The sequence below is a fragment of the Abrus precatorius genome, unplaced genomic scaffold, assembly GCF_003935025.1.
Source record: "Abrus precatorius isolate BTA unplaced genomic scaffold, Abrus_2018 Scaffold8, whole genome shotgun sequence".
Lineage (NCBI taxonomy): Eukaryota > Viridiplantae > Streptophyta > Magnoliopsida > Fabales > Fabaceae > Abrus > Abrus precatorius.
In genome coordinates this window covers 11,402,167-11,474,255 of record NW_020874428.1, presented here as the reverse complement: position 1 = coordinate 11,474,255, position 72,089 = coordinate 11,402,167, and the positions used below count along the sequence as shown (strand labels likewise).

General features: G+C 29.3%; 2 protein-coding genes across 2 annotated transcripts; both read left to right on the top strand.

Moving 5' to 3' along the window:
• Window positions 1-44,949: 44,949 nt before the first annotated feature.
• On the top strand, window positions 44,950-51,620 carry LOC113846221 (BTB/POZ domain-containing protein At2g30600). The gene is made up of 12 exons (XM_027474238.1): window positions 44,950-46,002; window positions 46,353-46,661; window positions 47,331-47,558; window positions 47,898-48,059; window positions 48,490-48,702; window positions 48,793-48,840; window positions 48,942-49,000; window positions 50,337-50,469; window positions 50,580-50,660; window positions 50,747-50,827; window positions 51,048-51,116; window positions 51,260-51,620. Exons 1-12 carry the CDS (start codon window positions 45,214-45,216, stop codon window positions 51,476-51,478), a joined length of 2,391 nt encoding a protein of 796 aa, XP_027330039.1. The 5' UTR covers window positions 44,950-45,213; the 3' UTR covers window positions 51,479-51,620.
• An 11,485-nt stretch (window positions 51,621-63,105) lies between these two features.
• LOC113874220 lies at window positions 63,106-65,459 on the top strand. Its single transcript, XM_027512449.1, has 4 exons — window positions 63,106-63,706; window positions 63,796-63,965; window positions 64,052-64,275; window positions 64,739-65,459. The coding sequence occupies exons 1-4, from the start codon at window positions 63,106-63,108 to the stop codon at window positions 65,457-65,459; spliced, it is 1,716 nt and encodes a 571-aa protein (XP_027368250.1).
• The last annotated feature ends 6,630 nt before the right edge of the window (window positions 65,460-72,089 follow it).

Genomic DNA, 72,089 nt, shown 5'->3' with positions numbered 1-72,089 from the left:
AGAATGTCTTAACACCCTACGATGTCCGCTAATTAAAATGGTTACCCTCTAATTAATTGTGCAAGAATTATTTTAACTTTAAAAAATATTTATTTCACTCTAAAAGAAAACCATTGATGTTTCTTTTTATTATTTTCAGATTTGTCATTATTTTTTAGTCTTGTTTCTCATTCTTACAATTTTTTTTAGGTTTTAATTATATATATATATATATATATATATATATATATTATAAAGAAATACATTTAAAATTTTGAATTAAAGGAATGAATTATATATAAAAATGTTTTTTTTATTTTCTTGAAGTAAAAATTCATTTTTTATATTTTCTATTTTTAAATAAAGAACTAAAATATTTTATTTGAATTCCGAAAATGGATTATTTATAAAACATTTTTTTTTATTTTTATATTAAATAAATTTGAATAAAATTCAACTTGATTTTTTTATTTTTAAGTAAAAATTCACTTTTTATATTTTTTTAATAAAGAAACATAGTTAAAGAAAAGATAAATAACTTGAATTGAAAGAGAGAATAAGTTACAGAATGTTATTGCCCTCTCTTTTTTATATTAAAGAAAAACAATCTTAAAATATTTTATCTTGATATTTTATTTATTTATTCTTTTTTTGAAATCAACACAATAATTTTTTTTTTTAGAATTATTTTGAATTACTCTTAGTTTAAAATTTTCTTAAAATATTTTAGACCTAAAAAAAATTAAAAAAATTTCACACTTGACGGGTCAAGTTTCCGCTCCTACGTATCTTTTGTGTGCAAGGAAAGAATCAAAGCTGTCATGTAATTCTTTTTTTTATTATGTTCAGGACCAATTGTGAAAGTCACAAGGATTCTTTTAAAAAAAACCCTTTTTTATTATTTTTTTAATGATCTTTTTGAAATTGGATTTTAGGTAAGTTTTAAAGATTTTTTTAAAAATTTAATTTTTATTTTGTTATTATATTTTTTAGTAAATCCACTCTTGCACAGTGTTAAAGTTAGCATAGGCTACTCAATAAACTCTTACGATCCAAACAATGTTGAAGGTGAATCTACCTCTCTATCAAAATCATTTGGCTATCGCATGATTTAAAAGATTTTTTCCTTTTTCTTTTTTACAAAAAATAAAAAATTACTATTTATGTATTTACATTAAATTTTTGCATGTCAGGAAACAAGAGAAAAACATAAAACAAATGAAAAATAAAATGAAACAAAGGCAAACAAAATAAAAATCAAACAATAGGTTTTTTTTATAGATATTTTCAGGGTTTAAGATATGCAAAAATTATTAGGGTTAAAAAATTATATTTTAGGGTGGGCAAAAAGGCAAAGTAAACAATAGGTTTTTTTTTCTATTTTTTTATTTTTTTAGGGTTTGGGAAAACTAGGGTTTGCAAAATTATGTTAGGGTTTAAAAAATCATTTTTTAGGGTTAGAGTAAGATTAGGACATTTAGTTTTTTCCTTTTTAGATTTTTAATTAATTAAGTTTTTTAGGGTTTGAAAAAAAAATTAAGACTCCTAAGGTTTAAAAAAAAGGATAATTTTTAGGGTTTTTTTTTAAAATAACCTTTTGGGGTTAGAGAAAAAAAAATTAGGATTTTCTAGGGTTTACAAAAAAGGAAAGAGTTTTTAAGATAGAAAAAGATTAGAGTTTGCAAAGAGGGAAGGTTTTTTAAGGTGAAAATATTTGTACTTACAAAAGCATAATTTTAGGGTTAGAAAAAATTAGGTTTGTAAAAAGAGAGGATTTTTTGTTTAGAGAAAAAAATTGACTTTTAATATTAGCAAAAAATGAACAAGAAGAAACGAGAGCAAAATACACATAATAGATGAAGAACAAAACAACAAAATAGTAGAATAAGGAATTTTACTTGATCTGGCAAATAAAAGTTTTCATTGGCTTTATCCTTCAATTCTTTTAGTTTGTTCTCTCTGATTGACCTCAAATATGCTTTGGTTTGCTCTTAGTTGATTCTTTTTAGCTTTCTCCTCTTTCTCTTTGTTTCCCGAGCTCTCTCTTGAATTCTCTCTCTTTTTCTTCTTGTGCTCTCAAAGTGTCCCCGTAAAAATTAAAAGGGTGTAAATTCCCCCTCTCTAAGAACCTAAGCTTCCTATTTATAGACATTTTTTAAAACCCTAGATTAAAACCCTAGATCACATTTAATATGTCATTATTTATATTTTTCCTATTTTAATAAAGGCTCCAACATTCATGACCCCTTATTTTTTTATGAACAGTAATCAATTTTTTTATTTTCTCATTCACTCTCCTAAAAATCTACAAACTACTTTGACTATTTCTAAATTTGATTTTAAATTTAAAAAATTGAATTTTTGAATTTGAATTTTAAATTAGCTTTTTATCTATTTTCTTAACCTCCTACAAAATTGAATCATTATAATTTATTTTTAATTTTAAAATTTATTTTTAAACAGGACCCGGATAAATTTGGGTATTCACAAATATCAATAGAATTACCATCTCAAGTCGATGATTCAATTGGATTCAATGTTGTTTCACAATTCATAATACATGGACCATGTGGAACTACCAACAAAGATGCACCTTGCATGGTTGACGGCTTTTGCAACCGAAATTATCTTAAAAAGTTTAGTAATGAAACGACCATAGATATGGATGGCTTTCCTACTTATATAAGATGAGATGATAGAAGACATGTGAAAAAAAGAGATATCAACTTAGATAACAAGTTTGTCATTCTATATAATTTAAATTCATTACTCATATTTCAGGCACATCTAAATATTGAATGGTGCAATAAGTTCAAGGTTATAAAATATCTCTTCAACTATCTCCACAAAGGTTTAGATAAAGCAACAATGGTAATTGAAGAAAATATTTTTGTTCAAAATACAAACAAATTAATGAAGATAACACAAGTTGATGAGATCAAAACTCATTTAGACTATAGGTATATAATTTGCTATATAAATTTATTTAATTAATCATTTATTTAAAATAATTATATAGTCATTTTTTATGTAATTTTCTCTAATATCATGCACGTAACATGTGGTTAAAATTGCATGGGTTGTTATAAATAAATAGTTATGACTTTTAAAATTTTATAAACACAAAAAGTGACATATAATTATAATAAATAATGTTATTAAATTATATATTTATTAGATGTATGAATTTTTATATTATTTTAAAAAAAATAAGTAATACTAAATAAATAATAGTAGTTGTCATACCTATAAACTTTTAGCTAATTTTATTAATTAAATTTCATAATAACTTTGATAAGTGTTATATTATATTTATTTTTATTTTTTAAACAACATTAGACACAGTTTTCTTTATGTGTCAACATGTGAAACAAGTTGGAGAATTTTTAACTTTGACATGCATTATAGAAGTCCAACTATTATGATGTTGATCTTTCATTTATTGGGAGAAAACTCAATTACTCTATGAGATCTAGAACATTTGCCAATAGTTATTAGAAGAGAAAGAATAAAATAAACCATATTTATAGAATGAATGAAAATGAATTCTATAAATTTTGAAGCATGCATGTTAACATATTCTAACTTTCCTACAAAATTTGTTTAGGATGATAGAAACAAAAAATGGAAACAAAGGCAGACTGAAATAATAATTGGAAAAATTTATTATGGAAGAATTTATTATGCTCATCCAACATCTGGCGAAATATATTACTTAAGAATTTTGTTAAATATTGTTCAAGAACCAAAAAATTATGAAGAAATTAAGATAATTGGTGAAGTGACACATAAAACTTTCAAAATAGCATGCTATACTCTTGGCCTTCTAAATGATGATAAAGAGTAAAATGATGCACTGAATGAAGCAAGCCATTGGGAGAGAATTATTTGTTACAATTCTTCTTTTAGTGAGGTTACAAATGACAAGAAATTATAGGATAGCAATTAGTAGGCATTGTCTGAAGATATTCTTTATAAGAAAAAAAAGTTATTTCATCACTTTGGTTGCAACTCACACAACAAATCCATACTTATTGCTTGATTGAAAGTAACAAGATATTGATTAAAAATAGAAAGGTACTCTCTAACTTTAATGGAATGCCTTTACCTGATAAATTAGCAATAGAAGTGATGGACAATAAACTTATTAAAGAGGAGCTTAATCATAATATTGAAGAGTTGAAATAAGAGCAAGAGAGATGCTACCGATTACTAAATGACCAACAAAGACAAATATACAATGAATTTATTAATACTATCTCTACTAATATAGGTAGATTTTATTTTTTGTACGGCCACGGAGGTACTAGGAAAACTTTTTTTTATAGGACTATCATTTCTAAATTAAGGGGTGAGAAAAGAATAGTACTTGTTGAATTTTCAGGTACTTAAACACTTGCTTAAACGTGAATTTTTATTTTTATTAATTATATATTTCTCATATTTAATACTTTCTTACTTAATGTATAATAACTGTTAACAAAATTGTATGTGCATATATTATTATTAACTTTTGTACTTACACATGTGGTATTTAATTTTTTAAAATTTTAAAATTTACAAATCTAATAATTTCAAATCAAATTATTTGTCTTATTATATTAGTATAAATTAATTTTATCATTAATACTTAAATAAAAAAATACATTATCTATAGAACTTATAAATTTTTCATTTAATAAATAAAGACAGTAAAAACTATTATTTTATTAATATTACTGATGAGTAATATTTTTATCCTATACTTTTAGCTTTTTTGTGATTCAATAGGTTTTTAAATGTACTTAATTGATTAATTTTAGATATTTTAGTTCAAACTTTATTAATTGAGGTCTATTAGAAAAATCTCCTTAATTTTATTATTTTGACCTTTATTCATTGTTTCTGCAATATTTGTTCTTAAGTTTAAAATTTTTAAAAGATTCTTATTTCTATAGAAAGTTTATTCATAGAGCTTTAATTTGATATATCATTTATAAATTTTAGATTTTAAACTTAGGAGTTGTGGGCATTTAAAGTTGTTGCTGATTTGCTAACTGAAAGTAAGCACTTTGGGTGTAGAAAGTGAATGTTTCAGAGGCTAAGAAGCCAATTGAGGCTGAGTGTAGTCACTTTCAATAACAAAAGTGTGTGTTCTAACAAAGAAAACTCCCTTAAGGCCTGCACATTGATGAATCGATATTTTATTGAATTTTTACTTGCCTTTTTAGTGTTCTTTAATAGAAAAAGTAGACTTGGAGAGTGTAAATAAGATGAAAATCCCATTTAGGTCAAATATCATAGGTTTCTTAATTTTTGGTTAATTTACATTGATTTACATAGATAAAATTTGTAATTTTGATCATTTGAATAATTGTGCAGAAATTTCTAGACTTATTCCATGGATTTTTAGCCTTTGAGAAAATTTGAGTTGAAAGTGATCACTTTCAGAAGTGATTGTGGACACTAAAGCAAGCTAGATCCAGAGGGCAGACCAAAGTGATCACTTTCAAAAGTGATAGTGGACACTTAAGAGAGACCAGATTGCAGTAGACCTGCGCGTAGCCACTTTTAAATCTATAGTAGCTACGCACGCTGCGCGTAGCCACTTTCAGATCCTATAGTGACAAATCCAGAGAAGAATGACAAGATTGGGAGGCTACGTGTAGTTACTATTGTTTTTAATAGTAGCTACTATAGACGACGACCACTTCACTATAAATGGATTTTTAAAAATTAGAGTTAGGGATCTTTTTTACACTTGAGATTTTTGCCATTTTGAGAATACTTGGAGAGCCTAGGGCTGGCTTGGGTGACAGCCAAGGGTCCAACCTAGGGTTTGATTTTCATTTTCTTCTTACTTCTCTTTGATTTTTACATTGATGTTGTTAATTTCTCTTAACTTTTACTTTTTAATTTTGAGACCCATCCGTATGGAGGCTAAACATATTGTAATCCCTAGTGAGTTCACTTAGATTCTTGAATTCCTTGGTTTTGAATGTTAATTTAATTCATTTTCTTTCATGAATTTCTTCTTCCCAAACTCTTGAATTGAATTAATGGTTGAACGAGGGAGACATTGCTTAATTAATCCTAATTTGTTTTAATGAGATTCTAAACTTGTATTGCTTAATTCTAGGTTTAGTTCTAAGGTTGCGTAATCTTGGGATGAGAGATTGGAGTCCATTGAATTGCTTAATTCGTATGGAAACATAAGGTTGATTTTCACTTATTAAATTAACTTAATTCTGGAAGGAGAGGAAGAGTATTAAATCTTGAGAGGAATAGGGATAGAGTCTACATGAATGAACTAGGGGTTACTACATTTTATTGATTGAACTTTATAATTTTGTTTTTTGCTCTTTATATTGAACTTGAAATCACAAAACTTCCTTTTTTTTACTTACTTTCTGAATACAGCACACCATATGTTTGATATTTGGTTACTCATCCAATGATTCAAAGGAGACGACCTAGGTTTGCACCCTAGTATTACATTAATTTGTGTTTATATTTTGATGAGGATTCACGACAAAAGACCATGCGCATAATCACTCTGGCCACTGAAAGTGAGTGTTTCAGAGAGCATTGTATGAAAAGGGGCAATGCGTAATCACTCTTGGTGTTGAAAGTAGAAGTTCTAGAGCTTGGGAAGAGTGAAGAGGAAACATTAGAATTCTTACTCTCATATGTTATGCGCAATTCAAGAAGAGCATCCACCACCCTCATTTCTCCAAAATTTCTCAATCGTCTCTATCTTCCACACCCCAATGTACCTCTGAACTATCCATACTTGTCCTTACCATGTTCCTTCCTCATTTCATTTCTCTTTCCATATTTTTCATCTCATTTCTATATTTCTCATTATGGATTTACTCTTCTCTTTAGTAATTATGGCCCAAACTTATTATTTATTATATCTGGAACTCATTATTTGTATACTATCATATTATCATTTGTAAACTTTAGATTACAGACTTGGGAGTTATGAACATTTAAAGCTGTAATGAGAAGTGGATAAGGATGACCCAATAGCATTCTCGCTATAAACAAAATTCTTTTGATGTAGTGAGGAGCTCTTGCTATAGCTAGAATGATAGATAGCTGATAAGTCTATAATTAGGCCCTCTTTTACAGCCCATATATTCATATTTGACCTTTATTTTATTTGAGTTTTACACTAATTTATATATTAATTGTGCAGTTTGGTATAAAGAGGCTGCAAGTGGATTTTGGGTTCATTTTGGGCCCAAATTGATGGAAGATTAGAGCTTTGCAGCAGTCAGTACGCCCAAACCCATTCAATAAGCATGGGGTGCTTCTCTAGCCCATGCACAGTCATGCTTAAGGCCTTGCACAATCGTGTTCATCTGCGGGAAGCCCAATTATGAAGAGTTTTTAGGGTTTTCAAATCCTATAAAAGGGAATATCTCAGGCATCATAAAGAAACCATTTTTATCTTGGCTTTGGCTCTCGAATACATCTGATTTCGTCTCTCTTGCACAGGATCCTTGACACATGCTTGGGGAGACTTGGAGCATCAAGTGATCGTACATGAAAACCGGGAACACATCTCATACTCTAGTTTGCTATTTCTTTTGATTATGAATTTGTTTATGATTGTTTTAGTTTCTTTTATTTAACATGAGTAACTAAGTCCATAGCTAGGGTTATGGAAACTATTGTTCATGAATTTATAGAATTTTGATATTTGAATCTAAATTTTATTTCTGTTTTGTGATTAGATTTTATCCTATTGCGCTTCTTTCTTAATCTTAATTAATTATATCGTCAGGCGACCGTACCTCGGTTAATTAATAGATCTATAGGATAAAACGAGACAAAGGATTAGGTGGACCAAACCAATCTTTATCTTCTAATCGTTATTAGATTAACAAGTTCATAGGTTCCTTAAGCTCTCTTAAATTAATGTCTTGCATGACCATTAGGGATGTTAATTTAGAGAAAAAAAATATTAATATTGTATAACCATTGGGTATTAATAGTATTTGTATGAATGATTGATAATCACAAGGAAATCGAATTTAGAGTTAAACAGAAAAATAACATAAAGGATTGAATGAAAAAATCCATATGCCATAGGTTCCTCTCCGATAAGTTTAACCAAGACATGCATTGTATTTTTTGCTCTTAGTTTTACAATTAATTTTATAAATTCTTGTTTTTAATTAATCTCGTACCTTTGAAGCTTAAACAATTAAATTAGGAAATTCTTAGTAATTGAAAAATAATCCTTGTGGGACGATATTTCGAGAACTTAATTTAAGAACCATTTATTATTTCTCGATGGGTACACTTGCCCTCCGAACAAGTTTTTGGCACTGTTGCTGGGGATTACTTTTTCAATATTAAGAAAATCTCAAATTTAATTGATTTGAGCAATTTGTGTTTTATTTTATTTTAATTCTGTTTTGTTTATTGTTAGATTTTTCTTTTATATTTTATAATTTTTGTTTTTATTTTATTTTTAATTTTTTTTATTTCATAATATTTTTTAATGTATGCTCACTCGTTCTAAGTGCTCTACAACTTGTTTATTTGATCCAGAGATTGAAAGAACAGTTCGTAGACCAAGAAAAGAAGTGAGAGAGTAAAGAATGGCAGAGGAAAGGAGATCAATTCAAGATTACATGACACTCAGTGCTAGAGGCACTCCTGGAAGCATTGCGGCACCTAATGTGAAGGCAAACAATTTCGAATGTATATAAGGAAGTATTTTATAATCTTCCTCAATGTAAGTATATTTAATATAATTTTTTTATTATATTTATATATATATTATATTTAAATTATATACTTTTTATTTTCAAAAAAATTAATTTAATAAAATAAAATAAACTCGTGTAACGCATAGACATATTTACTAGTTAGTAGTAAAACACATTGCTTTTAATTATTGTTTATGACTTTTACATTAAATAATTTTACAAAAAAGACATTAAATATTACAATTCATTATATTATACATTTCCTAATATTAAAATTTCAGTATATTAATAAAATTATTAAATCATTTTTTATTTCTTATAACATTAAAAACTTTAAACTACAATATTAACTTTGCCCTATTTAAAAATTTATTATTTTTATAGTATAAATTTCCTAATATTAAATTATTAATAACTAAAATTTATTATCAATAAAATTAAATTAAAAATAAAATAATTAGTTAAAATAAATTTTATTAATTAAAAAAATAAATTTTTAATAAAACAATATAAATATTTACTTATATTTTAATTACATGCACATTTCAAAATATGCTTTTGCGAATCCAAAGCTGCATCACAAATTATATTAATAGGATTTTTAAAGGAAATTTTTTTTATAAATTAAATATAAATATCTAACTATTTTTTGTAATTATTTTTTTCTTCACTCTCTTTTAGATCTCCTTCTTCTAAATCCTTTTTCTATTTTTCTCTTCTAACTTTTCTACTATCTACACATGAAAGTTTTATTTGAGGCTTGATTTATAGTCTTAAAAATCATCACCAATAGTTTTTCATGGAGGGCTTAATAGTTATCTGATCACCAACAAGTTTTTAGAGAGTAAGTTGATGTGACATGGCTTACTAAGCACCAGAGATGCTTGGGAGTGAAAAATGACTCACAAAGTTCATCACTAGTAATATTTTAGAAGCCTCTATAACTTTTGCGAATAGTGTTCATGATAGTCTTTCATCTTTATCCAGACAAAAATTGTCAATATTTATTTAAATTTATAAAATTAAATATCACATATTTCAACGCTTTTCTCTCACTTTCCTCCATTTTGGAAACCTAGAAAAATCATTTGCCCTCTTTCTCCAACCAAACTAAGAAAGCAATTTCCTTTTTCATGCATTCTTCTCCCTATCATAATTTTAGGTCATCCCAATAAAGTGTTAAGAATAATTTGTTCATATATTTTTAATTTTTTAATTTTAATTATTTATATAAAGTCATTTTATTTTTTAAATCCTTAGATTAAGTCATTTACTCTAAAATTAGAACTTTTATTAATTTAAAATATATTTATTCAAACTTAATTTGACCATTTAAAAAAATTAAAAGAATTAAATATGACTGATTATAATTAGGGAAACAAAATTACACATGTATTAAAGTATATGGACAAAAATATAATAAAGCCTTTTAAACATTATTTTAGTTTAATAATATCCATATAATACACAAGAAAGTTAATAATTTTTTATTGATTACTTTTTATTAAAGTATTCATTATCTAATTTAAACTTATTTTTAAGTAAAAAATTATTCAATTCAATTTGAATAAAATAATTTTTAATCTGATTTTATTATATTAAACTCAGTTTAAATTGAATTAATTTTAAGTATTTTTTTAATCTACTATTAAGAAAATAAACTCAATTTTTATAAAGATAAGATAAATGTAAATCTTTTATAAGTGATTTTTGAGTTTGATAAGTAAAAATTAAAAATAATTTTATATATCATTTTAAGAATAGTTTAAAAGGTTAACTTATTTTACAAAAAAAAATTATTTAAAAAAATTAATTATGATAATTTTTTATAACAAAAAATGTTACTATGTAACTTTTTAAAATACTAATATTTATTCAACTAAATTAGATATAGTTTTTAAATCTATGTTTATATAATAAGTTTGATTCTCCATTTCAAGAATACAAAGCTTTTATATGATTAAAGTTCATACCTATACATAGGTTTATAAAATAATATTTTATTGTTATGTTTTAATTATTTAAAATATATAATAAATATTACTTTTAAACTAATTATTATGAAAGTAAATTATCCTTATAATATAATAATCTAATATAAATAATTGTTCATGTATTTTGTTTTTGTGTGTGATTGTACTAAAAGTTTGTATTGCTTTTCTAAAGTGTTTTTATACAAAGATATTAGAATTTTATCCGATATCATAAGAGGATTGCTAAGGTATCAGAAAGTGCTGATGGTTCATATCATAGTTATGGTATTGGAGGCTCTCGACCAGTAATGGTATTAGAGCCTAATAGTTATCTGATCTTGAATTCCTCAAAGTTTATAGGCTGCAAATCTAGGCTGACTAGTGTCGTAGCACTATCCACCGATTTTGGTATACATCTTAAGGTATATTGTGCCCTAGGTCTTACAACACCATGAACTCCTGATTTATTTCAAGTGCCTGACATCTCTTTAGAAGAGGAGGGGATAAGTGTGATAACTGTTATTAAAAAAGTGAGTAAGACTTTTACCATCATGAACACTACCTCAAACAATACAAAAAATACTTCTACAGAACTTTCTCCCATCTTCCTAAAATCTCCCATGTCACTTCCAAAAAATTGTATCAAAACCAAAGCCAAAAAAATAAAGAACCTAATTTTAAGTACACCAATGTACCAGAAGAAGCTAAACTCTAAGAATATATAGTTCCTTTGTTAAGCTTATATAATATCTTTTGAAGGAAAATGTCTTTGGTTAATAAAATGAATCATTTGATTCTCAAAAAGCAATTTCCTATCAAAGAATATGTCCAATCAACAAGGATGGACCAGTGTCAACTCAGAGCCACATCTCAAGAGCAATATGTTGATCTTGAGATCCCTAAAACTTTCATAGATCATTGGAGGTCAAAAGGATATACCACCCTTTATTTTGGAGCTATAAGGTTAGTCTTGACTTTACATGGCAGGAAGAATCTACCTGTCTCTGCAAGGATTGCTCTCCTTGATACTACGTATCTCCACTATCAAAATGTTGTAATAGTAACTCTTTTGTGTAATGCCCCAAAATATTGTAATGTTATTTGATTATTAATATATATGAATATATATGTGGATTGCTATATGTTGTTATATTTGATTTATATGATAATGATGTGAATATGTGTGTAGAAATATGTATGGATGAGTCCATGAGCATAAGTGTATATGTTGGTCTGTGGTTGAACTGAAATTGTTGAATATGATTGGAGCTAGATTGAAAATAGGCTAAGTGTGAACTGCAGAGGCATTCTTGCTATAACGAGAGTGTCCTGGGCAAAAGGGGTGCAATTGTTGCGTTCTAGCTGTAGCGAGAAGGCAATAGAGAAAGGTGCATTTCTTGGTGCAGTCTTGCTATAGCAAGATTTTGTAGAAACCAAAGTATAGTTTCCTCTGAGATTTTTGCTGTAGCAAGAAAGGGTGCTGTAGTGAGGTTTGGTGTAGCGAGAGTGTCATGACCAGAAGGGTATTTGAGGGGTTTAGGATTTGAAAAATTCATTTCTCATTCCTCTCTTCAAACTCTCTTTGATTCTCTCGACTCCCAACCCTATTTCACCATTTAAATTGCCTCCAAAGCCGTTTGAAAAATGAGATTGAAGGTTGAGATCACGTTTGGAGCTTTTGAAGGTGAGTTTTAATGGCTTGGGTTTCAATTTTTGTCCCTCTTCTCTATTTTCTTGGTTCTCTTTGGGTTCTCATGGAATTCTTCCATGTGTTTAGGATGAAATCTGTGTGGGAGACGCTTTCATTATTGATTTACATTGTGGGTCTTCATTTTGAGATAAGGGGAGACTCTACCATATCTCGTTGTACTTAGAATTCATTTATTGTGCTAGGTATTGCAATGTGATTAGGATAAAACGTAGGATGATGTGTATTTGATGAAAATGATTCGATTGTGATTGGACTTTGATGGAAATTTGGTGTGTGATATAATGTAATTGATATTGAGAAATGTGTGTGATGAAATGACTTTGTTTGCCATGAGATGGTGGTGGATGTTGAATAGTGTTTATGATGGAATGCATTGATTTGTATGGATTGTTGTAGGAAATATTGTGTGTTTGAATACAATGTAATTAATGTTGAATATGATGTATGATGGAATGGTTGGACCTGTTGTGGGTGACTATGTGTGGTTACATGCCATTGATTGATGTTGAATAATGTGAATGGTTGGAAATATGTGTAAATGGCATGTTAGGTGTGATTGTAATGATGTTTAGAATGATTGGAAACTATGAATGGTTCAACGATACACTGGGGGTGTCGAAGATAAGGGCGGCAGAAATACCTTGGGGAAGAGAGGGTGGTGGTGACACCAACAGTGAGCATGGGTGCATCACAGGCCACACACTCTCCTCCTAATCAACCTTTGACTAACACTTTTGCCAAGGAGCTCGTGACCGCACATATTATATCCGTGAGGCGGGGTTATCCGACAACCATCCATGGTATGAAACTGAGTAAGTTCTTGAGGTTGAAGGCATCAGGAATCTATGATCATAGTGCCACAGTGAGCGTGGCTACGTGCAGTGAGCACACATGTGTGTGGTTTGTTTGATGGTGCAATGAGCGCACCTATGTATGAATGAGAATGAACTATTGCAATTATCACTTTACGTTTGTTAATGAATGATTTAAAATATGTTAAAAAATGTGTGGAATAGGTAATGTAAGACTCTATGCTTGTTTGGGTGTGTGTGATAATGTAGAATACTCACCTTTACATTTATTTTTTAGGTGACCAAGACGATCAGCACCAGGCTCAGTGAAGGGATGAATTATACTGTTATAGGACTTAAAGTATTTATTTTGAAACTGAAATGTATTAATTAGGTCCTATAGCAATTATTTGATTCAAATTGTAATTCATTCTTATTTTGAAATACTTTATTGAATTATGCATTGGGAACCATTTAAATAAAAAAAATTATTATTCTCATTTTTGCAAAATTTATTTATTTGGTAATTTAATTAAGGTGTTACATTTTGACTACTCTCTATGCTGGAAGTATAGCCCTAACCATATTCTCCAACTATAATATGGCCTTAAAGGACAAAACTCTTCCAAACAGATTAAAAGTAGATTCAAATCACTGGAGCAGAGTAAGTTGAAGAAGACTTATCTGCTACACTTCAGCACCATATGATCTATCACCTTGAAAACCATGCACACAATTTACCTCTGACAGGCACCGCTAATGACAATCTTTTTGTCATAGCCAACAGGGATGAGGATGATGTTCCTTCAATCATCCAAGTTCTAAAACAAATCTCAAAGGAAGAACTTCTCAAGCTAGTCCCATTAAAATGGACTACTAATTATGAGAAGATTCACAACACCAACAGACTTATCCAATCTTTTGAAGTCACTTATAGAAGATCTATTGACGGTACTGTTCGAACCATTTTCAAAAAACTAGATGAACAACCCAACAAACCTACTCAGCATTTTCAATCTATGATAATCACTCTTGTAAAAGGAGAAGATCGAATACCAATATATAGTTTCAAACCAGATGGATCTGTCATCTTTTCTGATAAATTTGACGGTCACTTTATGTAGGATGTAGATCTTTTAATGTGTGATCCTGACTGTGATTGTTGGATGTATTCAGGAGATACTTATAATGAAGAATTAGAAGATGAGGATGGAAGTTACAAGAAAAAGAAAAAGTCATGCAAACCACCTTCTTAGCCTTGGAGGAAAGACCTAGGATTTTCTCCTTGGGTAGGGATCAAGCAGGAAAAAGAACCTCTCTCTATCTACCATGAGGACTCTGAATCCTAAAAGAAGAAGGTCTTTTGTTAGAACCACCCAATGATCCTGACTTAATGACATGGCCACCACCTACATACCTCTGCAATCCTTTCTCCTCCCAAGTTCACTCTACACTTGAATCAATTTCAAGTATGATGTTTTCCAAATATGAAGAAGACTTTCCTTCTCTCGAAAGGAAAATAGATCCTATCACTAAGGTCAACACTAGACCTCTAGTGATTCCCTTAGAAGTCCAACTAGATGGAAAGGTCAAACCTCTATCTCCAGCAAAAGAAGTTCTTAACTAGCAGACTGAGAACTCTATTGTCCAGAACAAATTTCTAAAGAAGATAGACAGAAAAATTGATCAAATTATTGATTCTGTCAATCAATTTGATGAAAGACTCCAATTCTTATCTGAAAAGCTTAGAAAATATTACAAAGAATCTCAAAAGCATATAGCTAAGTTTGAACTAGAGTTTTCAAATTTAACAGAAGAAAAAGTCATTTTCACTTGAGAATATCACAAGAAGGATAAGGAGATTAGAAAACTGAAAGAACATATCCAAGAAATGGATGAACTCATCTTTGCTAAACAGCAAAATAGAGAATCTGAGTTAAATCCTTTCTTAGTACCACCTTTGGTACCTTCCAGCTATTTCTCTCCCTTTAACTTGTCTCCTTTCTATTCCAAAGAAACTTTTACTGCTCCTTTCTACTCTCTCCCTTTAGCATATAGACTCAAACCTATGTCTATACCCAAAAGTTCTAAAAGAAAAGAGAAGATGAGTATCTCTTCTTCTGATAATGCTGCTAAGACAACAAACTTGGGTTCATCTTCTGATGACTCATCTCTACCTCCTAAACAATCATCCAAACCTAGTGATGAAAAGATGTCTTTCCAAGGTTCTCTTATCATAAGAGATGATGACTATTCAAGTGAATTAGAAAATTCTTCAATCTCAAATAATGAGTATTATTCAAACTCATCAAAAGAATCATCTGATATATCTAAAAAACAAACCTTCATGAATGATCTAGCCAATATTAACTCTGATTCATATAGTGATTCTAAAATTTTTGAAGAATTACTAGAGACACTTTCTACTAAAACATCAGAGCAAGACCTTACTGATATTACTAGAGTACTGATGATCAATACTGTTGAATCCAGTAATACTGAAGGCTCATTCTATGATTCTCCATAAGAAGATGACAAAGAAGAAAAAAAAGGACAGAAAGAAACCAAACTTAATGGAGGTCCTTACTTTACTCTTGATGATGTTCCATCTTAACACTGGAGAAAGAGATTACTTGATTTTGGAGCCTGGCTAGACACTAGATTCATGAGAACAAATGTAGATCCTTACAAAGTTGTTGAAGAGTTCTGTTCTAGAATGACAGAAACATGTAAAAGAATGATACCACAATCTTGGAAGAGTAAAACAAGATCAATTTCACCAACTCCCTGACACTTGTTCAGTCCTTGGAGCCATTCACCAAGAATTTATGGGAGATATGGATCTCTACGATAAAGAAGGCAGGATTACTTTGAAATGAAATGTTGTTCTCTCAAGAAAAGCCATCTAAATAAACATCATAAAAGAATGGTGGAAAGCTTCTACCTTCTCAACTGATACAATGATACTAGTCTCAAGAATACTTATGTTGCTTCACTTCCTCAAGAGATATAACCAAAAATTCACAAAATGATTGTTGCTCAAGGAAGAGATTTGACTAGTATGAGTCTAGGACAAATTCATCAAATGACTCTCGAAACTCTGGACAAATTATGCAGGTAACACTTATTTTTCACAAACGTGATGAATCAAAGATCAAAATTCTCCAAAGCCTGTAAGAAAAGTTTCTTGGAAATCGGATGCAAAAACAAGAAATGTGTTTGTTCCTCAAAGAAAAAGGGAAAAGAAATTTTCCAGAACAAAGAAAAAGAAGATGAAGTTCTTCAAAAAGAAATCCAAAAGAGGAAAGAACAAGAGTACTAGATGCTTTATATGTGGGAAAAATGGTCATTTTGCAAAAAAAATGCCCAAACAAAGATTCTAAGGCACAAAATCTGATCAATTCTCTTGAACCAACTGAAGGAGACATTGAATCAGAATACGCAGAATAAGAAGAAGCAGATTAGAACATAGTCTTTGCTCTACAAGACTCCTCTGATGATTTTTTTGAAAAAAAACAGATGATGAAACTGAGTACATTCCTTTTTATATTGTTCAAGAAGTCCAAAGTATTTCTCAAACTCCCTGACAACCATGTGTTGAAGTCCAAGTTCTCTCCTTAAAATTTGCAACTCCTGTAAAAGTCATTGCTTACATGGATACTGGAGCTCAAAGGACAATGAAGAATCCAAATATCCTCCCAAAGAAAGCATGGATGAAAAATTCATCTTTTTTCGTAGCAGTTAATGGCAAGATCTTCAAAACTGATTTGATCACAAAGAAACCTGTTGAAATCAAATTTTTTTCGGATTGTACAGTCTGAATGAAAGTCATAGGAAGCTATCTTCCTAACAAAATTGGAATTGATGCTTATTGTGCTGCTGAAAAGCTTCAGATCTTACCCAATGTTATAAAGTTCAAAAGAAGCTTTAAGCCTTATACTGATATATTAGGGCTATGCTCCTTAGAACATTGTCCAGAAGGATATGCTGAAATAAAGGCAAAGCTTCAACAATTGTGCTCAGATGGGCATGAAAACTTTGTTTGTCTTAATCCTCTCTGGAACAATCCTGAATTCTTTATACAACATCCTTTCAAATTAAATGAAGACATCAATCCTACTAAAGTCACACATCCTAGTATGAGTCCCAGTGATCTCCAACTTGCCAAACAAGAATGCACTAAACTCTCAAGACAAGGATTGATCGAACCAACTAAATCTAAATAGGCATGCCAAGCATTTTATGTGGAAAAAAGGTTAAAGGCAAAAAAAGGTTAGTAATTGATTATAAACTTCTAAATCATTTTCTCAAAGATGATAAATTTCCCATTCCAAATACTGTCTCTCTTCGCACTCTCATAAAAGAAGCCATGATTTTATCAAAGTTTGATTTTAAATCTGATTTCTGGCAACTCAGCATTGACCCAGTCAACAGATACAAAATTGCTTTCTATATTCCTAATGTTCAGTACCAATGGAAAGTCCTCCCATTTTCCTTGAAGGTTGCTCCTTCTTTATTCCAGAAAGCAATGACAAGAATCTTTGAACCCATCTTTGACAGTATTCTCATCTATATTGATGATGTTCTTCTATTCTCAAAAGATGAAGAATCTCAAAAGATATTGCTGAATAGATTTTATGATCTTACTAATACTTATGGGAATATGTTGTCAAAAAAAAGATTCATTTGGCTCAGACCCAAATAGACTTTTTGGGAATGCATATTTCTCAGGAGAATTATCAGTCTCAACCTCACATTGCAGAGGAATTACTTAATTTTCATGATAAAAACTTTGTTGTCAAACAAATCCAACAATTCCTAGAGGTTTTGAATTATATTAGGGATTTCATTCCTAATGCTGCTAAATACACTAGAAATAGAAAGAGGATTCGGCAAACTGATGCTAGTGATGATTATTGAGGAGTTGTCTTATTGGAAGAAATTGATGACAAGAAAGCTTATTGTGGATATGCTAGATGTCAATTCAAAGAATTTGAGAAGCATTATCATACAACATATAAAGAGGCTCTTGCGATCAAATATGGAATTCTAAAATTTGATTTCCATTTAAAAAGATATAATTTTGAGATACAGATAGATAATTCCTCATTTCCAGCATTGCTTAAATTCAAAAATAAAACGCCTCATGATCCACAAATCCTCAGGCTAAAAAATTGGTTTTCCCGATATAATTTTTCTATCAAACATATCCAAAGGAAGAAGAATGTGGTCCCAAACCTATTGACCAAACCAATAAAGCCTATCTCAATAATTACTTCTGCACATGTTTATCCATTAATTTTTCCTCTCAATAATGCAGAAGCCAGCACCAGTCACCTGATCTCAGGACTGATGATTTCATAACTCCAGAATATATAAAGGATTTTGCTAGAAATCACATGTTCCATTATCTGGCTCTCTCTTTGCACAACCATAGAATTAGACCCAAACTATCATGGTTTTATCCAAATGCTCCTTACCTAAATATTTTTTCCTTATTAATGGAGATTCCTATGAATGAAGAGGATCTTCAATACTTATGGTGTGTTTCCTTACTATTTGATGAATCCACTTTTTATTATATTTTTACTTGCCTTTTTGGTGCTCCTTGGTAGAAAAAATGGACTTAGATAGTGCAAATAATATAGAAATCACATTTTGAGTAAATATCATAGATTTATTAATTTTTGGTTATTTTGCATTTAATTACATAGATATGGATTGCAATTTTAATTGTCTTGATAATTTTGCAGAGTCCCCAAGTTAATTCTGAGATATCTTGGCCCTTGGATGAAAGTTGCCCCCAAAGTAGCCACTTTTAGGAGCAAAAGTGGCAACTACAGCAAGTCTGGGCATTAAAGGTTCCAAAGTAGCTACTTTCAAGTGAAAAAGTGGCAACTCCAGAAGCTCTAGGGACGCCATTTTGGAAGCATTATGTGCGTGGCCACTATTGCCTTTCATAATGGCTACGCGCATCCAAAGTAGCCACTGTCAAGTCCAATAGTAACAACTCCAGAAGCTCCAGGACACCACTTTTGGAAACATGTTGCGCGTGGCCACTATTGCCTTTAATAGTGGCTACGCGCATCCAAAGTAGCCACTTTCAAGCCCAATAGTGGCAACTCCAGAGAATTGGCAAGTTTAGGTAAATATGCGCGTCACTTTCAAGGCCTAAAAGGGACACTTTCAAAGGCAAAAGTGGACACTTTGCTGACATGTCCTCCACTATAAATAGATTTTAGGAATTAGGGTACGGGGACTGGAACATTTATTTTTCTTTCATTCTCTTTGCCAAATTAGGACATTTTCTTTCCAGAGCTTTGGAGCCTTGGGTGACAGCCAGGGATCCATTATAGGTTTTAATTTCCAATTTCCCTTTGATTCTCATTGAATTTACATTAATGTTGCTTACGTTTCTGCATTTCTTTCTTTCATTTGTGAAGCCCATCCATATGGAGGGCTAAATTCTCTTGTAATTCCTAGTCAATTCACATGGTTCTTGAATTCTTGGGTTTAATGGCAATATTACTCTTTCTTTCCTTGGATTTATTAACCCCAATCTCTGAATGAAATGAAATTTACATGAGGGGAACATTGCTTAATGAACCCTAAATTACCCAAACGAAATTCTAATCCAAAATTGCTTAATTTTGATTAATCTTTGAGATTGCTTAATCTTAGGGATAGAGATTGGAGCCCATTAAGATGCTTAATTTTAATTGGGATGCTAAAGTTAATTTACGGTTGATAGATTAACTTAATTCAAGGGAAAAATAGGGGATTATTGAATCATTTGAAAGAATAGGGATAGAACTCGTTGATTGACTAGAGATTACTCTTCTTAATTGATTGAATTTCACTAGTTTATATTTTTCTCTTGATTAAAATCTGGAAATTGACAAACCTCCCCCCAATTTACTTGCTTTAAAATATATGTTTACACTTGTTTGATGTATGTTCCCAACCAAAAATTCCTTGGAGACGACCTAGGACAACACCCTAGTACTGCATGCATTTCTTTGCATATTTGATGAGGATTAATGACAATCTTTGTGCATAACGAGTAGCGAAATTTGTTTCATCAAATTGGCGCCGTTGCCGGGGAACTTTTTGGTGCTAAACTTATGTTGAACATGATTAGTGCTCTATTTTTGTGTTTTGCATGTTAGTGTGTTTGTTTCATTTTTGAGTTTTTGTATTGTGTTGATAGCCATACGAATTTTGTAGTCTGTTTCTGCATTGTTATTGCAAGATTTTCTGCATCATTTCCTTCATTTGAGCGCTGCAATTTTTCAATTACTCACTTTCAATTTTCTGCACTAATTTTGCTGCATTATACCCTGTTTTTTCTGCACTTTTGCTACAAAATTCTGCAAAATTATTTCAAATTGTTCTTGTTATTTCATTTGCTCAATTTGCTTTTAATTTAGTTAGTTGATATCTAGTGCATGTCCTGATCAAACCCTGAAGATTTGTATCCATTAGACTAGGAGATTGATAGAACTTTTTATAGGAACATTAGGACACATAGGGATCACTCTGATCATTCTGAACACTCTGAACCATCATCATCTCCTACTGCATCTTTGCAATTAGTGACACCAATTTCTGTTTACTCTTCTACATTTTCACTTGACTCTAGTTTTGGAGCAATGGCAGGTGATGAGAGGACTCTTAAGGAGTTAGCTGCACCGGATGTCACATACCAAACATTGTGCATCCAATATCCAAATGTGGACGCCCCTTTTGTTTTGAAAACTGGATTAATTCATCTTCTACCTAAATTTCATGGTTTTGTAGGTGAAGACCCTCACAAACACTTGAAGGAGTTTCACATTGTATGTTCCACCATGAGACCTCAAGGTGTTCCGGAGAAGCATGTCAAATTGAAGGCATTTCCATTCTCTCTTATGAATTTGGCTAAAGACTGGTTGTATTATCTTCCACTTGGCTCTATTACAAGTTGGGACACCCTCAAGAGATTGTTCCTGGAAAAAATTTTCCCTGCCTCAAGAGCTGCCTCAATAAGAAAGGACATATGTGGTATTAGGCAGTTGGAAAGGGAAAGTTTGTATGAATATTGGGAGCGTTTCAAGAGACTTTGTGCTAGCTGCCCCTATCATCAGATAAGTGACCAACTCCTAATCCAATACCTCTATGAGGGCTTACACCCAATGGATAGGAGCATGATCGACGCAGCTAGTGGGGGAGCCCTAGTTGACAAGACTCCCGCTGCCACTAGAAACCTCATTGAAAATATAGCAGCTAACTCTCAACAGTTTGCTACAAGGCAAAATTCTCTCATGTCCAGGAGTGTCAATGAAATTAAAACTTTGGATTCACACAAGCTAGAGCATAAGCTAGATGAGTTGGCTTCTATGGTAAAACAGTTGACATCCATCCAAAAGAATTCTGCTGCATATACACCTCCATCTCCATCCATTCCAGCAATGCTTTGTGGGATCTGTTCATCTACGGATCATTTCACTGATAGTTGCCCCACATTGCAAGAAACTGAATCTTCGAAAGGTAATCCTCAAGCTTACGCTGCTAATATTTATGCTAATAAATTCCCTTTTAAGCAGCCGCAACAACAACAAAGCTGAGATTTATCTTCCAATAGATATAATCCCGGTTGGAGGAACCATCCTAACTTAAGGTGGGGAGGAAATGCACAGCATCAAGGCTTTAGCCAACCATCCAACAACCATTTCCAATCGTATCAAGCTGAACAAAGCAAGCCATATTCAGCCCAACAACATCACCATCCATCATCTTCATCTCAACAGCACTATCAAACATCCCCTTCACTAGCTCCTGCACCTCAAAAGAATGAGTCATCTTTGGAAGACCTTGTGAAGCAACTCACCATGAGTAATTTCAATTTCCAGCAACAGAGTCAGGCCTTCCAACAACAGACTCAAGCAAGTATCAAGACCTTGGAGAATCAAATGGGTCAACTTGCTTCATCCCTAAATCAACTTCAATCTCAAGGTTCAGGCAATCTCCCTGCACAAACTGTAATAAACCCAAAGAATGTGAGTGTCATTACCTTGAGATCTGGTAAGGTGATGCAAGAGCCAGAAATGCCTAAGGAGAAGGATCCTAATTGCACTTTAGCTGCAGAAGGTGAAGAAGGAGAGATTAAGAGCCAAGAGCAGCCTGCACCTATGCTCACACCATGTCAACCAAAAGTGGTAGACAAAGAGGAGAGATCCATTCCTATTCCCTTCCCTCAAAGAATGGTTCAGCCCACCAAGAAGTAAGAAGAGGTTGATAAAGAAATTCTGGATACTTTCAGAAAAGTTGAAGTCAATATCCCCTTGTTAGATGCTATCAAGCAAATCCCAAAGTATGCCAAATTCCTTAAGGACTTGTGCACTCATAGAAGGCGGCTAAAGGGTAATGAAAGAGTGAACATGGGGAGGAATGTATTAGTTTTTTTGAGAGGCAGAAAACTTCCATGCCTAAGAAATGCAAAGATCCAAGGACATTTACTATTCCCTGCATTATAGGCAACAATAGGATAGATAATGCCATGCTTGATTTAGGTGCATCTATTAATGTTATGCCTTTATCTATCTTCACATCTTTGTCTCTTGGACCATTGCAGCCCACAGGTGTCATCATCCAGCTAGCAAACAGGAGCACAGCACATCCAGCTGGACTTGTGGAGGATGTGTTAGTGAGGGTGAATGACCTCATTTTTCTAGCTGATTTTTACATCCTTAACATTAAAGAGTCAATGGATAGTGTTGCACCAATCATTTTGGGAAGACCGTTCTTAAAGACTGTGAGAACGAAGATTGCTGTGCATGTCAGATCACTTACTATGGAGTTTGGAGACAGTGTTGTCCGCTTTAACATACTGGATGATATGAAGCACCCAAATGAAGAACACTCTGTTTTCCACATTAACCATCTTGATGAATTAATAGATGATAGTTTGTCTAAATTTCTAGGAGGAGACTCTCTCCTTAATTTTTCTGATTGTGTAGATACTTCCAATTGTGAATCGTGTAATAGTTCTTCTCTGTGTGACAATTGTGCTGAGATTTCTGATTATTTGAATGCAAATTCTACTAGTTTCAATGTTGATGAACCTGAAAATTCCATAGGGTTAGAACGTGATGTATTGAGTACAACAAGTACAGTTGAATCTAACGCCTTTGGTTTGAATATTGCAGAGACTTTGCCAAATGAAAGTGTCAAATCACTTCCTTCTGTGGAGCAACCTCCCACATTGGAGTTGAAGCCCCTACCAGAACATTATGAGAAGCTCCCGGTCATTATTTCCACCAAGCTTGAAGGTGATCAAGAGGAGCTATTGTTGGAAGTAATTAAAAGGCACAAGAGAGCTATTGGATGAACTTTAGCTGACATTCCTGGTATTAGCCCTCTCCTGTGCATGCACAAAATTCTATTGAAAGAGGGGACTAAACTAGTGAAGCAGCTTCAGAGGAAAAGAAAGAGAAAGAGGAAGAGGAAAAGGAAAAGGAAGCCACAACTCCAAGAACTAGAACCGCTGCACTTAGGAGCATATGAAGACTCAAGAACCTACAAGGAGAGAACCAAGCAGTATCATGATAAATTAATAGGTAGAGGAGAGTCCTGTGTAGGTCAAAAGATGCTTCTATTCAACTCCTGTCTCAAGTTCATGACTGGAAGGTTGCATTCCAGGTGGATTGATCCATCCACAGTTACACAAGTATTTCCTAATAGTGCAGTGGAAATCAAGAGTGACTCCACTAACAAATGTTTCACAGTGAATGGACATCGCCTGAAGTATTTTTTGGAGAACTCAGTTCCCTTGGGGGAGATTGAAGAGGTGGATGTGTACTCCCCCATCATTTCCTTCAACCAAGACCCTTGCCATGAGTAAATCACTTCGCAAGTCAAGCTAATGACGTTAAAGAAGCGCCCTGTGAGAGGCAACTCACACGTGAATAAGGAATTTTGTTCTTTCCCTTTGCATTCTTTCAATTGAGTTTTTATTCTTATTTGTTTTCATTTATAGATAGATTTCTGATATAATTCAATTTTGTGTAAATAATTTTCTGTGGACTCAGAATTTTTGCAAGGATTGTGGCAGCAGCAAACACTTTGGGTACTCATTCATGTTTGGTACAATTTGTTTTTCGTGAGAGTGGCCACTTTCATAGGCCATAGTGGTCACTTTGGCTCAAGGTAAGCATGTTTCTCTCTGTAGTTCCCACTTTTAAGAGTGAAAGTGGCTACTTTGACACCCAGGGGATCAATAATTTGCGCGTGGACACTTTCAAGTCCAATAGTAGCCACGCGCAAATTAGCCTTGAATTTTAGCTTCACTGTAGTTGCCACTTTCTCACTTGAAAGTGGCCACGCACACTTGTCCCCCAAAGGAACCCACTGTAGTTTCCACTTTCAAACTCAATAGTAGCCACGCGTAATTTACTTTGTATTTTGAGACTCACTGTAGTTGCCACTTTCTCACTTGAAAGTGGCCACGCGCAAATGCTCACAAAGAGGAACTCACTGAAGTTCCCACTTTCAAGTCTAATAGTAGCCACGCGCAATTCACTTTGCATTTTGGCTTCACTGTAGTTGCCACTTTCTCACTTGAAAGTGGCCACGCACACTTGTCCCACAAAGGAACCCACTGAAGTTCCCAATTTCCAACTCCAAAGTAACCAGGCACATATGCCCACACAAATGGACTTACTGAAGTTGCCACTTTCTCACTTGAAAGTGGCCACGCGCACCACTCTTTGGGCCAGCCTACTGCGCGCAGCCCCTAAAGTCCTTTAAAGTCACAGCGCCCATTTCACTTCACTGACGCCACACACCCACTCAAGCACTTCATTCATGACACACCTCACGACACCATCCAACCACCGTCTAATTGAATTGTTGCAACCCCAATCCTTACATTTCCACTTCCAACCGCCACACCCAAAGCTCCAATCAAGGTAAATCTCTCAATTTCTCTTAATTCATGGGTTAGGGTTCTTGGATCCCCAATTTGGGGATTTTTAATTGTGCCCTTATATGTTGAAATTGATGTGAAATTCTTGTTTAATTAAGCGTTCTTGTATAAATTAGAGTGGGTGAGGTCCTTTAATTGCACCCAATGGCCATGTGTGGCTGCCACCATGTTCAATGTTCCCACTTTTGTCCCCAAAAGTGGCCACGCCCATTTCCATTTGCTATGAATCTCATTTGTTGTTTTCGTTATGCCCATTCCCTTTATTTTTATGTTCTCAAACATGCCCATTATGCCCCTGAACTTTGAGTACATCATCTATAAAAAGGGGGTGAACTCTTTGTCTCTATTTTGCATTTATTTGTAACTTACTTTTCCTGCATCGTACTAGATAAAAGACAAAAATATTTCCTCATTTCAATTATTCTCTTTTCCTTTTAATCTAGTTCTCTTTTGTATTTTGCTTTTATGCTTTGATTGCATTTCCCATCCAACTCTTACTCATTCTTATTTTTGTACATAATTACTGTCCCTACCATTTTGAACATATTTTCTTGTCAGGTGAATTGTACTCTCATTTTGCAAGTTATTATCACTTTTAACATAGTAGTGAATTGAGCCTTTCTTCTTCTTTTCTGTGTGCATATTACATGTATTTTTGCATTCATCTTCTAAAACTTGCCCTGTTTCTTAATTAAATATGCATTGGGCAATTTTCCATCTAGATGATTGAGGCCTTCTTTGCACATACCCTTCCCCCCACCCTTGTACTTCATTTCCTTGTTCCCCACTTCTTGCTTTTGCCAAACTTAGTCAACAAATATATTTCCATTTCCTTAATAGAGGTATTTCTTTTGAGTTGCCTCAAGATTGAGTGCAAGAAACTAAGTTGAGGGTGATAATTATGCTTATAGTTGCTTGAGGACAAGCAATGTCTTAAGTTTGGGGTTGGGTGGACAGCATACATGTTCATAATACATGTCAAAAAAATGATTGTCAAAGTCCATGACATCACAAAAATATGAACGAATGAAAAAGGAGAAAAGAAAGAAAGAAAAATATAGCAAGGCATTTGAGTTAAAAAAGCATTTTCACATAAGGCAAATTAAAAGAAAAAAAATTGTGGTGAAAGAATGCTTGAACCTCTTAAGCTACATCATTTAAGGCATTCCACTCTAGTTGTTGTACTTAATCACTCAAAAGAACTCCCTCCTCTTGAGTACCCACTTGATCTTGTGACCCTCCTTGATTAAATTTGAACCTACCCTAACCCCATTTGTGACCAACAAAGCCCTCATGATAGGTGGTTCATTGTGTCTAGGCAAAGGAGATTGAGAATATAGGCAAGCCTATGGTAGGGTGAGGCATAATGCATAGATTGAGGGAAAACACTTAGCCTGAAATGTTATTGAGTGATGAGTGAAACACCACCTTGTAAGATGGATAGTTTCTTTGCATTATGTGAGTCACATGAAACCTTACTTGATTCTTTTGTTTCAATTTAGTAGGACTTTGCATGGAATATTTGACATGAATATGATTCCTCTGTTGAATGAGTCTATGGTTGTGAAGATGTTGGAAGTGCTAATTAAAGCATGAAGTTGAAATGAAAATCTCTAAAAAAAAAATTTTTTAGGATAAATCCAACCTTCTTCATTTGAGTTGCTTGAATTTTGATTTGCTTGAGGACAAACAAAAGTTTAAGTTTGGAGTTGTGATGAATCCACTTTTTATTATATTTTTACTTGCCTTTTTGGTGCTCCTTGGTAGAAAAAATGGACTTAGATAGTGCAAATAATATAGAAATCACATTTTGAGTAAATATCATAGATTTATTAATTTTTGGTTATTTTGCATTTAATTACATAGATATGGATTGCAATTTTAATTGTCTTGATAATTTTGCAGAGTCCCCAAGTTAATTCTGAGATATCTTGGCCCTTGGATGAAAGTTGCCCCCAAAGTAGCCACTTTTAGGAGCAAAAGTGGCAACTACAGCAAGTCTGGGCATTAAAGGTTCCAAAGTAGCTACTTTCAAGTGAAAAAGTGGCAACTCCAGAAGCTCTAGGGACGCCATTTTGGAAGCATTATGTGCGTGGCCACTATTGCCTTTCATAATGGCTACGCGCATCCAAAGTAGCCACTGTCAAGTCCAATAGTAACAACTCCAGAAGCTCCAGGACACCACTTTTGGAAACATGTTGCACGTGGCCACTATTGCCTTTAATAGTGGCTACGCGCATCCAAAGTAGCCACTTTCAAGCCCAATAGTGGCAACTCCAGAGAATTGGCAAGTTTAGGTAAATATGCACGTCACTTTCAAGGCCTAAAAGGGACACTTTCAAAGGCAAAAGTGGACACTTTGCTGACATGTCCTCCACTATAAATAGATTTTAGGAATTAGGGTACGGGGACTGGAACATTTATTTTTCTTTCATTCTCTTTGCCAAATTAGGACATTTTCTTTCCAGAGCTTTGGAGCCTTGGGTGACAGCCAGGGATCCATTATAGGTTTTAATTTCCAATTTCCCTTTGATTCTCATTGAATTTACATTAATGTTGCTTACGTTTCTGCATTTCTTTCTTTCATTTGTGAAGCCCATCCATATGGAGGGCTAAATTCTCTTGTAATTCCTAGTCAATTCACATGGTTCTTGAATTCTTGGGTTTAATGGCAATATTACTCTTTCTTTCCTTGGATTTATTAACCCCAATCTCTGAATGAAATGAAATTTACATGAGGGGAACATTGCTTAATGAACCCTAAATTACCCAAACAAAATTCTAATCCAAAATTGCTTAATTTTGATTAATCTTTGAGATTGCTTAATCTTAGGGATAGAGATTGGAGCCCATTAAGATGCTTAATTTTAATTGGGATGCTAAAGTTAATTTACGGTTGATAGATTAACTTAATTCAAGGGAAAAATAGGGGATTATTGAATCATTTGAAAGAATAGGGATAGAACTCGTTGATTGACTAGAGATTACTCTTCTTAATTGATTGAATTTCACTAGTTTATATTTTACTCTTGATTAAAATCTGGAAATTGACAAACCTCCCCCCAATTTACTTGCTTTAAAATATATGTTTACACTTGTTCGATGTATGTTCCCAACCAAAAATTCCTTGGAGACGACCTAGGACAACACCCTACTACTGCATTCATTTCTTTGCATATTTCATGAAGATTAACGACAATCTTTGTGCATAACGAGTAGCGAAATTCGTTTCATCACTATTTCATTATCCTATAGTGTTCTCTACCTTCAAGATGTTCAAATTTCTCAATAATTCTCAAAATAATTCATCTCTCTTGTGGAAGTTATTAATCTAGTTTCAACCTATTCCATCTTGGAAAAAAGATATCTAGCTAGAAATGTCACTATGGTAATCACTCATAGGCCATATTTTGAACATATATCCTCTAAATTACTCTATACCCAAAACCAAGTTAGATTTTGGAACACGTATAGAGATATAAAAGATGTTTCTGAACCAGACAAACCACCTTTTCACCAGACAGACTTAATTACCCATCTTCATGTCATCAATGGAGCACAAGAAGAAATGACAAAAGTAGACTCTACAAGTACAAACTTAAAACTAGTTGACATTATCTGTCCTCCAGATCCCCATGATGATAATATGTGGAGTAAATTCCAACAAGTAATTCCACCTCTTATCTCTTCTAGCCTTGCTTTTCGTAATTGGGAAAGAGAAGGACACGTCATTGTACGTGATAAAGTTGAATCATCACAAGCTGATATAGTCATGGATTCCTAAGATCCATATGACTTAGTAATGGATCAAGATAGATGGGGAACTAATGATGACCCAAACCTCTCTCCTAGTCATGAGCCTATCTTCAAGGACTAAAGAATCTCTAAGAAAGCAACTTTATGTATTTTGCTTTCAGTGTGTGATTGTACTAAGTTTGTATTGCTTTGCTTTTACAAAAGGATATTGGAATCTTATCCGATATCATCCAGTTGTATATATATATACACTAATATTAGTCAATCTAAATCTTTCATCTAACTTACATACAAACGTTACACTTTATAACACTATTTGACTTACTTTTCATTTCTCTCTCCCGATACTCTGCCTTTTCTTATTAACCATACTCTGCTTTCTTACTCACGCGCTCTAAACAACACAAGCTTTTCTCATAGTAAGCCTATACAAATAATATCTCTTTCTCATAGTAAGCCTGCACAACACCTTATGCAGTAAGATAATGTGTTTGCTTGTGACATAACGCTACAATTCAACCGTGTTGCTTAATTTGAACCAAAAATATATAAGTCATACTTGCATATTATCAGTTGCTTTACTTTTAAATGAAACAAAATGTAAATAAGATAAAAAAAATATAAGCTTGCTTTTTTATTATAGGATTGGATATTAAAAAATTTTCGTTTAAAATTATTCTTTGGTATATAAACTTTTAATTGTTCTCTTAGATTAAAAAAATTATATTTACATCTTCATGCAATTTTGATAAAAGTTATTACATTCTATTACTATGACAATGAGATGGATAAATATATAATCAATTTTTTTTACTTATTATCATGTTATTTTGCAAGTTAATAAATAATGGACTTGGACCCTGTTGATTTAACTCAAATGGATATGGAGACTAATCTCAATTCAAGGAATGAAGCAGTAATAAATTTTGAACCTTTACATATTTCACAATCTTCTATCGAAGAACTTAATGTTGAGCCTCATGTTGGTATGGAATTTGACTCATTCAAAAAAGTTGAGGATCTTAATAAATTATTTGGCAAAACAAAAGGATTTGGGATTCGCATTCAGTCAAGCAAAAAGGATTATTATATTTTTGTATGTGCTAGGGAAGGTGAAAACAAGGTGAAAGGTGATAAAAAAAATTTAAAAAAATGGCAATATTGCAGAAGGTAAGAAAAAGTGTTCAACTATACGTATGGGATGTCAAATGTCACTTGTTGTATCAAAGGTTAAGAATGGAGATGTATAGTTTATTAGGTTGTTTGACAATAATCATAATCATGACATGACTAGTCCTAAAAGGTGTCTTTTTTTAGATGTCATAGGAAAATGAATGCAATTGCAAAGAATCTTGTTGAAAGGTTTAATGAAAAAGGATTACCCACTGAAAAGGTTGTCTTTATGTTCAATGGTAGTGGTTCATCTTTTTTCAATAGAGATTGTTGGAATCATGTGAGAAATGTTTGTAACAAGAATTTGGATGTTGGAGATGCACATGGTGTTTTAAATTATTACAATCAAAAGCAAGCTCAAAATTCTGATTTTTTCTATTGAATACAGGAAGTTCCATGATAAACTTGCTACTGTTATTCATTTCACAAAGGAGAAGGTAGAGAAAAATGGTTTACAATACAAGTATCGTGTGTCTAATTATTTTAATGCTTGAGATACATTTGTTGTTGATATAAACTTGGAGTCAAAGAATGCTACATGTGTTGTCAACTATATGAATTCATGGTAATACTGTGTAGGCATATTCTGGTTATTTTTCAAGCAAAAAACATTGTTCAAATTCTTACTCAGTATATTTTGCAGTGTTGGACCAAAGAAGCCAATTGATGCATTGAGGTTGGTGATATCGATATTCAAAATCATGAATCAAACGCTTTGAGAAGTATACATGTGCAAAGTTTATTTAGAAAATTTTCAAATGTGGCTAAAAAGTCAAAAGATGCACACAACTTTATTTTGGTTGAGCTTGATCGTGTTTATAATATTGCTGCTAAAATGGTGACAGAAACAGGCATGACCTTTTTAGAGTCAAACTAGGAAAATTTAATGTCTGAAACCTTAGATGATATCTTTAATTACAATATAAAAAATCCCTTATGTATCACAACCAAAAAGAAGAAAAAAGAAGTCTTTTGACAAAGTGGCTATGGCGGAAAGATTAAAAGTGCTCTTGAATTGGCAATAAACAAGACCTTAGTTCACAGTATGTATACGGTCACTTTCATTCAACTTGAAAGAAATATACAACATAGAGTAAGTAAACTTGGTACCAAAAAGAAGATCATGTTGGAAGAGGTAAATGAATTGGAATAATTATTGTTTGAATTTTATTTTTATTAGATTAATTAAATAATTGGTATAATGATACGAAAGTTACTTTGAATTTGTCGTAGGTGTTTGAATGCAATTACAATATAAAATCCATAATATTAATCCTTTTTAATAGGTTCACTTTGTCTTTTTTTTTCTTTTACTTTTTTTAATATTTTTTTACTAAATTTAAAGAGAGTATATAGACTCAAGTCAAAATAAAAAATCAATAAATTTAAAAATCACAAATCAAAATTTCAAAATAACTAATGTTCATCTTGATTTGTTCTTGTTTCTCTCCTCTACAATAGAAGCGTGTGTGAGAGAGAGATTCTTTATCTTCTTCTAATCTTCTCAAAACAAGAATAAAAGAGATATTATTTGTCCAGGTTTACTATGAGAAAGAGATGTTATTTATGCATGCTTGCTATGAGAAAAAGAGCATAAAAGTGTTAGCTTGTGTTATTTGGAGGGCATGAGGAAGAAAGCAGAGTATGAATAATAGGAAAAGGTAAAGTATCAAGAGAGAGAAATGAAAAGTAAGATTAGTGAAATAATAAATTATAACTAAATAGTAAGAGATGGATTGAATTTGTCAGACCCGTTTGGATTAGATGCATTGATTTGGAAAAATCCATAAACACGGGATATGAAGACAATTGGGATAATGCAAGTCGATCCCGTTCAATCCAAAAATGAGAAAGAGAGGGTCAATGTGCGTGAATCCCTTCGGAAGGCACGCTCTGTGAAAGGTAGTCGAGGTAATGAAGGAGGGAAAAGACATAAGAGCGCAGTTTTCATAGAACCTTCTTGAAAAAACCCTAAGAATCATAATAAAGAAGCGTCAATGCCATCGCAACTTAGAGGACAGGTATTGCTAACTGATGAAATCTCAGCTAATGCTTCCAAGAGCTCTGACAACTCGCATCCTTCCAATCCTTCAGTGGAGGTGGGGGAGTGAATTGTTGCTACGATTGTGATGATGAGGTAATGGCATCGAAGTTACTAGACATTGGCAAGAAGGTTGGTTTGGTTGTACATGGGAATGATGAGCAGGTTTGAGAGAAATTGATTGAGATGGAGGTACGTGATAGAACGATTGCGAAAGAATATGGGGTTCGCTTTGATACTAAATGAAGATTGGCTCATTTAATTGTAGAGGGCTGGGGAGTGCGGTAAAGCAAAAGAAGGTGTGTGAAATTGTTCGCTCTGAAGGTCTGGAGTTCTTGGCGATTCAGGAAACAAAACTTGAAATATGTAATAGTAATTTATGTATGCGTTTGTGGGGTTCTGTGAATTTTGATTGGTGTGCCTTGCCTTCCATTGGCAGAAGTGGGGGTATACTTTCACTTTGGGATACTTCCAAATGTAAAATACTTTTCTCCTTTTCTGGTACTGGATTCCTGGGTGTTTGCTTGCAGGTATTGGCTACTGAAAACCTATGTGTTGTGGTGAATGTCTATGCATCGTGTAGACTAAGTGAGAAGAGAAAGTTATGGGATGATTTGCTCATGACAAGAAGGGGTCTTGCCAAATTTATGTGGTGTATATTGGGTGACTTCAATGCTGTGAGACAAGTGACAGAGAGGAAAGGTTGTCAAGCAGACTATGGTATCTCTGAAATGGAGGGCTTCAATTCTTTCATTCAGGAAATGGAACTTGTGGATCTTCCACTTGTGGGTAAAAAATTTACATGGATAAAAAGGGATGCTTCTATGATGAGCAGGCTGGATAGAGTCCTTGTTTCTAGTTCCTGGCTTGATTACTGGGGAGATGGTTTTATTCAGGTTCTGAGCAGAGATGTGTCTGATCATTGTCTCATTATTCTTAAGCACAAAGTGGTTAACTGGGCTCCGAAGCCGTTTCGATTTAATAATTGTTGGCTGACTCATAAAGAAGTTGTGGAGGTGGTGGAGGAAGCATGGAAAAGAGATATTACCCTCCCATGGGCTGCCCAGAGAGCTAGCCAGAGGTTAAGGAATGTTAAGATTGCATTAAAAAAATGGAATATTGAGGTATTTGGAAATGTTGATAAGGTGATCTTTGATTTGACAACTGAGTTGAGCTTGATTGATGATAAAAATTCAGTGGTAGAACTTTTCGATGTGGAGAAGAAGCGTCAACAAATGTTGGTGGGTGATATTTGGAAGGCTAGGAAGAATAGAGAGAGTCTCATAGCCCAAAAAGCTCAGGTGAGATGGGGGGAAAGAGGGTGATTTAAATACAAAGTTCTTTCATTTATGTGTTAATGGGAGGCGGCGACGAAATAATATACATGCACTCCAAATTGGAGAGAGATGTGTCGAAGAGGTTAATGAGATTAAAACAGGTGTGGTGTCCTATTTTGCGGCTCATTTTAGTAGTATAAGTTGGCTTCGACCTACTATTGATATTAATAATTTACCAAGAGTCTCTGTTCTACAGAATGAGGAGCTTGTTAATGCTTTTTCGAAGGAGGAAGTGGGAAAGATGATTTTGGAGTGTGAGGGTGATAAAAGTCCGGGGCCTGATGGTTTCAATTTTGTGTTCCTTAAGAGGTTTTGGGGAGTGATCAAGGAAGAAGTGATGGATATGCTTACTGAATTTTGTAGAAATGGGAAGCTACCTAAGTCTTTATTATCTTATTTTGTAGCACTTGTGCCAAAAGTGTCTTGCCCACAACAGATATCTGATTTTCGGCCTATCTCATTATTAGGTTGTCTTTATAAGATTGTTTCCAAGCTTTTGGCAAATAGGTTGAAAGGAGTTTTGAATTCAATAATTTCAGAAGAACAATCAGCCTTTATCCCGGGAAGGAACATGTTAGATAGTGTACTTGTGGCTAATGAAGCAGTTGATTATGTGCGGAGGTATAATAAGAGGTGTTTTGTGTTAAAGCTTGATTATGAGAAGGCGTATGATTCGCTAGAGTGGGGATATCTTTTGTTTATGTTACGTAGCTTTGGATTTTCAGACAAATGGGTCAGTTGGATGGAAGCTTGTGTGTGTGGGGGAAGCCTATCAGCTTTGATTAATGGTTGTCCTACATTGGAGGTTCATATTAAGCGGGGCCTAAAACAAGGGGATCCTCTTGCCCCTTTTCTTTTTCTTGTGGCAGCGGAAGGGTTAGGAGTTCTTATGCGGAAGGCAGTGACTTGTGGGTTGTTCTCTGGTGTGACAATTGGGGAAGGGGGACCAGATATTTCTTTCTTGCAGTTTGCGGATGACACATTGATTATGGGAAAGGCTTCGGTGCAGAATTTGTGGACTTTGAAAGCAGTATTGCGTAGCTTTGAATTAATGTCAGGTATGAAAATTAACTTCCATAAATCTTTTGTATTGGGGATTAATACTGGTGATGACTTTGAAAACTTGGCTGCGGAGTTCCTACATTGTAAGATTGGTAGTTTCCCATTAAAGTATCTCGGGTTACAGTTAGGTGTTAACCCGAGAAAGCCTAGTGCATGGAAGGGTGTGTTAGAGGCTCTTAAAAAGCGGTTAGCGTCATGGAAGCATAGGTATTTATCGATTGGAGGTAAGGTGACTTTGATTAATGTCGTTCTTAATTCTATGCCATTGCACTCGTTATCCTTTTTTAAGGTGCCGAAGTCGGTAATAAAGGAAATTGTCACTATTTAACGAAATTTTTTATGGAAGGGTGTTAAGGATGGATCTAAAATCCCCTGAGTGAAGTGGAAAACTGTATGTAGACCGCGGAAGAATGGTGGCTTGGGCATTAGGAATGTGCAGTGGTTTAATTGGGCACTTCTTGGTAAATGGTTGTGGCGAGGTGTTAACTGTTCTAGTTCATTATGGGTGCGGGTGTTGGAATCTAGATATGGAAGATTAGCTTCTTCTCTTCAGCGTTCATCAGTTCACAACAGATGTTCTTTGTGGTGGCGTGATTTGCTGGAAATTATTCATCAAGGGAATTCATGGCTGGATGAGAAGTTTGATAGAAGTGTGGGTGCAGGTTTACACACTCTTTTTTGGAGAGATAAGTGGGTAGGAGGGGTGCGATTGTGTGAAGCATTTCCGCGATTATTTGCAGTGGCGAGAAATGTTGAATCACGTGTATTGGAGAATGGTTTTCATTATGGCACTAGATGGGTTTGGAATGTTAGTTGGCGAAGAGGACTCTTTCAACATGAGATCTCGAGCTTTAATCTTTTGTTGGAGCTTGTGGATGGAGTTTCTATTAAGTTACTACAAGAAGATAAATGGGTATGGAGGGCAGATTCTTCAGGTTGTTATTCAGTGCAATCTGCGTATTCATGGCTATTTGAACTTTTTGGTGGTCCTAATAGTGTAGATCAGTGTACGGCAGATGCCTTGCAAAGGCTATGGAGAGGGAAGGTCCCTCTTAAGTGTCTGGTTTTTTCTTGGCAATTGTTGTTGAATGCACTTCCTTGTAAAGGTTTATTGATTAACCGTGGTGTTCAAATTGATGATATAACTTGTTGTTTCTGTCATGGTTTGGAGGAACTTCCAACTCATTTATTTTTAACGTGCTCAGTTTCATCTCAAATCTGGTACTTTACTGCGCGTTGGCTTGGATTCTCACTGGTTTTGCCTTCAGATTTATCGACTCACTTGCTTTCTTGGGTTGGTGTTGGCTGTAGTAAAAGAGAAGCAATATGCTTATTAATTATTTGGGTAAGTACATTGTGGTCTTTGTGGTTGCATAGAAATAGAATTATATTTTCCAATGGTGTTTTGGATGAGAGGAAAGTCCTAGATTCTATTATTTTGAGATCCTGGAAATGGTTATCACTTGTTAGTAAGGGAGAAGCTATTATGTTAGCTGATTGGTATTTGAACCCACGAAATTGCATCTGTCTTAATTTTCCATAAGTATATTTTTGCTTTTTATTTCTCTGAGTTAGTAATTTTTTGTGTATATGGGTTTTGAGTTCCCCTTGAACTCTTTTTAATAAGATTTGTTTTGCCTATCAAAAAAAAAATTATAACTAAATAGGACTAGTGAGAGAGAAAAATTAAAAGTAAGTCAAATAGTATTATAAAGTGTAGCCTTGGATGAAAGACAAAAATTAAGTGTAAGAATTTTAGATTTATACTGGTATAAGAATATTCTTCTCCTATATTATAAATACTAATATTATAATTATTTTTTCTCTATTTAGGTAAATACATTTAAAAAGAAAAAAGATAAAAAGGAGTTTAGCAAAAACACAAGTACATCATGTAGAATATATATATTTTACTATAAACATAGGTGATTAATCTTGCCTAATGCTTTTACTATGTATTACCTCTCATCTACCCTGACTAAGATACTCGTTGGCAGCATTCAAAGAAAATGAGAACACACGTAATATACCATTGAAATAAGTGAAACTATCAGTTGGTTATTTATAGCTCCAAGGAATATATTATATCTATATCTATATCTATATCTATCTATATCTATATATATATATATATGTAAAATTGACTACACCTGTAAAATTGACTACTCCTACTTATTACTGAGTGTATTAAATTTTGAAACGTAACTTCATCTACTTATTAGTCTATACCTTAAAATTCAGAGTGTATAAATTCATTCGCATTGACTCCACTTACTTATTACTCTGTGCAAAAAAATTCAAAACGTAAAACTTATGAATTAAAACTATATTTTATCACAATTATTATGTTTTAATTGTATTTAAAAAATATTTATTAATATTGATGGTTATATTATGTTACAAACAGCAACATAAATATTTATATTATAAATTAGCTTAAATTACCGTTATTAAAATTAATTATAATATTTTTCATAATTTTCAAATTAAAATTATTTATTTATTTTAATATAATCTATATTTTATTATGTACTTCAAACACTAAAATATATTTTGAATTAAAAAATTAAACTTACAAAATTATTAGTTTATAATATATGTTGTTAAATTAAATTTATAATAAAAGATAAATTTGCATATTTAAATTATTTTATTAATTCATTAAAATAATATACATTTTAATATATACTTCAAATATTAAAATGTAATTTGAATAAAAAAAAATACATTTAGAAAATTATTTATTTATATTATATATTATTAAATTAAATTTCTAAAGAAAATACAATTTTACATGTTTAAATTATTTTATTAAATATTTTCATATAATCTATATTTTAATATTTACTAACAATACTAAATTGTAATTTAGTTTAAAAATACTACATTTATTAAATTATTAGCTTATAATATATATTGTTAAATTAAATATCTAATAAAAAGATAAGTTTACAAATTTAAATTATTTTATTAATTATTTTAATATAATATATAGTTTAATATATATTTCAAAAACTAAAACTTACTTTAAAATTAAATAAATTATACTTACATAATTATTAGTTTATATTATATATTGTTAAGATCAAATAAAATAATTTAAAATTACTTTCATAATTTGAATAATTTATGAATTATAATTATAATTAATTCATGCTTACTATTTTTGAATTGTATTTAAGAAAAATTTATTAGAATTGATAATTATATAATGTTAAAAATAACAATAACAAAACTACTATAAATAATATTTAATAAAACAATATTATAATTTATTATAAATAATTTAAACGAATTTCAAAATTTTCTATGTTAAATGTTAAAAATAGAAAAAAGAATATTGATTAAATTGTACAAAAATACTTTTAAAAATATTTTATGAAGTTCTCGATTTATCTTTTAATTATAAATAAAAATGTAAAATTGACTATACCTACTCATTGCTGAGTGTATTAAATTTTGAAACGTAACTTCATCTACTTATTACTATATACCTTAAAATTCAGAGTCTATAAAGTCATTCGCATTGACTCCACTTACTTATTACTTTGTGCAAAAAAATTTAAAACATATAACTTATGAATTAAAATTATATTTTATCACAATTATAATGTTTTAATTGTATTTAAAGAATATTTATCAATATTGATAGTTATATTACGTTACAAACGGCAACATAAATATTTATACTATAAATTAGCTTAAATTACCGTTATTAAAATTAATTATAATACTTTTCATAATTTATGAATTAAAATTATTTATTTATTTTAATATAATCTATATTTTATTATGTACTTCAAATACTAAAATATATTTTGAATTAAAAAAATTAAACTTACAAAATTATTAGTTTATAATATATGTTGTTAAATTAAATTTATAATAAAAGATAAATTTGCATATTTAAATTATTTTATTAATTCATTAAAATAATCTACATTTCAATATGTACTATAAATATTAAAATGTAATTTGAATAAAAAAAACACATTTAGAAAATTATTTGTTTATATTATATATTGTTAAATTAAATTTATAAAAAAAATACAATTTTACATGTTTAAATTATTTTATTAAATATTTTCATATAATCTATATTTTAATATTTACTAACAATACTAAATTGTAATTTAGTTTTAAAATACTACATTTATTAAATTATTAGCTTATAATATATATTGTTAAATTAAATATCTAATGAAAAGATAAGTTTACAAATTTAAATTATTTTATTAATTATTTTAATATAATATATAGTTTAATATATATTTCAAAAACTAAAACTTACTTTAAAATTAAATAAATTATACTTACCTAATTATTAGTTTATATTATATATTGTTAAGATCAAATAAAATAATTTAAAATTACTTTCATAATTTGCATAATTTATGAATTATAATTATAATTAATTCATGCTTACTATTTTTGAATTGTATTTAAGAAAAATTTATTAGAATTGATAATTATATATTTTAAAAATAACAATAACAAAACTACTGTAAATAATATTTAATAAAAAAATTTATAATTTATTATAAATAATTTAAATGAATTTCAAAAGTTTCTATGTTAAATGTTGAAAATAGAAGAAAAAAAATTGATTAAATTGTACAAAAATACTTTTAAAAAATTTTTATGAAGTTCTCGATTTATCTTTTAATTTTAAATAATAATGTATCTTTATTTTTAACTTCTATTTAATATTTGACTGTTAATTATTATTTTATATTATATATTATTAAATTAAATTTTTAATGAAAAGATAAACAAACTATCATACAAATGAAAAGATAACTTTTATTGTATTAATTTTTTATTTTCTGACTTTTCATAGATAACTTAGTAGGACTTCATCTCTACTTATATAAGTCATATTTACACAAATTTTGAAAACTTGCTTACGGTTCTTTCTATTGTTATCCTTTTTCTTTGTATTTTACAATCATGTCAGCTATCAAGAATTACCTACTCACGTAAGTATGTGCATTTTCGAGTTTGATATTTTTTATTTTATTTTACTAAATTATGTTATATATTTTAATTTAATTTTTTGAGTAAGCATAAAGATGTATTTTTTTAAAATGATATCATGTATTGAATTTTATTGTTAACTGATTAATTTGTATCAAATTTATCACTATTTTTCATGCTTTTGTAGGAGAACAACATTTTGCAATGAAGATAAATGAACTTTTCTTAATTATTTGAATTCAACAAAAGATGATTGTATCAAACATATATCTCCAACAATATAAACAACAAACCAAAAAAAAAAGGAAATTAATGTGTAAATTATAAATTTATAATGTATTGTTCAAATTTCTTAAGATAATACAGTAATTTATATTTGATATTTTCTTTTAGGTTACATTTTAAAGAAGATGAAGTAAAAAATGAAGAATAAAAGGCAATAAAAGAAGATTTAGAAGATTGAACCATTTTTATTGCAATATTGTATAAATACTTTTAATATTATGTATAATTTGAAAAGTAAAATGTCATCAAACATTTAAATTTTTTATAAAATAATTTTGTTATCTTATTATATACATTTCTCTTACTTTATTATTATTATTATTATTATTATTATTATTATTATTATTATTATTATTATTATTATGTATTGATTTTATTTTTAACATAAAATTTGCCTAGATTTTATATGTGACTCATAAACTTTATATTATATCAACTTATATAATTTTAATTTATATAAAGATTAATATTTATATTAAATAAAATCATTCTTCTCTTTTAGTTTCTACCTAAATCTTAATTGAAAAAATTTTAACTAATATTTTTTTTTCTTCTTCTATTATTTTTATTTTTTTACAACTAATTTAATAGAAATTGATATATCATAATTATGTATAACTTATTAATGTAGACAATATTTTATTTATATTTTATATTTAATAATTATGATGATAATAATTGATAAATTGTAATTAAAAAAAATTATTAAAAATGATGGTTATATTATGTTAAAAACGGCTATATTAATATTGTTGTGAATGACATGATGCTTGATAAAAAATTATTAAATTTTTAAATAATTAGTAGTTTATATTATATATTGTTAAGATCAAATAAGATAATTTAAAATCACTTTAATAATTTTTATAATTTAAGAATTATAATCATAATTAATTCATACTTATTATTTTTAAATTGTATTTAAGAAAAATTTATTAGAATTGATAATTATATAATGTTAAAAATGATAATAACAAAACTAATGTAAATAATATTTAATAAAACATTATTAAAACTTATTATAAATAATTTAAACAAATTTTAAAATTTCTATGTTAAATGTTAAAAATAAAAAAAAATATTAATTAAATTGTACAAAAATACTTTTAAGAAATTTTGATAAAATTCTTGAGTTATCTTTTATTTATAAATAAAAATATATCTATGTTTTTAATTTCTATTTAACATTTGAATGTTAATTATTCTTTTATATTATATATTATTAAATTAAATTTCTAATGAAAAGATAACTTTTATTATATTAATTTTTTATTTTTTGACTTTTCATATATCAACAAGTAGGATTTCATCTCTATTTATATAAGTTATGTTTACACAACTTTTGAAAACTGTTCATGGTTCTTTCTATTGTCATCCTTTTTCTTTATATTTTGCAATCATGTTAGCTGTCAAGAATTACCTATCCACATAAGTACATATATTTTTGAGTTTGATATTTTTTAGTTTGTTTCACTAAATTGTGTTATATATTTTAATTTAATTTTTTGACCAAGCATAAAGCTGTAATTTTTTTAAATAATATCATGTATTGAATTTTATTTTTAACAGATTAATTTGTATCAAATCTATCACTATTATTTATACTTTTGTAAGAGAACAACAAGTTGTATTTATATTTTTTAAAATAATTACATACCTAATAAATATTTTAATGATGGTATAATATATATATATATATATATTTATTTATTTATTTAAATTAAAATTTATTTATTTATTTATTGGTCTTTTTAAGATGCAACATATTATTAAATCTATTATCATCTTAATAAATATTATCTTAATTTTATTAATTCTATTATTATTACATTAAAAAATAATTATTTAAAATTATTTCATATTTTAAAATTAATTTACTTCTTTATTTTAATTAGAGAATAATTATAAAAATTTATTCATTCATATATTAGTATTAATATTATAAACTGTAATGATATTTGCTTATTTATTTATTAATATAATTCAATTACACACTTATAGAGTTTATCATAACTAATTTTATAGTTAATATTTTATCATACAAATCATAAATTTAAATTATGCTTACTTATTTATTAATAATTTTTTAAAATTGTAAGTGATAAATAAAATAAAATCATTAAACAAAAGCTTATGTATCCTGTAAAATTTTTGAATACTTTAAATTTTAATAGATTTCCTTCCAATTGCTTGTAACTCAAAGAAGAAATGTCAATTATGCTACATAGGAACATCAATCCCACATTAAGAATGTGCAATGGAACAAAACTCTTTATCAAGGACAATCATTAAATTATGTTGGATTATATTTGTCAAAACCTATATTTAATCATGGTCAATTATATGTTGTATTATCTAAAATATTAATAATTTTTTTAAAATTGTAAGTAATAAATAAAATAAAATCATTAAACAAAAGCTTATGTATCCTGTAAAATTTTTGAATACTTTAAATTTTAACAGATTTCCTCCCAATTGCTTGCAACTCAAAGAAGAAATGTCATTTATGCTACCTAGGAACATCAATCCCACATTAAGAATGTGCAATGGAACAAGACTCTTTATTAAGGATAATTATTAAATTATATTAGATTATATTTGTCAAAATCTATATTTAATCATAGTCAATTATATGTTGCATTATCTAAAATAATATTAATAAAAGAAATAAAAGTATTTATTATTAAAGAAGATAACAAATATATAGAATATACAAAAAATATTATATATAAAAAAGTATTTCATAATCTTCTTTAGAGTAATTATATTTAATATAATAATTTTTTTACCATATTTATATATTTATATTTAAATTATATATTTTATATTTTAAAATAAATTAATTTAATAAAAATAAAATAAACCCGTGCAACACACGGACATATTTACTAGTTACCTATAAAAATTATGATCTAAATTTTTAAGTTGAAATTTTATCATTTAACCTCAAAACTAAACACTAACTATATGGCCATCAATATCATCTAAATAAAAATAAAAAAGATTAAGCAAAGAATGCAAATTAAGCGATCTATAAATCAAAACATACACAAATAGAAGACACAATGTATTTAAGTATTTTTCTTGAACTTATTTTCATTGAGTAAATACTTATGTTTTGTGGTTGAGAGATTAAAAATTTCGTAATTTAAATAATGCTCCACTTTTTATGTGCGACTTATATATATAAAATAAATTGATAATTTTTTTTTATAGTTTTACATAAAAATATTGAAAGTTTTCTAATTACTTTATTTGAAATATAAAAAATCCCAATCTATTAGTAATATTACCAGGCTACGGTACAAGTGTTGCGACAATTATTCGCTACACTTTATTAGACATATATTTTTTAACCTCACCAGAAAAAGTACTGCACCATAAGCCTATTTATGCTATAATTAATTAATAAAATAAATTATGTTTATTTACTTCGCAAAAGAATCGATTCATGATATATATTCTAAATTTATTCTAGTGTTTAGTAGAAATTGGCAATATCAAATCTAATAATTTTTTAAATTTTTATATAAAAATTAAGAGTTTGAAGGCAAATAATTTTATTTTATTTTTATTTATATATTTTAATTTAAATTAAAAAATATTATCAAAATATTTTTTTTATAATATTGAGTATTATCTTAATATCTACTTATTTTTGTTACAATATTAATATATATTTAAATTAATTTATCTTTTTTAATTTAACACTATTAAATTTATACGTTATTTGAATGAACTTGATCATACACGAACGGTGTAAAAGTTTTAAAATTAAAAAAAAAAAAGCTAAAAATGTTAGAATAAAAAATTCCAAGTAATATATAACTTAAATAAATGAAAAAAAATAGTAAAATCTAAATGAAGTAATAAATTTAAAATATTAAAAATAAAAATTGTCATATGACATCATTGTGGAAGAAAAAAATTTAAAATTATAGAAATAAAAAATTCATGTAATATTAGAGTGAAAAAAATTTTTAGTAATATTTATAAATTAATAATAATTTTTTTTTGACTAAATTTGGCTAAAATCAATAATAATGAGACAGGAACAATCATAGTTAGAATATAATCCTTCTCATCATCTTTGTAAACAACATAATTCACCCTTGTTCATGTCTTTAATTAAAAATTAAATTTATTATTTATTTTATTTATTAAAGTGGAATATTTATTTTTAAACAAAAGTATTTTTAAGAGTTATTTAAATAAAGTTATTTTTTTTCTTGTTGCACCACTTGCATTATTTCTTATTAGACATTTAATTTTGTGTTAATTTGTTTTCTTTAAAATGCAATATTTTATTTTAATTTTAATTTAAAATCTTGATTCAAAATTAAAATTTAAAACATTTTTCTTTCATTTACTTTGATTTATTACAATAAGTATTTATTAATTTTTAACTAATAAAATAAATTACATTTTAAAATTATCATAAAATATATTTCTAATTTTATTATTTATTTTAATATAATAATATCCATATAATATACTAAACATTCAGTAATTATAAGTTATCCCTTTCCTTTATAATCACCCTTCTTCATGTATTACTTAAATATGAATGAGAAAAATAATTACGTAAGAATAACAATAATTATATCATCTTCCATATTAAAAACCTAATTTAATCAAATTTTAAAATTTTTTAATACCAATATTCTTTGTACAAAAAATTATGAAAAGGACAAAATAATAAATTCTTATTCTTAAAGTATCAATAACTAGAGTGATTCACTCTAAATTTCATTCTAAATAGGCGGTGGTAGCGTAGGGGACAGGGGTGCGCAACAGTGAGGGTAAGGAAAGATGGAGAAGGCACTGGCAGGGTGGTGACGCGACGGTGGCGCCAAAGCAAAAAATCCATGCCGATTGAGCGTTGTGGAAGGTAATTTTAATTCTGAAAAAGTAATTATAGGTGGAATATGATCATGAAATATGGATGGTTGATGTTGTTTGTTCCTTTGAGGCTGAGCCTGAGCCATTAGCTGACGAGGATGGTCCCACAAATGTCCAATCAGGCAAAGATACGCACAAGCTGACAATATATGATGTTTTCCGAAATCATTTTTGGTCATTTCTCTTACGAGGATCTTAGTCAGCATAGATATTTCTCCTTGGTTGGATGAGGATGTGGCGTAGGATTGAGAACCGTTAATCCATACATCAACAATTTTCCCTTGTTTCTACCTTAGATTTGGGGTCAGCTCTGAAAGCTTCTAGTAGCTGTTTTTGCCTATCTATTATCTATTTAGATATGTTGTCTTCAGACAGTGATGTTTCAGATATCTCCATCTCACAGTCTAACATCCATTCCTATCATACATGAAATTAAATTTCCCCTCCCTTCCCTTCTCTTCCCTGTTACCTCACTATTATTAATAAATTGAACATAGGAGGATTTTGACTACACGCACAACACAATCTCTCTCGATTGAGTAGAAGAATAAAGATGACGGAGAAATTCCTGACGGTGCCGCCATTTGAGTGCGCGTGGCGAGAGGATTTGAAGTTCCGGGAAGCTGGTCGGGGTTGCGTGGCATTCGAAGCATTCGCCTGCAACGATGTCACGCTGGTTTTCCGGGAGAATGTGGGAAGCCAAGGCTACCATTACAAAAGAGATAGCAGTCCTCACTACACAATCATATTGGGGAGTCACAGGAATCGACGACTCAGAATTGAGGTTAATGGAAAAGCTGTTGTCGACGTGGCAGGGGTTGGACTTTGCTGCTCTTCTTCCTTTCAGAGTTATTGGATCAGCATCTACGATGGCCTGATTAGCATAGGCAATGGCAAATACCCTTTCCAGGATGTTGTTTTCCAATGGTTGGATTCCTATCCCAACTGTAATGTTCGGTATATTGGTCTCAGCAGCTGGGATAAACATGTTAGGTATAGAAATGTTAATGTCTTGTCTTTAACACACACTCATTTGCCACTTTGGAAGCATGTCGTTTTTGGTGATTACCAAGTTGAGGATGAGGTTGATGTAGTAGACAGTTACAAACACAAGGATTATGACAAATGGGGGCTCAAAAATTTTCTTGAGACTTGGGACTTGTCTGACGTGTTGTTCATCGTTGGTGAAGAGGAAAAACCCGTTCCTGCTCATAAGGCAATTTTAGCTGCATCTGGAAACTTTTCTTCCTGCTCCTCCTCCCCCTTTGTCATCAAACTACCCACAGTGTCTTACCCGCTTCTCCATGCACTGCTTCACTACATCTACGCTGGCTGGACCCAGGTAGGGGCTTCATTCCTCCTTAAGTCCTTATTCTTTTATATATATATATATATATATATATATATATATATATATATATTTGCTTTATTGATGTTAAACCTGGATATTTAGGTCATCATTGTCTGTCTGCTACAAATATTTCTCATTCTCCATTTTCTGTGCATGTGAATGTTTGCCTTTTCTTTTTCACTGATCATTTTGTTGTTTATATTAGACTCATATAACAGGGTAAGTTTCTGACTTCGTTAAGATGATTTTCTTACTTCTTTCTTGAGTGATTTTTTTATTTGCTATATGTACTCTTCTATATGTTTATATTCTTAAGGTAGTTGTGTCTTTGTATCATGTAGATTCCACAGGAACAACTTGGTTCTTTGAGGGCTTTAAGTCTACAATTTGAAGTGATGCCACTGGTGAAGCAGTGCGAGGAGACTATGGAACGGTTTAAGTTAGATAAGGGCAAGAATGTGGAGTTAACCTATCCATCTATCCAAGCTCATTGTTCAACATTGCCCTCACTTCCTGTCAGCGTTCAGAGACTGAGACAATTGAAATTAACAGGGCAGTACAGTGATGTGAATATCTACATTGAGAGTTATGGGTTTGTTACACGAGCACATAAAATTGTTCTCAGCTTATGGAGTATCCCCTTTGCCAGGGTGAGCCAATTTTACAATCTTTTATCTGATTCAATGTGAGCTGCCATCCCCTCAATTTGAGGGTTTTTTTTTTTTTTTTTGAAGATTTGTAATAGCAAGGTTTATGTGTCTTAAGAATTATGCTTCTGCTTTTATGAAGTATTAACATAGTTAAACTTAGTTACATGATAGTTCAGTTTAAAAGTGATGAACTGTATATCCAACAAAACCTTGAAAGGATTTTTTAAATCTCCCAAAATTCTGTCTTCTACAATGGACAGAGTCTGAAATATGAAGGATATGTTTTGCTTACAACGTTACATTTTTGGGTCGAAGGAACAACTAACAAATTAGATCAGGTTAATAAAACTAATATCACGTTTAGCATTGAGTCAAGGTATTCGTCATGCCCTGTTACAAAATTTAATCCTGTGACATGTGAGGTTGTTTAGTTAACACCTCAATACTATTGTAAATTGCTTCGATGTCCAATGCATTCTATTTATGTCTTTGCAATGCAAGTTCGCATGTTTTCCAGAATCAAGCATTTGGCTTATCTTTATGCATCTTAAATTTCTCTTTATGCAAGTAATAGTCATGTGACTTCAGTATACTATGTTTTACGCGGTGGTTACTTATTTTTGCATATTATCAATGTGAGCTAAGGTAAAGATCTTGTTGTTTTCCCAGATGTTCACAAATGGAATGAGTGAAAGCATGTCCTCAGAGGTTACTCTAAGGGATGTGCCACCAGAAGCTTTCAAGGCTATGCTTGACTTTTTATACGATGGACAACTGAATGACAAAGTTATAGATTCTGGTGCCTTTTTGCTCCAACTCCTTTTATTAGCTGATCAATTTGGAGTGACTTTTCTTCAACAAGAATGCTGCAAAATGCTATTAGAATGTCTTTCAGAGGTAGTTTGGTAATCTTAACTCACAACAGAAATCAATACTTATTTAGAAGTTAGAACTTAGAATCATTTATCCTGTGGATGTCACTTGAACTAACTGTTCAGAGAAGAGAGTTGCGGTTTCGGACTGATGAAAACAAAAGAAGAGATCCATTTTATAGTAATCAATTCTAAGATATTGATACTTCTTGTCTACATATTATATGCAGGGATGAAGTTCTATTGGGTGAAGGTCATACAACAGAGTTTTTCTATTATACACATTTAATGGAGGAGGAAGCAGACAATTTTGGCAACTAATAATACCATAGCTTTTGAAGCTAACTGTTGAACATTGTTGCAGGACTCAGTATGTCCACTCCTTCAAGTGGTTTCTGCAATCTCATCATGTAGACCTATTAAAGAAACATTGCAGAGGAGAATTTCCATGAACTTCGACTATTATATCAGTGCGAGTACTGAATTTGTTTTGTTAGATGAGACAATTTTCATCAATATCATTAAGGTGTGTTTCTCTTCAAGTTGCCCATTTTGTTGAATTTGATGGTAAATCCAAGGAAGTATAACTGTGACACACAGTATCTTCTAAACAGGACTTCATATACATTGGTTTACACGTAAATCAGAAAAATTTGGTGGGTCGGGAGCATAAAGAATAAAAGATTTTTACTTATATAGATATGCCATTGAAGTTAAAACAGGATTTTAGCAAATCCCCGCATCTGCAATTTGAATGAGGCTTGAGTTGTTTAATCTGAAAACTGTAGATATAATTCCAATCACTTATTTTAAACACTAATTTTTTCTGTAAATCCCCTGAATGTTAGTTTAAATATAATCTACTATACATCAGAAAATTGTCTATCTTAGTTGGTTTTCTTGTAATATTAGTTCATTTGACTGATAATTTCTCAATTTATATTTGGATTTTGCAGCATCCGGATCTGACTGTAACATCTGAAGAGAAAGTTCTTAATGCAATCCTAATGTTTGGCATGAATGCAAAAGAATTATTTGGGTGGGAAGTTGTAGATCGGTTAATAATAAATTCAAAACCTGAAGTCCTTTTTGGTGAGAGGCTTGGGTTAGTTTATGACCTGTTGGCATTTGTGCGATTTCCACTAATACAATATTCCTTACTTGAGAAGGTCGGTATACTCTGCATTCAGACATTTTTGGACTGTTTATATAAAAAGGATATTCTTATTCTAACTACAGATTTTTATTTAATGGTGCAGTTGCAGAATAGCAACATTGGGCAGCATATTCCTGTTTTCCAAAATCTTGTAAGTTTACTGTCTTGTTCCAATTAATTCAGGCAGGATGTGTAATGTGATTTTGTAAATGTTAACTTCGAATAACTATTTTGTTACTTTATTTGTTACAGGTTAATGAGGCCATCAATTTTGTTAAATGTGGGCTGGCAGGACAAGAAAATGAAGAGAAGTAAGTTCTTCATCTTCGTTTGTCTCCTCAACTTCTTCATTGGGGAATTAAGTTATGCACTGCACTTTTATTGGGTAATTTTTCAAAATTTAGATTGTAGCTTCTGTGGTAAATCACAAGAGTTTATTTGATTGTGAAAATAATTTATTAGTGAATTCTGATTCGTTATTTCTGGGTTTCTCATTCTTATTCAACAAACTTATGTGCCTATGCGGATATAGAGGGGATTCCATTTCAAGATCCATAAGAACTTGACTACTAATCAATTGGATCTTTCTCTCTCTATATATATATATCCTTGTTCCTTTTTTCCTGTGCTTGTTATCTGCCTCCATGTAACAGTTTTAGGGTGCATTGTTATTTGTGAGGAACAATTTTCTAGTTCAGACACACGTACATTTGTTTGAATTCTTCCTTGGGTCAAGGGAACAATTATTAGATCAAAGCTGTACTGTGATCAAAGCTATACTGCACAGTACCGGTATGCAGTACTTGGGGGGAGTACATAGTTATTACGCTAATTTAAAAAATCAAACTTACATTTCTAATTCAAAACAATAATACATTTACAAGTAATAAACAAATTGAATAAATAATATAAGGGTTTAGCGTTAATGATGTCTTTAACTAACGGAAAAACACCCACTTATAATAAGTTCAACACTTTAAATGTTTTTTTTCCTTTTTTTTTCTATTGACTATCTGATTCCCAGTCTCTATTTTCAATTAGGTCAGACTATCCAATTCCAACTCTAATTTTCATTAGTGCCCAACATTTTTCCCCTTCCCAACAACACGTACTCTGCATGCCAGTGCTGTCCCTTCTCACCTTCCATCACAATAACATCTGTGGTTTTGCACCCTTCTGTTGTTGTGGCTAGTGCCCTTTTTGTGCTGCCAAAACCTTGCAACGCTCTACCTAAAATATTGTGTTACTGTGCCTACGGTGCTCAACACCATGCTTCTGCTCCCAAAATGCTCACAGTTGTGTCCCAACCTGCTTATGGCAATGAACTGACACAAAAATCAACTGCGTGTGTATCCTAGTTTGCAATTTGAAATGGGGTTGAGTAAATTTGATAATACTGTTTCTAATGTGAGGTTATGAGCACATGACAAGTGTCATTACATCCACCCTATTAAGTATTAAAAACATGTAATTATTTTAAAAAATAAAGCATTGAATGACTTTTATATTTTTAATATAATAAATGCTTTATTTTCAAATTTCAATAAAAAAAATATATTTTTTGCTCTTTTAACATGTGTAAACACATTAGAAAAAACATTTTAGGAATGTATAATAGTTGTTAACTTACATTGACTCTTGTTGTAGTGTTAGATTCAAACATAGACGGTCCAGTTACAGAGAACTCCAGTACATTTGTGATGGAGACGACCATGGAGTTCTGTATTTTGCTGGCACATCCTATGGTGAACACCCATGGGTTAATCCTCTTTTGGCAGAGGTAGAACATCTGCTTTATCTTTTCCTCTTTCAATTTTTTTAGGAATTTCTATGCTAGAAGCTGGTCAATGAACTGTTTATGCATGCTCTTCACTAAATTATGTGTTGCAGCCAAAGAAAATTACCATTACAGCCAGCAGCCCTCACTCAAGATACACGGATCCCAAGGTTTTGGTCTCAAGAACCTACCAGGTATGCTAATTTTTTCATGTAAATTGTAATTGACTGTTAAACTCTTAATTTCTTGGGTGGTTCGTAACTTCATGTGGCCATCACAGGGAACATGTTTTGCTGGGCCTCGATTGGAAAATGGACAAAACTGTACCTGGTGGATGGTTGATCTTGGCCAGGATCATCAGGTATGCAATATGCTGGTTGTGTATGTTTCAATTATTTTATAGTAACTGGTTGACTTGCTTTTAATCATGCACTCTGAGCAAGTAATATTTGAAGACATTATTGCCACCCTCCAATCTCATTTATCAAAGTGCCAGTAGAACCGATCCTCAGTACGAGGAGATATTACTTATTAGATGGAATCAGCATTCTGATTAAAAAAGGGAAAATCATTGAATGCAGCTTATGTGCAACTACTATACACTTAGACAGGACGGATCCAAGGCCTTTCCGAGATGTTGGAATATTCAGGTAGACCTCCCTGCTCTCTGGAAGTTTTCTATCTTATTATCTAATAGAAGTAGGAGTGGTGACTCTTAACGTGTTAAAATTTACAATATAATATTTGTACTTAAAGGGAAGGGTTAACTGATTATGGTGTGTAAAATGTTCAGGGCTCACTGGACGGGAAGAGCTGGACGAACTTGAGAGTCCATGAAAATGATAGGACAGTATGCAAACGGGGTCAGTTTGCCTCTTGGCCCATAATTGGCTCAGAGGCTTTGCTTCCTTTCAGATATTTCCGGGTTGTTCTCACAGGACCCACTACCGATGCCACTAATCCCTGGAATTTCCACATTTGTTACTTGGAACTATATGGCTACTTCCTCTAAAACGCTTTTGGTTTGGCACCATAGGCATATCCATACTACACTTTCCTAATCACCATTTCAGCTCTGTCATGTACATTATGGTTTGCTTATGGACTAAATTATTTTAACTAAGTTATGGATAAGAGAAAGTCAAGTTTCAAAATGTATTGCTTAATTGTTTTTAATTCATTATTTACTGTTTTTAAGAAACTTAAAAGTTATGAATGTTATTAAAAAACTTACATGATCTAAATTCGTATTGGCGGTGACATTAAAACTACGGATTAATATTAAGTTATTTACTATTTCACAAATTATTGTAATTAATTAACGATGATGATGTATACTTTCTTTAAAGAACCTCTCAATTCTTATATGATTGTACTTAACAAAACTTGCACCAAATATTAAAATAAAACTTGCATTTAGGCAAGGAAAAGTAAGGATTCTAACCGATATAACATATTTGTAGCAAAGTAACTATGAGCTAGAAAAAGTTTTTGGCATTTATTGAATAATTAAACAAGTATTTTATTAATACTGTTAGTAAAAATATTATCAATACAATATAAAGTTAAATTTTTTATGAACCTTCTAAAACTTCATAAAATGAGTATTAAATGAAAAATAAATATAATCATAAAGTCTATTTAATTTTTCCTTTCGATAAGTAGCAAAATAATTAGAAAAAAAATTGTAATAGGAGAATTTAGTTTTATTTGATGAGATTTTTATATATTTATGTATAATTTAAAGAACAATTTTAAATTCTCTTAACTTTAATACATTAATCTTTCTGATTATTAAATAAAAATATTAAACAATTTGCATATATTTAAGATAATAAATATGGAATTTAATTTGAACAAACAGAGAGTATAATAATTTTTTTATATTATCATTCATTTATGAATCGTCAAATCAGTTAAACTTATTCATTTTGTAACAATTAGTGTAAAAATAATTATATCTATAAATACTAATGGTACACTAAAATTAAACTTGCAAACATATTTTTTAATTAATATTTATTTTATTTATTAAACAGTTATAGAAAGATATATATATATATATATATATATATATATATTTTGTCTTCACCTGCTTTAAAGGGACACTAATGCCCTCTCAAATGTTCATGGCAACTTTAGGTTCATAATATATATATATATATATATATATATATATATATATATACGATGTTTAATATTAATTTTTCCTATAAATTTATTTATTATAAAATGGTTCCTTAAAATTCTATTAATCATTTTAGGTTTTGATTAAAAATTTAAAAAGAAAGGAAAAGAAAAAGTGTAAAGGGTAAAAGAGAAAAAGAAAAGAGAAGATCAATGAAGAATTGAAGATTAATAAAAAAAATTCAAATTAAGAGAATTTAAAAATATAAACTTAAAATAATTTTAAATTTATAAAATTTCTCATCTCATATAAAAATTCTCAAATAAAGATTATCATTAAATTAGCCTTCTCATTCATTCTATTTTTCTTTAAAAATTAACTTCCAAAAAATTTTAAAAAGTTTAAACCCTTCAATAAAATTTATTTAGGTACTCTAATTTTAATTTTAATTTTTACTTTTTTGAAAATGAAAGTTTGACAAATCACAGAGGCGATAAAATGCTTTAAACGGGACGACAAGAAAATGGAGGTAGAAAGGGCGCAACCATTTAAAAAGGTAAGGTGATGAAGGTCGCATGCTTCAACTTCAGAGAAGAAAATAATGCCGATTAACGCGGCGATGGAGATTAAAGACATGGCAAAACTGTAGAGTACAAAGATCAAACCCAATTACAATTAATATCTTTCATTATTCTTGATAGATCTTCGATTAAACATATCACCTTTAAACTATCATGACCAGTTAATTATTTATTAAATAAGGTAAGTTATCCAATCCATTTATTTCAAATATATTGTATATGTTTTTTCAATATTTTTTTATATAAACTAGTAAGCATACCCTTGTGATGCATGAGACATTTTGATTTATCTATTGTTTTTATAAAAAGATTATTAATTATTTAAATTTATAATAATATTATAAGAAATCTTTATATATGAATATTTCTAAAATAAAATAATATAAACTACTTAAATGTGTTCAGTAGTCTAAGTTACTGATTTGGACATTCAATAATCTAAACTATCGGTATATTTAAATTCGCCGTTATCGTAGTTTCGAGTTGCTAGAGATGGCAATATCCGTGTAATTACGACCACATAGGTTACTAATTGGAAAAGAACAAAAAATTATAGATTTCCTCAGAAATGTTTAAACAATATTCATTAGATTAGTTATAAGGAAAAAATAAATACATTTACTGTTTTCAAAGTTTAAAAAATTCGATATTTTTCCAAGTGATTAAATGTTATTGAGAAAATTAATTATGAGAAATTCTAACTATTTATGTGGGAGCTTAAATGTAAAGATATGGCACATTCACAGTATCTATTTTGAAATGAACATTTTGTTTGAAATGCTTAATTTTGAAGTGTATAAAAGCGATACCATGATTGCAGAGATGATAAAATAAACTTTAACGACTTTATAATGTTATCATCGACCCACCAAAAGATGTTTTGCCGTTTGTGATATAATTATACTTGCTACTTAGATGTCAATGTCGTTTATCCTTTACCTTTATGTTCAATCGTATTCTCAAAAATATAGTTTGGTAGATGAGACACGATGCACTTTCAACTCCAATGATTCTTAGCTTTTTAACTTTTATTTTGTTAGGTTAAGAAGTGAAACAATTTCTAAGCGTCAAAATCGTGTGTAGTTTATTTTAATTTCATATAATCAGTCCTTAGAGTACTAAACACACCAATGTCTGTCTCTGTTATTTTTATTTCCTTCAATTTAAAATAATTAACAAAAAATTTTGCATGGTAACAAATTTTAAATTTTAGTTAAATTTTATAAATATAAATATAAATATAAATATTCTAGAAAATATGTGGAGTTAATTTAAATGACTAAAAAATAAATACAAACAACTGATATTTTGAGTATAATAGTATATTTTAAGTGGAAAAACAATTTCGAAAAGGATTAATTTGAAAGTTTTAGCTAACAAGTAAAATCTTAGATATAAAAAATAACATAAATAATATTTTAAAAATATTATTTTAAGAGAGTTGAGAAGAAAAAAATTAATTTAAAAATACTTAAGGTATGCTTCAATTTGTATTAAAATTTATTTTTAAAAATAGAAAACTGTTTTTAAAACAGCAATTAAACATATCCTTAATATTTGAGAAATTCAGGAAATATAAAACTAAAAAAATATATAAAAAAGACGTTAAACATTGATGAATTTATGAAAGTAATTATTATATTTTCATAGATTTATCGTCATTCGTTTAAATTTTATTTGTCTAAAATATTCTATTACTTTTATGATTTTTAAAAAATAATATTTTAAAAAATTATTTATATAAAAATAATAATAAATATATTTTAAAATTATATATCTTAGAAAAAGATAATATAAAATATTTCTTCAGTAACAGACATCTTCTTACTTAAATACTACATTTTATTATATAAGATTGATTTTTGCCGCATTAAAAAACTAAATAAATATAAATAAATTTTTTAACTTTACCATGGTTTTTATATATTTTATTAATTTAAATACAAGAGCATTAGTAAAAGGAGAGAAAACATTATGATTATTAAAATAATGTCCAGCATCTCTCTTAAGTTTATACATATTACGTAGTTGTCTGTGATATATACGAGTATTTTATTTTTAAAAAAAATTATTTTTATCATAAATAATTATATTTTTATAAAAAGTTACATATAAGAAAAAAACGATAACGTTGTTTCCTTTATAATTTTTAAGAATTTATAATATATGTATAACTATTGTAACAGTTTTATCTACTATACATATATATTAAAGATAACGAAATTTGAATAAAAATAAATAAATTTAATTGTACTTTTGATTTTTAACTTTTGATAGTGCATGTCTGATTACGTTACTCTTGATTTTAAATTATTCATATTTAATTTAAAAAAAATTAAATTAATTTTTTATCTTAAAATTTTATCTAATAATTAATAAAAAATATAATAAAATTTTATAAAAACATGCAAAAAAATATTCAAACAAATATATAACAATTTCAATATGAAAGTAGTCTCTATATTTATTTATAATTATATTTTTAATTTTTATAAACTCTTTTTTCTCATAAAAGTAGTCCTTACATATTTTTTCATTTTTCATTTTAGTTCTTCCCTTAATATATCTTACAAACTAAATAAAAATTTATATTTAAGTCCTTATTAATATTTACAAATTTGTTTTTAGTCTTTATATTTATTGGTGTTTTCATTTTTACTCTTTATTTATCTTTTTTTATTAAAAATTATAAAAGTTAATTCTTAAAATAGAAAGATTTTAAATTATTTTATAATTTTAAAAATATATACATAAATTTATCTAAACTATATATTTTTATTAAAATGTGTATTTTGTTTAAAAATATAAATTAATTCTTAAACTATAAAATAAACCGCCTTAATTAAGTATTTTCTCTCTGAGTCAAATCAAGAGAGTTGTTTTTATGTTAAAATATTTTTTTTTAAAGCTATCCAACCACGATCTCGCTTGATTTATTAAATATTTACTTATTTTAAAACTTTTTATAATAAAATTGACATATATATTTATTTGAATACTAGCATTTACTTGCACAGTATATCAAAATTAATTTTCTTGTAATATTTTCTTCAAATAAAATAACATTACTTAAAATAATTATTTCTCTACTTAAGTATAAGCAAATGATTTATGCCTGTAAATACATAAAAACATATTGTAGATTTACTTATCATTTTTTTAATTTTTTTTACAAAATTTATGTATTGTCTGATATTGTGCATTAATAATTTTTTAATAAATAAGAAAACAATATGCATGAAAGATATAGAAAACAAAAGAAATATTACTGAGAGATTTTGGATGCATGGCTTCTGAAAAAAAATGTTCTAATATTATAGCTCTCTTGACTTGAGCAAGAGAAATAACTTAATTAGTGCTATTTATTTTATTATTTAAGTTTTTTTTATACTTTTTAATACATGTATGCGTTTTTATTAAAATATATAGTTTAAATTAATTTATGTATATATATTTATTATTATTTAATAATTTTTATATTTTAAAAATAATTTTTATAATTTTTTAATAAAAAATGTGAAAAACGACTAAAAAAATTTGAATAAGGGTAAGGATGAATTTTATATTTAAGTATAAAGTTCTGTTTATTTTGTAACATCCGACGAGGGAAAGAATAAAAAAAAATGTAATTAAATGCAAAGACCACTTTCATAAAAAGAAGTTTACAGGGATTAAAAATAAAACATGGATAAATTTAAAAACTATTTTCATATCTAAGTCAAATATAAAATATAATATATAAAATATAATGAATTTTTTATTCAATTATTTTATTTATTTTTTATAAATTTACATAAATCAATGATATATTATTACTTTTTTAAATAATATCTTATAAGTGTGAATACTTAAATTTTTTTTAAAAATTCTTGTTTTATTTTTTTAAAAAAATTAAATTTATTTTTATAAAAAATAAGAAAAAAATGTTTTAAAAAATTAAATTTTGCTTTAACAAAATAGAAAATTTTAAATTTTACTTCAAGATTGAAAAAAGAAACATTGCAAATAATTAAATCTATAAAGCAATGTTTGCTTTATTAAAAAAAAAAAAGAAAATTTTTCAGAATTTTTGTCAAAACCTACAAGCAAAAACCATACTTACATAAAAGAGAATAAGAACCATGGGGAAGAGACATCAAAGAGACTTTAAATTTTTTTGAAAAGAGACACTTTGAAATAGAGAGAAAAAGAAAGAAATGAAGAGAAGGAGGAAGCAAAGGAGAGTAAGAAAATAGTTTCAAGTACTTTAAGTAAGCTCTCATGTATTTTATGATTTTTTTTCATGTATATTCAAGTTTATTTACACAAAATGCAATTTTCATACAATAAAGCCCTTAAAACGCATTTTAGTCATCTCTAACCTTTTAAATTCATCCATATTTCTCCACCATTTCTTTTCTTCTCTCTAAATTCATTATTGTTATCCATGCAAGTTCATCTCCTCAATTTATCATCAACCACTAACAATCACTTTCCTTTCCACCTTTTTTCTTCTTCTCCCTCGTTCCATATTTCCAATCATAATTTTTTTTCCCTTAACCCATTAACCTAAACCATGAAAGATTCTCTTGATCAACCTCAACTCATCACATCAACTATGAAAGTTTCTTCTCTTCAACTTCAACCCATTACCCTCAATCATGAAGTTTCTCCTCCTCAATCTCAATCTATCACCTTAACCATAACATCTACCAAACTTGTCTCCATCCTTTCCATGACCTTTCTCTTAACAAAAGAAAAAAAACTAATTTGTTGTCTTAAGAACTCAATCCCTCAAATCTAAAACTTGTTTTTTTTAATTTGGACCTTTTTATCCTTTTTTTTAAAAAAAAATTTAATTCTTTTTAATCCAAAAATTTTATTTCCTTTCTCTTCTTGGTAGCAAGTGGTCTAAATTATATTAAATAATGACAATTTTTATTTATTTGAGTTGCATTTTTATTTATAAAATTTATTTCATTCTAACATTAATAAATTCTCTCTATAATTTTTCATGTTATTTCATTGTTTATGTCTTAATTATATGTTAGTTATTTGTTCTTTAGAATTATTATCTTTTATTTATTTATTGTATAATTGTAGAATATTGATATTATTTAATTTTATATTTATGATTTACCTTTTTTATTTCATGTATAGTAAATTATTATTTTTTATAAAAATGAATAAACAATAATATAATTATATTAATTTATAATACTAACATATAGCTTCTCTATCATCATGTATTATAAATTGATGAAGTTGAAGTATACCTACTTTACCTTTACTTTACACAATATTAATTTATCATATTTTATCTTTGATTAATTAGATAATTATCTTAATAATTATTCAAAATATATTCCTTCTCTAATTACTAACTTACTAATCAATTAATTAATTTAGATCTAAGTTGTTTTATTAATGAAACAATTCATAATACTAATATGTAACAACTCTATCTTTATGTCTTATAAATTGTCAAAAACTATGTGTACTAACATCACCTTAAGTTTTATATACTGTTAATCTATATAAAAATTAAATCTAGCTTCTAAAAACAATCAATTACATAATTATTTATATTTAATTAAAATATATCATCTAATTAAAAATATTTTTCTATTTTCTATTATGAGAATAATTCATTTATTTAATTAAATTAAAATATTTTTATCATATTAATGTAACCATTTATAGTTTTATTGTGTAGCTCTCTACCTTTGTACACTTTAAATTATTAAAATTTTTGTGTATGAACATTACCTTGAGTCTTATGTAATATAAATTTATAAAATAAAATTTTAATCTTTTTATTAAATAAATATCTTCTTTAATCAATTTAAATATATTTATTTCTTTCATTAAATAAAATTAATTTTATATTTTAATTTTTATTAAGTCATATTTTTAAATTTAATAAATTAAATAAATAAACATTTATTCATTTTATTATATAAATTTTTGTAACATCAATGTGTTGCCAATAAATCATAATAGATTTATGTATGGCTTATGCCATCTTAAGTTCTCTTTCAACATGAATTATAATTAAAATATAAATTCAAATATTTCATTTACAAATATTTTTTTTTAACGATTTATAATATAGTTATGTGATCTTCATTCACCTTCTCTATTGTTTCTCATAAGAATTGCATCCGGAGATACATAAGAAGGGGAAACCAAACCCATCAAAACAATTTTTAAAATAATTTTTCTCTTTTCTAAGATACAAATTAATATTTTAATGAATAAATTTTCTTCTTTTAACAATAAAAATAACAATACTTATTGTTGTTTAGGGATTACATAAGTATTTTTTAAAATAAAGATAAAACACAATCAATCTAAGGTAACTGTTATTTAAACAAATATAGTAAAATGTCTATACCTTTTCAACACGTAAACAACTCTCAAACTAATTTTTTATTTTAAAGATCACAATGTCATAAAAGTTTTTTTAAATTTTTTAATAAACTTTAATAACAACTCCTCTAATTTTTTTGAAAATAATTTATTTTTAAAAGATATTTTTCTTAAAATATTTTTGTCGAATTGTTATGACTCGCGGTTGCAACAATAAGTAGAAAATATTATATAATTAATTTATGTAATTTTTAAAAAATAAAAATAATTACATAAAAATAAAAACTTTTATTATATTTTATATATTTATTTTTATTTAAATATTTTATATAATTTTTTTATTTATATAATTCAAATAATATGTCCAACCTTATTATATTTTTATTAGTTATAAGAAAATTTGGAAGTGGGTACTTCATTTGAACATTTTATAAACTAAAGAGACTAACTATAAAAAAATTAAAATTGCACAACTTTAAAATATAGAGACTAAGTGAAATTAACAACATTAATCATTAAATATAGGATAAATCATATGATGTAATTAAAAAGATAATAACTGTTAATTAAGGATTGTTTAGGGAGGAGAGGAGAAGAAAAAATTTATATTTTAAATAAATATATTTAAAATTAATATTTTAAAAATAAAAAATATAAATAAATATATTAAAAAAACTTAATATATTAATAATATATTTGTTATCATAAATAATATATAATTCTTTTAATTTAAAATTAAAAAATATGTCCTCCCACCTTTTTCTTCCAAATATATTCTAAAATCCCTTTCACTTAATATTATTTTTCTTTTGTTTAAGGTCTAACAATAACCTCCTGTTCAAACCACTGAGTCAACCTAAAGGATTGCTTCTTTTTTTTTTGTGCTAATTAAAGGATTGCTTTAACCTAATATAACTCTTCGTACCAGCATTTATAGATAATTTATAAATATTAATTATTAAAATATCTCAAACAATAGTACCTTTAAAAATTAATTTTTTCTCAAGTAATTAATCTGAAATAACAAATTTAAATATTTGAAATCACTTAATCCATATTTTGTACCTTACATGCATGTATCTAAAATGCATATGGCTAATTTTAGAAAATAAATAAGAAATCATTGAGTTGGATAAATACTCCAAAATTAATCTGTGCTCTAAAATTAAAATTAGCACCAATACTTATATATAAAATTTGAAATAATAAATACTATAATTATTAATAATAAACATTCTATTATATGAAATAAAATTCAATACAGATTTTTAAAAAAATATAAATCACGAAAAAATAAATTTTAGATTCATATTAAATTAAAATATAAATACCTAAAGTAAAAAACAAAACAACTTAATAATAATAATAAGTCCTAATGACGTTTTCGTTAAAAATAGCTTCTAAAAGCATTCTCATTTAAGGTGTTCACAAATTAAATAATAATTAATACTCATTAATAAATTTAAAAATTAGCATTCACAAGTTATCATAATATCTAATATTCAATCAATATAAATAGAAGAGCATTAATGAAAAGGAGAGAAAGCATTGTGATTATTAAAATATTGGTTAGCATATCTTACTTTCATGCGTACTAAGATTAACATTTTGATGGATTATTAGCATATTATGGTCATGCAACAACTCATTGATAAAATATAAACACTATTTAGCCACTGATACGTCTCGATATAGAAGAACAAGGCCATTAGAAAGATACAGCTAGCAACAGTTAAATGCTATACATAACATAACATGCGAACAGAAAGCAGTGTGTTGGAACTCCAAAATATTCTTTATTGAGAAGAGACCGATTTAATGCAGGGAAAAGGGTGTGCACTTGAAACCTTTTGTGGTGTACAATAGATAATAGTTTTGTTCCCAATCCTATGTACTTTCGTCTTACTCACCATCATAAATCATAATGCCTCTATACCAACCCTATTTGTCATTACATATGAATCACTTTTAACTAAATGAAACCAAATGACAGCATTTTGATTCATCCATTCATCTTCATTATGATCAATAAAAAAGTTAAGATATTATTTTGTCATCTGCTTTGTCAAATGATGATTAGTTTTCATAGCTAGTTTGAAAACTAAAGAAAATAAAGGGAATTGTCCTCTAACACATGGTTCAAAAATGGTTTTCCTCTTGTCAATGATCGAACATCAAAAGATTTGACCTCTTTGCTTAACTTTTAATGTGGCATATAATTTATCTCAGCTTATATTTTTATGAAAATTTTATTTTACTCGTTTTTAAAGTTTAACATTTCTTGTCTCTTTAGTAATAATTTGGTTAAATAAAAAGTTGTGATGTATTAATTTTTTATCTGGCATGTCAATTAAAAAGACTAAATGTATTAAATTTATAAAAATAAAAAGAACTAAATTAGAATATTGTAAAAATATAAAGATTAGATTTGGTTACATTTTTTTGTCATCATACTTTAACACATGCAATTTTGGTCATCTTAATCTTAATTATTTATGTATAGTTTTTTTTTAATTTTTTAAGTATTTAAATTAAATCTTTTACCTCAAAATTAAGATTTTATTATATTTTAAATACTCTATTTAAATATTTTATATACTTTTATTTATTTATTTATTTATATAAATTAATACAAATACTATACCTCTATTATAATTTTATTAATTATTAGATAAAATTTTAGGACAAAAATTTTAATTTATTATTTAAAAAATTAAAAGAATTAAATATAAGCAATTAAAATTAAGAGGACAAAAATCACACATATATTAAAGTATAAAGAATAAAAGTGTAATTAAACCTAAAAATATATTTAATCGATAAAATTAATTATTTTTTTTAAATTTTAAATAAATGAATATATTTTTTAAATAATTAAACTAAGCATACACTTAATTTATTTAAAATAACAATTAATAGGTAATTTTTAATAAAAATATCGTAACACCAAATGCGAAAATCTAAACGGCAGCATAAAATAATTATCCCCTCAATGCATTTTTCTCCTAACTCATTTCAAAAGTTTCATTTTTTTAATGGTTTCTCGATTGTCCCTCTACTTTAGGTTTCCGAGGTTTATTGAATGAGAAGAGGAGGTTTCAAAGTTTTCATTTTTTTCAACCTTTTGATTTATCTTATTTTGTGTTTACAAGCTTATGATTTTTGTTATTTCTCTTTTTCCTTTCATTTTATTCTTTTGTTTTTCAGAGAAGGGGAAGTTATATATTACAATTTTTTAATAAAAAATTTCAGAATACAGTACAATTCAATAAATTAATAATAATAAATATTAAAATTTTTGAATGAAAGTTTATATTACTTATTACATGCTAAAAATAATATATTTGTAAGGGGAATTAATGGTTAAGAGAACAAGGAATTAATTTAAAAAATTAGTGAAAAAAAAGAAAGAGACGTTGGATGTAGTACCCGCCACTATGGGGGGATATAGTTTTGAGTGGTCCAGTACTAATTAAGTATCCATAAACACCATTAATATTGGGCAATTAAATTCCCTTAGCGAGTAAAGTGAAACGTAAAAGAGAGAAAGAGATGAGAAGGGGAGAGTAGATCACAGTAATGGGCTGCAACAACTCAACACTGGATGGCCTCCCAGCGGTTGCACTGTGCCGTGACCGTTGCAGATTCGTAGAGGAAGCTCTCCGACAAAGCTACGCCGTGGCAGATTCACACGCCGCACACATCCACTCCCTCAACACTCTTGGCCCCGTTCTCTCCCTTTTCTTCCGTCAATTTCACCACTCAGATGACAAAAAGGAGTTCAACCCAACTCGTTATGATTCTTCACCATCACCATCACCATCACCATCACCATCCCCCCCTCCTTATGTAAACTATGCGCCCTCACCTCCTCCCCCCACCAACTCAGCATGGGACTTCTTGAACTTTTTTGAAAGTTTTGACAAATACCAAATGCCTTACAGCCCCACGCGTGAGCATCCCCCTCCGGAGAAGGACACAACTAATTTTGATTCTGTTTCCCGTGGAGAGCCATTGAAGTCAAAGGAACATACCCACTCTGATTCACCCAAAGGTTTATCAGAGGCGATGAAAGAGATTCAGACTCTATTTCAGAGAGCATCCCGTTCCGCCAACCCCGTTTTGGAATTGCTTGACGTCGGCAAACTCCGTTATCATCGTAATATAGCCGTTAATCCTGGTACGCATCTCAATGTTCATCACTTTTTGTTTTTAATTTTATTTCAGCAACAATTTAATAACAAAAAAGAGATTTTATTTTGGGGTCAGATCCTTGCACGATGATGCATACCTTTTCTCCCTCAAACCCCCTAAACTGCATGGAATCCTCGAGAATGTATGAAGGAGTTGACATGCACAAGGGCCTTAGGCGTGCGAATCTTAGCTCTACTCTCTACAAGCTGTGTATATGGGAGAAAAAGCTCTACGACGAAGTCAAGGTAACACTAGCTGTGGATTAAAGTTAAGCCCTTGCGATTCGGAGAAAACCAGAATGTTTTGTAAATGAACATAATGTTTTATTCAGGGTGGGGAGAAATTGCGCATGCTTCACGAGAAGAAGTGTAGGCAGTTGAGACGTGTGAATAAAAGGGGTGCCGATGCTCACAAAGTTGGTTCTGTTGAAACTCTCATTGCGATTCTAGCTACAAAAATCAAAATTTCTTTCCAAGTAGTTGACAACATATCTACCACCATTTGTAAGTTGACGGAGGAGGAGTTATGGCCGCAGATTAACAATTTCATTTTCAGGTATCACATATCTCAACTTTCTTGCCATTCTAATTGTTTGAAACCTCTGTTCCCTAGGTGACAGCGACGAGCCGCACTATCTTTTTATTTGAGTTGCTATGATTAAAATACATTGTCATGATGGTTTTATTTTATAACATAAGGTGCTAATAATGTGCTAACAACCGCGAATGGAGGTAATTAATCTGATGGAATAGACACACCCAGTAACCAACAGTAGGAAGATAATGTCTCATTCTGTTGAAATAGAAAGCAACGAAAATTTAGCAGAATTATAAGGGGGATCCAGAGAATTATAAATGAAATAAGTAATAAACTTTGCACCTTTTCAACAAAATCTAGTGAACCACTAGTAAGGCTGTGGTGCACTCATTTATTATTCTATAATTTCTTCCCTGAGATTGCATCAGACAGAATACCATTTTCTTTCTTTAGCGTCGCTAATAGTTACCCATTTGTGAAGGTTTCTTGGAATGTGGAAAGAAATGCTAGAATGTTACAAATGCCAGTATAAGGAAATTGCCGAAGCCAAGAGTATAGATGTGTCTTCTTTCAGCAGAAAGCTGAGCAATTCTCATCTTGATGAAGTAATAAATCTCAAATCTGAGATACAGAACTGGAATTTAAGCTTCTCAGATTGGATTTACGCCCAAAAGTCCTTTGTGAAAGCCTTGAATGGTTGGCTAATGAGATGCCTACCGTATGAACCTGAAGAAATACTTGATGGGATTGGTCCCTTCTCTCCTGGAAGGATTGGTGCACCGCCTGTGTTTGTGGTCTGCACCAAATGGTCACAGGCAATGGATGTTCTCTCAGAGAAGAATGTGATTGAAGCTGTAAATGGATTTATGGTCAAAGTGAATGAGCTCTTGGAAAAACATGTTTCAGACCATCAGCAAAACTTAACAGTGGATAAGGAATTAGAGAGAAAAGTGAAAATCTTGGAGAGGCAGGAGCAGAAGATGCACAAAGTGGTTCAGTCTCGAGAAAGAAAAAAGATTCCAAATGCCAGAGAGGATAATGATGTCCTGTTACGAGGGGATGGTGATGTTGTTGATATACTGAGCTTCCAGTCAGGTCTAAAACATATATTTGCTGCCATGGAGAGGTTCACTACCACCATTGCTTGTGCATATGAACAATTGTGCCAGCAAATTGACGAAGACAACCACCGTTTGGGATAATTCAACAACATCAATTAGTTTTATACCATTTAGATAATTGATTCTTGAACTCAGCAACATTCGCCATTGATTCATTACTTTTGTCTATGCATATTTCACATATTTTTCCGAATTTTATGTATACAGAAGGCTCAAATCTTTGGAGAAAATGTTAGCTAATTGAATTAAAAGTAATGCGTTTAAATGTTAAACCGTACTAAGATAAATCATGTATGTTTGTTTCTTATATGTGCATGTTTGGGAGAGAGCGTTGCAGCTCCCCAAATGCGTGCTTATACACCATCAACGTGATTGAGTAATTATGTTTATATGGTTAGTTGAAGCAAATTTAAATTAAGAAAAAAATCTGTATATAAATCGTTTTACTTCAAATTTAATTTTAATGAAAAACAATTTTATAAAATTAAAATTATCCAAGATTAAGTTATCGAAATACAGATACACAGTGACACGTAATCAATCTCAAAATATTCTTCACACGTGTTCAATCTCACAAAATATTCTTTAGACAATCAAAAAAGACTTGAGTAAAAAAATCTAACGGTAAATTTTTTTCATTACTCAATGGCACGATAGTGATTTTTTCTCTAAACATATGTGTAACATTCTCTTTTTCAACCTTTGTGTGCCCTCGATACATACCCCTAGTGATTGATTAACCTTATTAGTATTTTATTTTGCTTTCCTTTTAAAAATTTGATTAAACAAATGGTGTGAATCACTGTTTGTATTTTATCAAAAGAATTATCCTTTGAATTATTTTCTTGAAATTAGTAATATTTATTTTGCTATCGTTGATTTCAAACATTAATCGCTAAATATTAAATATTTGAACAACAAAAAGATTTTTTCCAAAATTTGTGTCATTATCAAAATTAAGCAAATTAGGATGAGATATAATTTATTTTGGACATCTAAATTATTTTTTAAAATTAGATTTTATTTATTTTATTCTAACCCACAACTTTACGAATCAAATTATAACTTCCCCTCTATGTTTTAATTTCAAAAAATAGAAAGTATGTGTCCAATGACATATTTACATGAAAGTTTAATGAATAATTATGCAAAAGTGATATTGTATCAAAATACTAACTTCATTGCAAGTCAGTTCGCACCAAACACGGTTTTGATTTTCTAAACTCCAACTTAAAATATGAAGGTATTATTTTTTAAATAGAAGAGCAGATTTAGTGATAAAAAATAAATGAGCATACATGATATGTATAGAACTCTACCTATCATAAAGTTCAAAATATAGATAAGATAATGGAAACTTCAAAATTTGTTAAAATCAAAACTTCTGTATAAATAGACCACATAAGTAACATATTTCTTCAAAATAGAAAACATAATTTGTTACTATTGTCACAGAAATACTAACATTTTCTCACTTGATTCATTTATCCTATTATAAATCATAACAAGAAACTCAATATACAATCATGATGATAGTTATTCTAATGGTGGGTATTATCTCTCATGTATCACAATATATCAAATCTCTCTAACACTAACTCTTAACTTAATGAATAAACTACATATTTACTTAAGGTTAAAATTAAATGAGATTTCTTAAAATAAATAAATAAATATGTGCACAAAATAAATGAGAAAACATAAAAAACAAAAATACCTATAATAATTGTTACATCATGGAATCAATTTTCATTTGTGCTACATGATTCTTAAAATTCTTTGGTGGCATACCTTTAGTCAAAGGATTGACAATTATCAACTTAGTGTTAACATGCTTAATGACCAATTTCTTTTCTTTAATGCGTTCTTTTGTGGTTAAATATTTAATATCGATGTGTTTACTTTGACTTTTACTCTTATTATTATTAGTCATAAATACTATAACAGAGTAGAGCAATCAACCCTAAAAATGCTATAACAAGACAGGGGATAGCAATTTGACTGTTATTTTAGGCATTTAAATATACCATATATAAATTAAGCTACACACACACACACACACACACACACACACATATATATATATATATATATATATATATATATGCTGAAAAATGCAAAATTAAGATCCAAATGATCAAAGTGAAAGTTTAAAATCATGACAAACATGTCAAATATCAATAACAAGTAACAACAAATACAAGAGTAAAATAAATTCAAGTCTCTAATGCTTAGAATTTTAAAAATACTAAATATTCAATTCAAATACAAATATAAATATTTTAATAGTCATCACTATCTTCATCTTCAAGATCTATCATATCTTTTTTATTTTCACTTCCATCACTACTTTTTTAGAAGTCTTCCTTCTCCTCCCTTCTTCTTTGTCAAAGTCTTCATCATCACATTCTTCTTTTTCTAATATAGTTTCTTTCCTTTTTCCATTAGATTTAGAGAAGAAGCAATTGTTGTTATCTTGGATTTTGATTTAACTTGTAGCCTAGTGTAGGTTATAGGCTCACTAGCCCTAATAGCATTGGCAACAACTCCCTAAGTTATAATCATGAAACACTAATTCATCTACAACATCTTCTCATCTCCAACAATTCTTTTTAGCAACCAATCATTACTATCATCAACATCTTTTTAAGAGAATATGATCTACCATATCAGAACATTCAAAAAGTTCATTAAGAATTTGTTTATATTTAATGAAAACCAATTCTTGCAACATTTGATGCTTAAATCTGCTCCTCTTTTTAGAATGAATATACTTTATTATTATTATTATATATATATATATATATATATATAAGTATATATTAGTTTCACACTTTCAATATTATTAGACCAAACATTTTAAATTGACGTTACTTGACATTTACTTATATGCTTAAAAGTACTTCAATTTCGTTCACATCTAGATAAATTACAAGTTAAACTCAACACTCTAATGAAAAATGTTTTGTAAATGTGGTGTACATACTCTATAGTTCTTTTACCATTCAACTGCAAGTTATGCAATGAAAAATTACATGAATATATGTACATAATTACATCACAATGAAAAATTAAATAAATATCTTATAAGGAGCTATTGTAGCCCTTTGTCTTTTTTATTTACTCAAACCAAAGAGACCTTTAGCTCTTCTGCATGCTGACAACTAAAGTGTAACATTGTCTACATCCCTTTCATTTGTACATAGTATCTCAATAAATTTATACAATTCTTTCACAATTTTATGATCATTTTCAATTTGTTTATTATAAAAAATTTGAGGATTCAAATAATGACTTGCAGCATGCAATGGATGATGAAATTGACCATCTTCTATTAATTATAACAAAAATATCCTTATACTTGTCTTCATTTCCTTTGAATGCTTTCTTCAACTCTATCAAATACTTTATATATGTAACTCATTAGAGGCTTTTTTTCATTATCAATAAGCCTATAAACTTGCATAAGTGGCTCCATAACCTTAAGAGTGAAACAACATTATTCAAAAAAGAAGACACAAGCACAATGTTAATAGCCTTTTTTCCTTTAGCTTTGTTTGCTATTTTGGACTTTAACAACTCATTTGAAGTGAATATTTTTCTAAGGTTATTTTTTTTATCATGTAACCTTCGTAATGTAAGGAATGTTATGGAAAATTTCATCATTCCATATCTAATCAATTCAGCTTTATTTGTGAACTTTCTCATGATGTTAAAACTCAACGAATGATTATAAATTAAACCAACAAGTGTTTGTTTTATTCTCTTGACTCTCACAATTTTTCAATGTCTTTTGACATCAAACTAATACAGTATGTAGTGCATAGAGTTTAAAACAAATGTGATCTTTTAACTTGCAAAAACTTACTTAAAATTAAATTGCATAGTCTAAAATTAGAAACTAATAAAATAAGAATACAAATTATTAAAATGATATTACTTGAGTTAAGAACAAATCTTACCAACTAACACATAATTACTTCCATTGTTAGTGACTGCTTGCACCACATTTTTCTCTCTAATCTCCTTATCAAAATTACTCAAGAGCTTAAATAATTTTTCTCTGATTTTCATTTAAGCAGATGCATCAATGTTCTTCACAAACATAGAACCAGTTGGATAATTTACTAAGAAATTAATCAATGTTCTATTTCTTTTATCCGTTCACATATTTGACATAATTGAACATTCTCACTTTTCTCTTTCTTCTTCACAACTATTTAAGATTTCTTTTGTATATTTTAACTCCTTTTTAAGAAGAGAAACTCTGCACTCATGATAGCTAGGAGACTTTAGGTGTGGACCATAGTTTTCAATAGCTTCAACCATTAATTTAGTTTTTTGAGCACACAACATTGAAAGCAATTTTATTCTTACAGATAAATCGCTTTATGTATTAAATTATTCTTGCTCTTTCCTCCTTTACAAAAGTACCATTTATACTTGTTTATCTTTTTGCCTTTGCTAATTTGATGTTTATGTCTGGATTCTTCGATCACAATAAATCAAAGGGGCCCTTAACATTGTTTTTCTTTTCTAGTAGTAGTATAGCCATTAAAATAAGTTGATGCAGTAGTTGAGGTTGTAGGTCTTTTTTCACTGCAAATATTTTGAATTTCTTACACCTTCTCTTCATCATTATCATCTTCATCGGGTTGAATTAAACCTGTTTTTTTTCTCAAATTTCTTCTCATGAGTTGCTATTAGTATTTTTTTTTTTTATTTCCTGAAGAACCATTGGGTAGCTATCAACATTTTCTTTCACTCCCATCTAATGTCTTCTTGTTCGGTTAATATTATTGGTAATAGTTTTTCCACAAAAGTCACAAGTAATAAAATTTTTATTATTTATGTTTTTCAAACTGTTCCATTGCCAACCATATCAAAATTATTTCCTGTTGACTTTTGATGTAACATATTTTAGGTTTACATTTATAGTTTTATTTTAATTTATAAATACTTTTAATATGCTTTATTTTTAGAGTTTTTATAATTTTTTAGTTATTTGAATAAATTAGATTTGTTATAAATAAATGCTTTAATTTCATATTTTTTGTTATTATGACCTCTGACTACTTTTTTGGCCATAACTTTATCTAAATATATCATTTTTGACTGATTCTAGTTGAATTTGATTCTACACATCTAGGGCTTCAAATGTATATATGGATCACTAGATTTAGAGTTGTTTTTGATTTTTTTATGATTTTTTGACGTTGAGGAAGATTTGCTAAATATTGTTGCAGGATTGCATTTGGACCCTTGTTATTTAATAATTGTATTTAGGCTTTTAGATATTATTGAGGCCCGAATTTTGGCTATTTAATTTACCCTAATCAGAATTTATAAATAGACTAATAAGGCTCTGAATTAGTGGATGTGATTAGACACTTTATATTTTTGAGATTTGGCCGAAATAAGAATCATTGTTTTAATTTTTTCTCGAATTCTCTCACTCACGTGGGTTAAGTACTCCGATGAAAGGCTAAACCTCCTATTCAATCTGCGGAATCCAAACGCTGTAATTCTGATTTGAGTTCTGGGCCGAATTGCTTTGAGTTTGTTCTCTTTTTCTCTAATATCAAATTTGTGTATTGCGATCGTAATTAACTTTTCTATTGTTAGAATTTAAATTAGGATTCAATTGATATTCTAATTTGATAATTAATTCGGGTTAGGTTAAATGATAATTTGATTTAATTTGTGATCCAGTTCAATTAGGTTATTCAATTGAATTAATAATTGAATTAAGTAAACGTTCAAATTTAGATTAAAATCTTTAGATACTATGATAATCAGAATTACACACATTTTGTATGTTGTAGATTAATATTTTTTTCATTTGTTTTCTCCCAAATTTATTCTATTTATAGTTCCATTTAGTATTTTGCAAATTTTAAAACACCCAAAAGTTTACTTGCATTCTTTAAAAGAAAACTTAAAAGTGAATTTAGCTAAAAATATGTCCCTGTGAATTGACTTAGGTTTATCCCTATACTATAAAATCTTTAGAGAACTTAATTGTTTTGAACTTTACTAATGCATTGGAAGAAATTGAAAAAGTCATAGTTTCCTCTGACTGATTGGCAGGAGCAACCATTGCTTCTATTTTAGGCATTAAAATTTGAAACAAAACATAGAAAGATAATCAAAACAGATAAGAAAATAAAAAATCAGAGAAGGAAAATAAAAAAAGAATCTTCAGTTATTAAAAATGTGCAGGTTCATCAAAAAGTTTCTAAAGATATAGAAGATGACTAGAAAATATTTGGGGTGATGTAGGCCAAGATTCTCTCCCGTTTTGGTACCAACTAAACGGTCCAGTCAAGTAAAATTTTGCATTTTCGCTTAAGCAAAAACTTTTGGCTTAAGCAAAAATGCAAAATCAATCTGACTAGACGTCCAATTACAGGAGAGAATACATGTTCTGTCGGAAGTTTTACCAGACTTAAAAAAAAGATGATTAAAGATAAAAAAAGATGACTAAAAATAGTCTAGGCCACTTCAGAGGCTTCATTGGAAAAGAAATTGGAAAAGAAAATGATGGGAGAATGTCTTTATGGCATCAAAAGAGTCGCTATAGAGAGGAAGAAAGACACCGGAAGCAATGGAATTGTGAAGAACGAAGATGAAAAAATTAAATTGAAGGAGAACCGAGAGATGAGAAGGAGAGAGCTTAGGGCTTGCGTGAAATGGAGGGAGAAGATATCA

What these genes read in the sequence shown, in the direction of transcription:
- LOC113846221 (XM_027474238.1), top strand. Translation starts at nt 45,214, where the DNA reads ATGACGGAGAAATTCCTGACGGTGCCGCCATTTGAGTGCGCGTGGCGA. An exon ending in TTCCTGTTTTCCAAAATCTT is followed by an intron (nt 48,841 to 48,941) that starts GTAAGTTTACTG and finishes TATTTGTTACAG; the next exon opens with GTTAATGAGGCCATCAATTT. An exon ending in CGAGATGTTGGAATATTCAG is followed by an intron (nt 51,117 to 51,259) that starts GTAGACCTCCCT and finishes TAAAATGTTCAG; the next exon opens with GGCTCACTGGACGGGAAGAG.
- LOC113874220 (XM_027512449.1), top strand. Translation starts at nt 63,106, where the DNA reads ATGGGCTGCAACAACTCAACACTGGATGGCCTCCCAGCGGTTGCACTG. An exon ending in AGCTCTACGACGAAGTCAAG is followed by an intron (nt 63,966 to 64,051) that starts GTAACACTAGCT and finishes TGTTTTATTCAG; the next exon opens with GGTGGGGAGAAATTGCGCAT. An exon ending in ATTAACAATTTCATTTTCAG is followed by an intron (nt 64,276 to 64,738) that starts GTATCACATATC and finishes CCATTTGTGAAG; the next exon opens with GTTTCTTGGAATGTGGAAAG.